The sequence below is a fragment of the Peromyscus eremicus genome, chromosome 15 (assembly GCF_949786415.1).
Source record: "Peromyscus eremicus chromosome 15, PerEre_H2_v1, whole genome shotgun sequence".
In the NCBI taxonomy this organism is placed as follows: Eukaryota; Metazoa; Chordata; class Mammalia; order Rodentia; family Cricetidae; genus Peromyscus; species Peromyscus eremicus.
In genome coordinates, this window is record NC_081431.1 from 22,488,056 (window position 1) to 22,554,245 (window position 66,190).

Sequence of the window (66,190 nt, forward strand, 5' to 3'; positions counted from 1 at the left end):
TGCTACTGAGAAGTTATTAGATCATGAACAAGGAGCTGACTTCATTGATGGATTAGCCCATTGACTGAATAACCCTGAACAGACTATAAGGAATTGAAGGCTACCTGGAGGAGGCAGGCTACCAACTGGCATGCTCTAGAAACAGTGGTTCTTAACCTTTCTAATCCTTTGACCCTTTAACACAGTTTCGCATGTTGTGGTGACCCCCAACCATTATTTCATTGCTACTCCATAACTGTAATAGTCTACTGTTATGAATCGCAATGTAAATATCTATTACTCCAAGGGGTTGCGACCCACAGGTTGAGAACCTCTGCTCTAGAAGCGGCCCCCTCCTCCTCTCTCTTCTTTTTTCTCTCCTGGCCTCTCTTCTTTTTTCCTTTTCCATTGTGCTCCCCTTCTTCCCTTCTCTCTCCCGACCCCCCACCTCTCTGGTCTCCATAAGGTTTATTTTTCCCTGTTACCTACCACGACGCTCTGTCTCATATGGCCTGAGAAAAATGGAGCCAAACAATCCTGGACTGAATCTTCTGAAACTGGGGAACAAAATTAACTTTTCATCTTTTAAGTTGGCTCCATTATTCTGTCACAGCAACGAAAAACGACTAATACAACATGGTTATTCTCTTCTCTTAGATTTAGAAAACGAACATTTTTCCAAACACGGTGGCCCATGTCTGTCATCCCAGAACCAGAGAGGCAGAAGCAGGAGAAATTACAGGTTCAAGGCTGGCCTGGACTAGATAGTGAGTTCCAGGTCAGTCAGGGATTCATAACAAGACTTTGGAAAAAGAAGAAAAAAAGGAAGAAGGGAGAAGAAAAAGGAAGAGGAGAAGGAAGAGAAAAAGAAAACAAAAAAGAAAGAGAAAAAAGAATATGAAGTTCAAAGTCTTGTATCTACTACCAGATGGAGTAGGATTTGAACTCCAGTCATTGCCTCTGAAGCTGATATGACTCCACACACCAGATATATTTTGTCAGTGTATTCCAGAACTTCTAGCTTTCTAATGTGCAGTTCTATTTCCACTCTTCTAATTATGTGACCTTGAAACCTTAAGGGTCAGGAGAATGCATCGAAAGCATCCCGCACATAACAATATTGTGATAGTAATAATACCAGCTTGAATTTACACACTGCTCTTTGGTTTATTTCCCTGGGGCTGGTGGCTGAAGGACAGGGATGTAGTTCTGGGCACAGTCCTTGCCTAGCATGTACAAGGCCCCCACAGCAGTGCAGTTAATAAGTAAATGAATAAATAAATCCTCAGGGGGAAATTAACATTGAAATAGTTTTATTTCTCCAAAACATTTCCTTTGGGGGGGGTAGTTCAAGACAGAGTTTCGCCGGGCGGTGGTGGCGCACGCCTTTAATCCCAGCACTCGGGAGGCAGAGGCAGGCGGATCTCTGTGAGTTCGAGGCCAGCCTGGGCTACCAAGTGAGTCTCAGGAAAGGCGCAAAACTACACAGAGAAACCCTGTCTCGAAAAACCAAAAAAAAAAAAAAAAAAAAAGACAGAGTTTCTCTGTGTAGTCCTGGTTGTCTTAGAACTCGATTTGTAGACCAGGTTGGCCTCAAACTCACAGAAATCTGCCTGCCTCTGCCTCCCAAGTGCTGGGATTAAGGACTGTGCCACCACCACCCAGCACATTTCTTAATTTTTAATCAGTCATTTTTAGTTGTTTTCATATAACCATAATCAGCTAGTATGGATATTTTATGTCTTGATTTCCATTCCCCTTCCTTCCTTCCTTCCTTCCTTCCTTCCTTCCTTCCTTCCTTCCTTCCCTCCTTCCTTCCTTTTTTAAAGACAGGTTTTCAGGTAACTGAGGCTGGCTTTGAACACGATGTGTGGCCCAGGTTGGTCTTGAACTCCTGATCTTGAACTCCAGCTTATGTTCTACTTTTTTTATGTAGCAGCACTATCTACATGCACATTCTCATACATAAACATACCGATTGCCACAACTTTGCAGTAACCTGTTATACCGAATGCTACAGTTATCACATTCCCGTGGTGATGTAAAGATGGAGCTGACAGTACCAAATGCTGGCAAGGATGTAGAGCAACAGGAAAAGAAATGTGTTGCTAGCGAAACTGCAAAATGGCACAGTCACTTTGGAAGATGGTTTGGCAGTCACCTGCAAAACTAAACATATTCTTCCCTTATGATATTGCAACCATACTCCTTGGTATTTACCACCACCCCCAAGCTAAAAAATTTTCCAAACAAAAATCCTGCACACAGATGTTTATAGCAACTTTATTTGTAATTGACAAAAACTGGAAGCAAAATGTCTTTCAGTGGGTGAATGGACGAATGAACTGAGGTACATCCTGGCAATAGACTATTACTCAAGATCAAAAAGAAGTGAGTTATGGAGCTATAAAAAGACATGGAACAACCTTAAATGTACAAACGAAAGAAGCCAGTCTGAGGAGCTACGTGTTGTATGATTCCAACTCGATGACATTCGGAAAAGGCAGAACTATGGAAACGTTAAAAAATCAGAGATTGCCAAAGGCTAATGGGAGAACCGGATGACTAAGCAGAGCATGGAGGAACGCACCCCACTGTAATGGTGGATGCATGCCATTATATACTGTTCCAGACTTACAGCAAGAGAAATCACACCATGAGAAAGCTCTAATGTGAACTAGAGGCTGGTGAACATGCTGTGCCAATTAAGGTTTGTCGGTTGTAACCAAGCTACTATTCTCATTGGGGATGTTGATAGTGGGGGAAGCTTATGTACATGCCAGGCAGAAGACACAGGGAACTCTTTGTGTGTATACATCTTTGTGTGTGCGCGCATGTACACATGTGTGTACACACAGAAGCCAGAAATCAGTGTCTTGCTAGGTCACTCTCCACCTTATTTTTTTTGAGGCAGAGTCCCTCACTATACCTGGAACTCACCAGTCCAGTGAGGCTAACTGGCCAGTGAGCATCCTCCTGTCTCTACCTTCCCAGTGTCAGGATTACAGGTGCTTGCCACCAAGTCCTGCTCTTTACACAGGTGCTGAGGATCCAAACTCAGGTCCTCGTCTGTAGGGCAAGCACTGTACTGACGGAACCACCTCCCCAGGCTCCTCTCTTAATTTTTTTTCTTTTTGCTGTAAAATTTAAACCTACCCTCTGAAAAACATCTTTTGTGTGCCTGCCTGGAATGTCAACACTGAGGAAGTTTAAACCAACCCGGGCTGTGGGGCGGGGTTGGGGGGGGTAATGTCTAACAAAAAATATCACAAGTCTTTTAAATGAAAAACTTGAGGGCAGTGGCAAGATGTGTGGTTCTTATCTCTGTCCAACTCTGGAATTTAATAAGCTACTTTTTCCATTTTCCTCATCCATAAATAGAAAAAATAATAACTGTCTCATGGGAATCAAATGAGCTGATGCTTGGTGGATTAGCAATAGTAGCAACTGAATGCGCTGATGCTTGGTGGATTAGCAACAGTAGCATGCAGCAGTAGTCCTATGCAATTCTGTGTCTTTCCTTCCCATGACGTCATAAGCTGCTCCTGGGCAGAGACCGCTTCATTTCATCATCACCTCTACCTAGCACAGTGTGTAGCATTTGGGTCGCAAAGGGCTGTTGATAGTAGTGAGAACTAGCCTAAACTCTTCTCTCCTTTGGACAGTTGAGGGTTTCCTCAACTTTTTGCTATTAGCAAAACACATCTCAAAACCCGTCTGTTTTCCATTGCCTAATTTGGTCTGCACCCCATGTGGTGCAGGCAGAAGAGGCGTGTTTGCCCATGCCCACACTCTGAGACAGACAGAACAACTATGGCTCAGCGAAGTGGAGGGACTTCAGTCACAGCGTGTAACGGTGACAACGACGGGACCTCTCTGGCCCTGCTCTAGCCCCTACCTCCACAGACCCCTTTTCCTTCTGGCCGCTGCTTTCTGCATCAGAGGTCTCTTCAAAAATGGAGCCTGTAGTGGTGAGGCTGGTGAGAGCAGCACCTTTACCCAGCGGTCCCTGCGGGGGATCATGAGCTGTGAGCTCCCAGATGACCCCCTGAAATCAAACGTTTTATTCCCAACACCACCAGGCCTCTACTGTCCCAGAATGAGGAGCTTCTTAGAAAAGGGCCAGTATGCCAGGTCTCCCCCTGCCCCTCCTCGGCGTTTCCCCCTATAAAGGGGTGAGGAGACAACTCTCAATGTCCAGGAGGAGGGACTTTGGCTAAAAATAGCTATGGCGTGTGGATCAGCCAGAGTGGTACCCAGGACTGGGAAAGGGAGGGAGACGCTGTGGAGCTGTAGCCAGACTGGTTGCCATGGAAACGAGAGAGGAGCAGGGGAACCTGGGAAGTGGGGATGACACAGATACCAAGTCCTAGTCTGAGCTGCCGCTACCTTTAGGAGAAACAGCCCTGTCTGCGGCTCCCACTCTCAGAGGGGACCCATGGTGTGGGGGGAGATGGTGTCAGGGACATGGGCACCAACCCCCAAGGGTCTCTGCTGCCGGCTCCTCTCTTCTCCAGGCTCTGTGAGTTGAGTTGTGGGACTTGGGGTTTGGGCCCCGATTTCTAAGGCAAGTGGGGTTTGGGTGGAGCTGGTTCCTGAAGGAGTGTCCACCCGACAGACCTCCTTCCAAAAGATAAGCCCCCCAGTACTGGCCAGCACTCTCTAGGGGGAGGAAGAGAGCACCGAGAAAATGTGGTACTGGGATCTTACTGAAAGGGGTCACAGCATGCCCAAGAACTGTGGTTGGAAGAACTGGAGTTATTTGGAGGGAAAAAGGCAGAAATGAAGACCTTACTCTTCAGGTTGTGGACAGTGCACACCTTTCCTGTCCCATGAAAAAGAGACCCTTCCTCAGGATGATAAGAGCCAGGACACAATCGGAAGGTTCCCTGGGCAATCAGCGTTTGGGGGATGACCGGACACTAGGAGCCCTTCCCCATTTCTGGGCATAGATGGAGGTCAGATGACTAAGACCCTAAGAAGAACGTCTAGAATTCCCCGTGAAGCTAACGCTAGGATGAAGGAGGCCTGGGGTCCTGAGGCACTGAGTACTTACAGATCACTTCCAGAGGACACCCTGAGCCGCAGAGAGGGGAAAGCAAGCCTGCTGTTGGGGGAGGGGAACATCTAATCTGCCACCGCCAAGGTGTTCCTGGGCCGTGTCTCCTAACTCGAGTGGAAAATAAGTGTGGGGGCCCTTGGGAGACAAACCATCTCTTTGTGGTTTCTCCTTTTGCCTTTTATTTAACACACACACATATCCTCCAAAGGTCTGGCTGCAGAACACTTCGCTCCAAAATTTAAAAAATTGGAACGTCGGGCTTGTGGTTACCTATCCATGCAGTTTCTCCCTAGGAACTGGTCATCTAAGCCATCTGTGAACCTTATGTCACATTCCTGATTCCCCCTCCCAGGCCCCCTGCCTCTCCTCCCTCCACCCCAGGTTCCCTTGGAATGGGGAGGGGACGACAAATCCCAGAAAAGAGAAAGGAAGGTTGATAATCCCTAAATCTTTGTCCTACAGACTTTGGTTCATACGGTCCGTATCTCTTAGGGGACCCTAAGCGCCTAGGGAAGGACTCTGGACGTCCGTTTCTCAGGGAAGACTGCAACTCAGAGTGTGTCTCAGTGGGAAGAATTTAAAACAAAATCAGGTGGGTTTTTTGCTGGGAATCTGGGCTTTGCTTGGAATGTGGGCTTGGGGGACATATGGCTGCTGTGGGTGGGCATGGTGTTAGGGTAGTAAATGCAAAGCAGGAAACTGGGAGGGGGATTGATGTGGGCGCTTGGTGTTCCACTTGATCTGATTTCTTATCTCTTAGGAAGTATAGAGGATGGAACATGCTAGATTAGCGTAACCTTGGATAGCCTGGCACTTCCCTTATCCTTGCTGTAGGCAGTTGATCTCACATGGCCTCCAGCCCCCCTATTGCCAACCCTTTTGGGCATGTCTCCTTTGGGAAAGAGCCCAGGAGAAATGGGCTGATACCAGAGCATCAGTGACCATGGTTAAGCAGTCAGAACTGCCAGTGGCAATCTCCTAATGTTGGGAACGTTCAACCTTTGCACGTTGGAGATTTTTCTTGGGCACGGCTTGCATTTCTTTCTCCGTGGTCAGTCTGGGGTGGAGAAAAGTCGTAGGAGAAGGTGGAAAGCATGAGATTCAGGAAGAGAAGAGGGGAGAGTCTTGGTTGTGAACTTCAAAACAGTCTTTAGGTGGGTCTTTGGGTACGAAGATGAAGAGAGTCCTGGGGGAAGGGATATCAGCAAGGGAAAGAGTGAATCCTCACGGCAGGGGGCGCTCTGCATAGATAGAGAAGAAACAGCCAAGGAGCCCACCTCTTACGGTTTTAGAATCCCAGGTGCCTGGTCCGGGCTTGCCTGTGAAGTGCTACAGCGCTCAGGCTTGAGGTGGTGACACCGAGATCTCTGACACCGAGATCTCTAACGCCTCCTATCCATTTGAGCTTACACTGTGCTGCACTTCGTGTTCATTACCCTGTGTGATCGGTACAACTTTTCCTTAACTTGCATTTTGTATTTTATGTGTTATGGGTGTTTTGCCTTTATGTATGTCTGCGCATCACCCTCGGAGGCCAGAAGAGGGCGAGAGACTGGAATTACAACCGGTTGTAAGCCCACATGTGGGTGCTGGGAATCAGAGCCTGAGAGCCTCTGGAAGCGCAACCCGTGAACCATTGGAGCCACCTCTCCAGCCCTCCCCGCCCCCCGACTTTCTGAGCTTGTGGGCTGTTAGGGTTGTTCCCATTCCACTAGCGGGGAAAATTGAGGCCAAGAGCCAGGAAGGGGAGATTCGCTCAGGGGCTCCACGCCGTTGCACTGACCCTGAGATCGAGGCGGATCCATCAACTCGCTACACCTTTATTAAGTCCCCCCCGCAGGATTCCGGCTGCGGCCGCCATGGCGCAGGAGAATGCCGCTTTCTCTCCGGTGTCGGAGGAGCCGCCGCGGCGCCGCGGCCGCCAGCGCTACGTGGAGAAGGACGGCCGCTGCAACGTGCAGCAGGGCAACGTGCGCGAGACCTACCGCTACCTGACCGACCTGTTCACCACGCTGGTGGACCTGCAGTGGCGCCTCAGCCTGCTCTTCTTCGTGCTCGCCTACGCGCTCACTTGGCTCTTCTTCGGCGCCATCTGGTGGCTCATCGCCTACGGCCGCGGCGACCTGGAGCACCTGGAGGACACCGCGTGGACGCCGTGCGTCAACAACCTCAACGGCTTCGTGGCCGCCTTCCTCTTCTCCATCGAGACCGAGACCACCATCGGCTACGGGCACCGCGTCATCACTGACCAGTGCCCCGAGGGCATCGTGCTGCTGCTGCTGCAGGCCATCCTGGGCTCCATGGTGAACGCCTTCATGGTGGGCTGCATGTTCGTCAAGATCTCGCAGCCCAACAAGCGGGCCGCCACGCTGGTCTTCTCCTCGCACGCCGTGGTGTCGCTGCGCGACGGGCGCCTCTGCCTCATGTTCCGCGTGGGCGACCTGCGATCCTCGCACATTGTGGAGGCCTCCATCCGCGCCAAGCTCATCCGCTCGCGCCAGACGCTCGAGGGCGAGTTCATCCCCCTGCACCAGACCGACCTCAGCGTGGGCTTCGACACCGGGGACGACCGCCTCTTCCTCGTCTCGCCTCTCGTCATCAGCCACGAGATCGATGCCGCCAGCCCCTTCTGGGAGGCGTCGCGCCGCGCCCTCGAGAGGGACGACTTCGAGATCGTAGTCATTCTCGAGGGCATGGTGGAGGCCACGGGTGCGGGCAGGCTGGAGGACGGGAGCGGTGATGCAGGACAAGGGCAAGAAAAGCAGCCCGGGGAGGTGCAGAAAGATGGACAGAGAGTGGAGTGCAGGGTGACAGGCGGAGGAGGGGGGTGCTGGGGCCAGGGCTAGAAATGAACAGGATGGACAGGGTGACTTTGCAGAGTCAGGAAAAAGCTTGGAAGAGTTCTACGAAATGACGCTAGCTTGAGGCCCTGGCCTGACACGTATGTCACTTTGAATAGCACTCAACAGCTCTGAATTCATTTACTCTCAGCGAGGCTCCCCTGGAGGTTACTTTTGACTGTGCTCACTTTTCAGAGAAAGAGTAGCCCCAAAGAAAGGTCCCATAGGCCCCCGCTGTCACAGCCAATAAATAGCGTAGCCTAGATTGAACACGGGAAGTCTATCTTCAGTGTTTCCTGGTGTAGCGCTGGGATGAAGGTTAAGTGCAGAGTTCTTGATGCCCAGAGATCCAGAGCCCTGGAATGTGATTGACCTGAGTTATTCCCCAAGGAGGCAAACTTAGGTGTGGGGAGGTGAGAACTGGTTTCACTTCGGCCTCAGTTACCCCCATCTGTCACTCTTAACTTCCCCTGATGTGGCCATTTCTAGCCCCTTTCCAGAAGGAACTGTGATTTCAGTACCTTCACTCAGTCCTACACTGTCAAGAGCTTGGGACCAGAATAAGAGAAAAAGCAGGTCCTTTACGAGGTCCTAGCCACCAAAGAGGATAAGGGAAATGCAGGCGGAGAACCAAAGGGCCACTAGGGGGAGCTGCGGCGCTGCTACTGACGGACTTGCTCCCTGCGGCTAGCCTTGAAAGCTGGCTGCTGGTCCTCTGTGGAAACAACCTCTGCTCCATCGCCAGCTCAGTTCTATCCACTCCCCACTCCCCACTCCTCCTTCACTCCGGCTAGGCTGGTCCTAACCCTTCCCCTTCCCTCACGACTCCCTCTGTCTCTCCAGCTGTCCCTCCTCTCTGACACTGTCTTGGGCTGTGCTCTTACAGGGACTTTTTGAACTGCCCTTCCTTTGCCTCCACCTCCCCCCCACCCCTACTCCCCCCAGCCCCATCTCTGCTTCTCAGGCCTTCTCTCTGCAGAGGCCCTGGGAGCCTCTCCTTCCCCACCTTCACTGAATATGCCTTATTCCAGCTTTGCCAAAGAATACCAGTGTCCCCCAAGATGTCTCAGAGCCGGACTTTCAATGTCAGCCAGCCTCTGTTGGTGAAGGTTTCCGCCTCTGTTTCTGAGATGGACTCTGAAGTAGGAACAAAACGATCTGCCCTGAGGGGAGGGTGCAAAAAATCCCAACAGGGAAGGCAGGACACAGACCCAGGGCAAGACCTGAGAAGGGCAGTGTAAAGGACATGGGGGTGGGAGCTTGTTTGATTTTTCTCGAGATAAAGCTGGGAAGGACGGTAGTATTTTGGGATTCAAACTGCCTTTGAAAAGCAAGAATAATGAGCCAAAAACCCAACATGATGACATTTAAAAGGGAATAAATATAAAATTCTACATTTAGGCTTAAAAAAAATCACTTATGTAAGCGCAGCATGGAGAGACTCTAGTGGAGAAAGAACTGGGGGTTTTAGTTGGCCACAGGCTCACAGGCTTGCTGTAGCAACGTGATGCAGCTTCCAAAGGCGTTTATGTAATGTAATCACGGGCCACTTCGCTAAAGCATTCTGGCCAGAAGCAAGAGATGGTGAGGGTGAGCCTTCTTTCATGCATAGAGGAGGCCACCATTGGAAACGTCGTCACACTTCAGATGGACCCTTACCTGGTCTCCCCTGGCCATTCTGATTTGCAATGAAGATAGTAAGCTTTTCAAAAGCCAGATCAAGTGGGAAATGGTCACGAGTTCAATCTGAGGAAGAGCTCTAAGGGAACCTGGGTCTGTATTTACAGGCATGAAGGGGAGTGTCAGGTGGGAAGGACATGAAACCAAGGGGTAGAGATCCTCAGGGACAGGTTTTACTTTGTATAAAAGACAACCCAGAGCCAGTGGGATGGCTCAGCAAACTAAGGCACTTGTCACCAGGCCTGAGGACCTCAGTTAGATCCCCAGGTCTCGTATTGTGGAGTGAACCGACTCCCACAAGCTGTCCTCTGACCTCCACATACATCCTGTGGCACATATGGACACACACCCATGCATAGAAACACAAATCAACGCAATACACAAAGGCCTGGACTTCTAACGAGGTGGTGGGCTTTCAATCCTGGGAGGTAGTCAATGCAGCCAGCTGCCCATTGTTTTGGGGGTGAGGCGACGAGGCTCTGTGGGAAGTGGGAAGCTGGACTAGATGATCCCTAAGGTTAGTTTTAAGGTTACACTTCTCAAAGGAGAGTGGGGGAAATAAAGAGAAGAAGAGAGCAAATGGAGAAGAGAGCTGGCCAAGGAGAGGTGGGACTCTTGGGAAAAGCAGAGGGTTACGGGGTAAAGAGGCAGAAAAGGGAAGGAGGCTGGGATCCCTTTGACTGACACCTCTCCTCTTCCTCGCAGGAATGACATGCCAAGCTCGAAGCTCCTACCTGGTGGATGAAGTGCTGTGGGGCCACCGGTTCACATCTGTGCTCACCCTGGAGGATGGCTTCTACGAGGTGGACTATGCCAGCTTCCACGAGACCTTTGAAGTACCCACGCCCTCATGCAGCGCCCGGGAGTTGGCAGAAGCTGCAGCCCGCCTTGATGCCCATCTCTACTGGTCCATCCCCAGCAGGCTGGATGAGAAGGTGGAGGAAGAGGGGGCAGGGGAGGGGGCAGGTGGGGGAGATGGAGCTGACAAGGAGCAGAATGGCTGCCTACCACCCCCCGAGAGTGAGTCCAAGGTGTGACTGGTTTTCTCCAAACCCCTGTGGCAGACCAGGGGCCTAGGCACAGGAACATGGAAGCTGCAGAGTGGAGAGAGAAGAGGGAGGAGGCAGGCCATGTCCCAAGGAATGGCTTAAAGTTGGGAGAGGCTCACTGAGTCCAGGATCCAGTAGCGAAGGAAGAAGCCCTGGTTTGAAGAGAAGAGAGGGTGGGAACGAGAGAACATATCATTCTGTCTGTGTTTGACCTTCCCATCTGTTCGTGGGTAGATGGATGGACCGAGGATGGGTTCATGGGGTTGAATGGGAAGGTGGGGCAGACAGAGACAGCCAGTGGATAGCTTGGCTGGCAAAATGAATCAAGAGTCAGTGAACTCAGTGCTGCCTCAACCTGCAGCATGCCTTTGTGCGAAACCTACCTGTACCCTTTTCTTCTAGACAGAGGCAGCCTCAAACCAGGGGACCCAGCTAAACCAGGGGATGTGGCTTAGGGAGTAGAGTGTCCAATGGATTGCTGCCCCCGCTCTCCTCAGCTGGCCTCCCTATGTGCGACGCACCTGTCTAGACAAAGTGGCCACCACTGGGCCAGAGAAGAGGAAACGGGGGTGGAGGAGGGCATAGATGTGACCCTCTCCAACTTCACTGTCCCACTGGGACAGGCTCAGAAAGGTATCCACAGCCTTAATCCTCAGGGGACAGGCAGACAAGCAATGGGGGTAGATGCTGAGCAGGGGCCCTGGCGCAGGACCAGGAGCGACCCAGGGACAACTACTTTGTGACAGCGGAGTGAAACCTTGCAGGCACTGCTACAGAAGCAAGAAAGCAGAGCGACTCTGAAGCAGAGGAAAGGCCATGGGAGACTTAATAAGTGGCTTTATGAGGGAAGCCTGATCCCTAGGGAAAGTAGTTTATCCTTGGGGCACAGTGACAGGAGCTCATTCAAAATGGTGATTGGGTATCAGGGGTGGCATTCAAAGACTTGGTCCTAACACAAGAACAGCACAGGTGGAGGTCAGAAATCCCCCCCACACACAGCAACTGAAGGTAGTGTGGCTCACACTAGGAGTTCACACTGGGAGCCCACCCAAGCTCTTAGAGCCAGGTGTGACAGGGCAGTAACAACCAGGAAGCTAAGGGCTGAGTAAGGCAGGGGGAATGGTGGGAACCATCAGTCACAGAGCTCTGCGTCACTCACCTGGAGGGCTTGTTAAAACAGATTGCTGGGTCCCACTCCCAACATTCTGACTCAGTAGGTCCGGGATGGAAACCAAAAAAAAAAAAAAAATCTGCACGTCTAACTAGTTCCCAGATCTGACAGGTTCCCAGATCGTGCTGACCCTGTTGGTCTGGGGACTATGCTTGGATGAGGCATCTAAGCGAAGGAGAAGCCGCAGAAGCTGAAAGGAAGCCGAGGAACCTTAAGAACAGAGAAACGAGAAGGGAAATGTCGGGGAAAGGGACCCAGGTCCAGGCTGAGGAGCTTAACTTTGGGTCCAGGAATGGAAACGTCAGTGGTAACTGGCCGGTGACACTGAGGTGGCATCTGGGAAGATGAGAGAGCATCAGGGACAGGTGGAGAGAGTTCGAAGGCCTTTTGGGGACCCCTGAGGAGGCAGTGGGGAGCTGAAGCTGAATGGGCTTTTATCACAAAGGACGAACCCTCTAATAGGACTGACAAGGCAGCATTGACTAGGGGAGAGAACGGAGCTTACACTTCCGGGTACCTGCTGCCTGCCATCTGTCCCGCCAGGACAGGGAACCCTGGAGATACACACCCCCACCACACCTCTGCTGCAGCCTGGCCTTGTCCCCAGTCATCTTGGGATGGTGAGGGGATGGCGATGGCAGATTGAGGAGCAGGTCAGTCAGGGGACTTGAGGCTGGCCCCCGGAGCTAAGTGTAGCCCAGGTGAACATGTCCTCTGACGGGGATGGTTCAAACCTTGGCCCTGGCTACACCCTGGAATAAAGGTCTGCCGCTCTGTTCCAGGCTAAGAAGCCAGCACCCAATGGGGGCACCGTGCCTCCCTCCCAGGGCCCACCTCAGCTTAGGTCCACTCAGAGGACGCAAGCTGTTGCCTCTCCCCTTCAGTGTGACAATGGACTCAGGTTTCAGGACCACCTGGGTCACTCTCAAAAATGAGGTCCGTGAACACGTGTCTGCTGCAGTCCCCCATAGACACTTTGAGCACTGGGAGTGGCCGGGGTTTGAATTCGGGGGGAAACGGTCGAGTCTGCGCAAGAGGGGTGGGGTGCTTGGCATCCACATACAAAGCCCTGGAATGGAGACATTGCAGCTGCTCCTGGAAGTCGCTGAGATGCCACCACTCAGGGCACCGCTGTCCAGGGCAGTCAGTTGACCTGTGTTCTAGTGCCAACGCTGATTGTCACTAATTACCTCTATGACTCTCAGTAAGATACATTACTTCTCTGGGCCTCAGTTTCCTTTTCTGTAAAAAAAAAAATGATATTTGGCAAACTCGTAATGCTCAATAAATGTTAAATTACTAAATGAAAAAGGTAGACTGGATGCCACTTGAAGTATAGAACAGCCGAGACTCTCAGGACCAGAGAATCCTTAGGCAGGGAGGTACAGCCTGTGTAAGCCGAGGCAGTGGCTCTGTGTACACAGAGGACACAGGCCCTCCCAATGGCTGTTGTCCCTAAGTAGGCAGCTGTATTCTGAGGCTCCTATTCTGCTGCAGTCAGAGAATAATTAAGGTCAGGGTGAAAAAGACTGAGGCCCCAAGGCCTGCTGGGAGGATGAGACAAGGAGGGTGTGCCCCAGTCTGGGGAGCTCAGGAAGACTTGCCGCCAGAAGCTGTGAAAGGGGCCAAGCTCAGCTGGAACTCACCCTTGCTTCCCATGTCCCCGTCCCAAACAGAAGCCCCGTTAGGAGTTGGCTCGGCACTGCTGACGTTTTCGGCAACAGATGGGACCCAGGCATCCCCTCCTGCCGTGGGTGGGTAGCAAGGCCCACGAAGGACAGATGGTGTTTATGGTGGGAAGAGAGGCCTGGGTTGTCCAGAATAGGTTGTCAACTCCCAGCAACCTCCCCACCACCCCCTCCCCCGCCCCCAGTCGCCGCCTTTTATAGCTTCATGGCAAGGAAAGACACAACCAGGCCTGGATTTTATAAAACCAGTTTATTCACATTTTAGAAAAAAAAAAAAAATCTAGTTTGAGGACAGGAACTGGCCTTCCTACAGCACGAGTGTGAGACCAAGAACAGAGAACCAGAAGGAAGACCTTGAGGAAAGATGTGGGGAACGTGGGGTGGGGGGCACATCTCCCACTCTAGGTAGGGACAGGTCAAATAAATTAAAGGAGGGGCTGGACGTAGGAGGGAGAGGGTATCCAGGCAACGGGAGGAGGGCTGTCGCTGGTTGGAAGACAGATGACACCTGCAGGAACTGGAGAAAGCATGTGGAGCAGGCTGAGGAACAGGCTCCCTTTCGCCCTCACCCTGCTACACGATCCTGCAGGACTGAGCTGGCTGTTTCTCGTCCAGGTGGAGCACACACACGGGAAGCCTGAGGAAGACGGGGGTTTGGGGGTCCCTTTCCCTCACCTGGGGTGCTACAGATCACCGCTTCCGCAGCCTCTTCATAAAGCAGCAGGTGATTGTAGCGAGGACACTGGCGCCAGTGACTAGGGCGACTCCTGTACCCGCCAACAGGGGCACGAACAGGGTGTCCAGAGCTGGAGGAAAGAAGACAGCTCCGCTCAGGGAGTGCCATGGTCCTCCGCCGCCGGCTGTCTGTCCTACAGGTCTCTGGCACTCTCCCCAGCAGGTTTTCTAGACTCAGCCCCCTACTCACAGAGCGCCATCCTTGCCCACCCACAACCACCCCAATCAGCAGTGAGGTCAGCTTGGGGCTCTTCATGCAAAGGGATGCGGGGGAGGTGGGGATGATAGCAGGGAAAACAGGAAAACGGAAGTGGGTCAACACGGCTGGAGCAGGTGAGTGGAGGGTGGCTGTCACTTACCATGCGTGTAGGGGTAGACTGTGACAGGCCCGGAGCGCGCACTGCCCGCCTGGTACCAGCTATAATCAGCATGCTGCACCCAGGCGCTTGGGGCGCAGTGGTATATGCCTTCATCGTCAGGCCCCAGACTGTGCAGTCTTAGCCGATGACTTCTGGGTCCCACCAGCTCCACGCTGACGGGACCCCCTCCAGGCCGGACTCCCAGCTCTGCCACACCATCCTGACCGACTCCACCCACAAGCTGAGCAGGCCCAGAGCTTAACTCGCCCTCCTCTGGTCTCTCCACCCACCAGCTGGCTGCTAGTCGCAGCCCCGGGGGACCGCCACGCACAGAGATGTTGCATAACAGGGAGGCAGTCTCTCCCCGGTACACGGTGCCCCCCGCGAGCCATGCCACGGCTTCCAGCACCACACCTGCAGAGCAAAGGACACGGGAGGTTACCGGGTGAAGGCGCGGGGGCTAAGAAGTTAGGAAATAAATTCTATAATCTCTGAACCCTGTCAAGGGCTCAACCTCTCACCTTCTTCCCTCACATGCACAGGGAGCGGCCGGGAACGGGCACTGGCTGCTTCACGAAGCCGGGTCCCGGACCCTCGAACATAGGCTTTGGCGAGGCAGCGGTAGGTGCCTGCATCCCCGGGCCTGGCAGCCTCCAGTCGTAGCCGGTAGGTTCTGGATGCCACTTTCTCCATGGCAATGTGCCGGCCCTCATAGCCAGGGCCCAGGCTGCCGACACCTTCCGTGTCCAGCTGGGCCACCAGGCGGCCAGGCCCAGGAGCCCCTGCAGGAGCCATCTCCCAGCCCACTGAGTACGCCGCATGGCGGCCTGGTGGGGGCAGTGCCCCGGACACATTGCACAGCAGTTCCAAGGGTTCCCCTGGGCCAATCCGGTGTTCACCAGGTCCCACAGTCACCGCCAGCTGGCTAGCTGAAATACAGCAGGGGAAGGGAGGGGTCACAGGGATGCCTGGGTCCCCATCTATTACACCTCTTTGCAAAAATTTAGAGGCCTTTTCTCTGTCCCTCACCCCAGGACATGAATTTCACCCTTCCCCCACAGCCCTTGTCCCTCCACATCCAATCTCTGAGCAGTGGAGGCATGGATAGAGAGCGAACAATGTCTAGAAGGTTGCTCACTCCATGGAAGAAGAGTTCTGTAGTCAGACGGTGGTCATGTAGCACCACCCCTGATGCCCACTGAGATACCCCTTAGGGGGACACGTGACACTCACACAGTGTCTGCACATCCACATGGGCCAGGACTGCCCTCTTCTCTGCGATCTGGACCCAGGAGCCATCAGGATCCTGGATCCATTCAGCGGCAGTGCAGTGGTAGGTGCCCGAGTCGGCGGCCTGGGCACCCCCAACCACCATGCGGTAGCGATCGGTCCCTTCCTTGCTCAGCCGCAGCTCCCCAGCAGCCAGCCTCTCGGCATAGGGGGCTCCAGCCTCCACAGCCATGTCGGAGCGCAGTCCCACCACTTCCTGTAGAGTGGCCCGCCCCACTGGCGCCTCGGGAACGGCTCTCCCGAAGGACACCGACAGGTGTGTGTGCTTCTTGGTTTTAGTCTGAGCCAAGCAGCCCAGAGCCAGCTCCTGCCCCTCGTGCACTGTCAGGCGTGAGGGGGAGGTTGCAGCCTGGCGGCCTCGGGGCCCTGGAGGGGCAGCAGATACCTGCAGCTCATCTGGAAGAACTGGAGAGAAAGGCTTAATGAGAGAGGGCCGGGAGCTGGCGGCCCTCCCGTGTCCGGTGTGTGGCCTACTCCACTACCTACTTGGTGGGCTCCTGGAGGGCAAGGACTTGTATAACTCAGCGGTGCCAACCCCAGTCTGGACATACCAAGATACTCAATAAATACCTGCTGGATTTCACAGAGCAAGCCTGTTGACACCCACTCTGACGTCTGGGATTGACCCGTTTTAAATACTCAAAAAAAAAAGTAATTCTCTAAAGAGGCTGGACCTGATGGTGCCGGCCAATAATCCCAGCTCCCCAGGATGCTAAGACAGAAGGGTCAAGTTCAAGGCCCACTTGGGCTACAGAGCAAGTTCCAGACCAGTCTGGACAACTTGGAAAGTCTCTGCATCCGGTCCCCACAAAAGAAAAAGAAAGTGCTGGAAAGGTAGTCTTGACGGCACAGGAGACTGACGCAGGAAGACTGCTGAGAGTTTTTAAAGTAACCTGGGTGACACGGTGAATTGTGGGAGAACCGCCACGAACTACAGGCCAACCTAGACTAGAATTTTGTAGGCCAGGCTGGGCTACAGGGTGAGCCCCAATCTCAAAAAGCAGCACAGGAGATGTAGCTTAGTAGAATACTTCCTTGGTATACCGCTCAACACTGTAGGTTCAATCTCCGGGACTGGAGGGTGGGTGGGTAGAGAAAGAGGAAGTAGAGGAGAAGGAAGAGGAAGTAGAGGAGAAGGAAGAGGAAGCGAGAAGAGGAGGAAGAAGAAAAACTAAATCTGGGAGGCTCTCTCACCACCCAGCTCAGAGCCCAGTACCTCTCAGCTCCACTTTGGCACTGTAGTTGCCCAGGTACTGAGTATCCGTAGAAGGGGTGTAGCACTCATAAAAGCCAGAGTCCTGGGCCTGCAGGCGAGCAATCTTGAGCACTACGGAATCTCCCTTCAGGCGCTGCACCTGCAGGTCGCCAGAAGCCACTCGAGGCCCAAACACGGCATAGGAGAACTGGCTATCCTTGGTGCTGATGATGCCCAGGGAAGTAGCTGGGGCCTCTGGTCTGTACATGAACCACTCAAAGTCTTGTTGGGAAGGGCCCTCATAGGCACTCACGTTGCAAGAGATAGAGACAGAGGTGCCGGCCACACGGTAAAGAGGCCCCTTGGGGACATGCACCTGGCGGGCATAGCACCTGACTCCTGTGGGGAAAGGCAGAAAGAATTGGAATTTTTTTAGAAAGACCAGGTCCCGATTTGATGCCCATGTACCATAAGCACCATTCTTGACAGCTGCCTGTGAAGCAAAGGGAAACACAGGGAAGGTTAGAACACAGCTGGGCCATAAAACACAGAGGAGAACAGGGAAGAGACGCTGGAACGTGAGACATCAGCATCTTAGGCATCAACGTAAGCCCAGATCCACCTCAGGACAGAGGAACACTCTATCTCTAGCTAACTAGAGGTAGAGCATCTATGTGGACAAAGAGTGCATCTGGAGGCCGGGGAGACAGCCCAGTAACATGCTTTCTGAGTTCAGTTCCCCGCAACCACGTAAAAAGCTTGGCATGGTGGCTGGTGGGAAGGCTCAGTGAGTACAAGAAGTTGCCACACAAGCCTGACAACCTGAGTTCGATCCCCAGAACACCATGGCAGGAAAGAACGAAGTCCTGAAAGTTGTCTTCTGACCTGCACACACCCCCCCCCACACACACGCACTCCCTCTCTACATATAAAATAATAATTTACTACTAATAATAAAGTGGATGGCTCCCGAGCAATGGCACCTGAGGTTAATCTCTGGCCTTTACATGGACACTCATGCATGTGCACTTGCACCCACGCACACACATGCACCCCCCCATACCACAAACGCACAATTTAAAATAAGAAGCACGTCTGACTCCCGACGCCCCAGTTCTCGGCTGGATCCTTAGCTCTCTCATCCTGTCATTCGTGTGTGGGGGTGTGCTCAGGTGGAGCCTCTAGCTAAGGGAGCCTCAGACCTTTGCTGGAGGGGACCTGGCAAAATCTTACAGAACGGCTGCTTGGCTTAGCTGTCACCTGGGCTAGACAATGGAGCCAGTGGCCCAGGCTGGATGGGGCACCATGCTGAACAGGGCACGGGCCTAGTCAGTTCTCACCACACAATACCCTCTCCGCTACAGCTGTGCCATGAGCTCACTGCTTCTCCCAGCCCACAGGGCTGCACAGGCAGCTGCGGCTTCTGGGGCAAGCATCAGGCTCTGCCCTGGCCTGGGGCAGAAGATCCCCTCCCCCCCACCCCCACCCCAGAGTCTGTCAACCTTCTGGCTAGTACAGATGATGCACCATGCACCCCCCCCCAACAAAAGCTTTCATTTGCATATGATTTGCATGTGCTGCACATCATTTACATAGGCCCCTTTCTGTAGGGAGACCCTAAGCACTTGCAGACCCTCCCCGCCTCCCTCTCTCCACCCATTTTACCCCTCTCCCTGTTCCAGCAGACAGTCCCCAAACCTTGGAGTGCTCAGTTCCTTTCTTCTCTCCACCATTCCACAGCTACTTCTAGAAAAGCCCACAGAATCCCAGAACGCAAGGGGGGCTGGCAGTCATTTCACAGACGAGAGAAATGATGTAACTCCCCTGGAGAGCACATCTAGGGAGTGCTGGGGCTAGGATCTGAACCCAGACCTGCGTCTAAAGCTTTCTACCTGCTCTCCTAGCCAACACAGAAGAGAAGGACTGGCTCGGGAGAGAACCATGTCTCTTCTAGACGAGAAAAGTAGGACTGAGCGTGATGTTTTGGTCAAGATCTTGCCATCTCTGGAGGGCCTCTACACACCCCCGAAGAGGGACAAAACCAAGAAGATGAGACATTTCCAAGGGGAGGCCTGGTTTACCAAGCTGTGTAATTTGGACTCCCAGGGGAAGTCCACGGTCTTGCTACTGGCACTGGAGGAAAACACCTGAGAGCCTGCCCTCCAGTCCTTACTCCTTTATGCTTCCTCTGGCTACGTAACTCAGAGAACACATGATCATCACTTGAAGCAGAGGCTAGCGTCAGGAAACTAACACAGGGCCAATTCTTTCCTCTCCCGGGTCTCAGTTTCTCCCTTTAAGAACTAAGAGCGTCCAGTTCTGACGTTGAACCAGTGAGGTGTGTGACTCAGGCACGCACTGCTCCAGGCACATTTCATAACCAGGGTGATGTTGAAGACAGCCACGCTGACACCTTCCCAGCTGCCCATGGGTAGACTCTGCCCAGAAGGCCCCCTCCCACCTTCCTGGCTCCACAAGTGCTGATGCCTGGAGATCCCCATGGGAAAGGTGTCCCCACAGCCTCAGGAAATAGGCTGCTACAAGGTTCTCTCTCACCAAGCCACCTCCTCCCTAACATCCAAAGGCCTGATTTGGGAGTCAGATCCAGGTTCAAATCCTAGCCCCAACCCTCATGAGATAGGCTCTCTGGAACAAGATATTTCGTTTTCCTCATCTGTGAAGCGAATGTCAGTGCTGAATGTGGTGGGCCCGGACGCCAGCAGCCTCTTGTGGCTCTCTGCAACACTCACTCCTCCCGACCTCCCCTCCACTCACCCCTGCTCCATAAAGCCCACTGGGGAAAAGAAGCAATTACTAGGCAACCAAGCCCCAGAGTTTCATTTCCCTGCATCACTCTCTGCCTCCTGCCTTGTTCCCCAAGGAGAGTTTTCATCCTGGCCCCAGAAGCCCAAGACTCTGACACCATGCTGTTTAGTCTAAGCCAGAGAAGGCAGTTGAGGTGCCACAGGCTTCTGCCTTGACTACAGCACCCCAGAATCCTCCCCATACGTATACCCTCCCCTTATCCCCACAACACACACACACACACACACACACACACACACACACACACACAACCAGCCATGCAAAGGTTGGCCCAGATCACACCATCATAAACACTCATCAGGACAGACACTAGGTACTTGGAGAGCTCAGGTTCAGTTTCCATGGAGCCTCGTTTCTCCTGGGGCAAAGATGTTGGGACCAACTGAGTGTGACGACCGGCCAAATGTCTGGGAGAGTGGAAGGAGGGCAAAGAGGGACTGGCCAGGGTGGAGACAGAGATGAGGGAGGGATGGTAAAATGTGTGTGTTGGGGGGCGGGGGAGGCGGTTAGGGGAGACTTTCTTCAAAGACCGTGGGCAGAATCAGCCCCTGGGCCTCCAGCCAACTCTGGGGCAATTATGAAGACCGCCAGGCACTGCCCACGCAGAGCAGGCACCCAAGGCCAGGCCCGGAGCCTAGAATGGGGTTAGAAGATTGTCACAGTATTTGAGCGCAACGACCCCAGGGCCTAGGGTGTAAAGGCTGGGAAGTGGCGCCTGCCTCCATGGGTCCAATGATGTCTCAGGAGATACCTCAGTAGCTCGCCAATATGCCCCAGCTGGGGCCTAAACCTAGGGCGTCACCACCCTCCCCTTAACCGACTGGGCAGGCGGCCGCAGAAGGAAGAGAGGCGCCGATCCCAGAGAGACTGAAGATATGCCTGATGGAGAAGTAGGGATGCAATCAGCTCCAAAACGCTGGCTGGATGCGCGACGTCAGGCACCTACCCGGCCGGCCAGGACTGGGGCGCAGCGACCACCCGGCTTACCAAGCATTAGCAGCAGCAGCAGCAGCAGCAGCAGCGGCGGCGAACTCAGCGGCGTGGGGTTGGGGACGCCCATTCTGCGTAGGCGGCTCTGGGGAGGCTCCGGGGGTCGGCGTGGGCTCTGGGGGGCCAGGGCCGCGAGGGGCACATGCCCGGGTGGGGGGCAGAGAGCGGAGCAGTGAAGCGTGGGTGCGCAGAGCCCAGCTGAGCGGGAGCCGCCAACTCCCCGCCCTCCTCTCCTCTTCCCCTCCTCCCGCCGCTCTTCCCGCCCTCCGCAGCTCGGGAGACCATTCCCGCCGCGCCCCGCTGCCCGGCCCCGCCCACACGCCCGGCCCCGCCCCCGCCCGGCCCCGCCCCTGGCCGCTGCCTGGGCCAGACTTCGACCCTGACAGTTGGCTCCGCCCCTGGCCGCAGGCTGGGCGAACTGGCGGCACCTAGGCTCTCCTGTCCCTACCCACCCTCGCTCAGAGCGCACCCCGCCCTGCACCTGCCAGCCTTTCCGGGAGAATCGGTGCTCGCAGGGCCCTCTGGGGATAATGGGGTGACTGTGGTTACGCACTCAGAATCCAGTTGGGTGATGTGGGCCGCTGAGTCCTGGCAGCAAACGCTGCTGACTTATGTGGGCATGCCGGGACCCAGGACTTCCTGGGCGTGAAGCGGTTGGTCTCAAGGGGCATCAGGGCCCTGGAAGATCACTGAAATCTGTTCTAATACCCGGTTAGAAAGCAAAGCGAAAGGAAAGTGGGTTAGCGGTCCAGACTTCCTAGCTGGGTGGGTGATCCTTGTTCGGCTCAATCCTCAGTTTTCCCCCTCCACATACGGAAGAGAGATTGTAAACACTCAAGAGTTACGCTGATAATTAACTGAATCAGGCACATACGTTGGTTGCACACGGTAACTATGGGGGTGTTTTGTTTTTGTATTAAACTGCTTTCTACCAATTGGAGTCGGCAATGAGACGATATGGACACACCTCTCGGCTGGGAAGGGTGGAGCTAGCCTGGAGGTAGGAGAAGGGAAGGAGTCTCTTGTGCTGTGTCTCCACTGTGAAAAAGGCGGAGAGTTGGAAGGGTGGAGCCAGAATGGGAAGAAGGGACAAGCCAGCCCGCAAAGCCAAGGCTGTGGAAGAGGCCATTAGTGGGAAGTGGCCCAGAACACATCTAGGTCCCTCACCTCCACACCCAACTAGTTCCCCTATTAAGGAAAGTGAGGTACACAGAGAGAAAGTGGTCCAGGCCAGAGCTGACTTCCTACTCTCAGAAGTATTCATGGGGCTGCCAGTTGAAGCCATATTCAGCAACCACAGAGAAACATAGGTTTGGGGACCTATGGAGAAGTCAGAAGTCTCTCAAGACTGCCCAGCAACAGGATAAGGGACCTGCTGCTTCCTACCTGGCCATAGTCCAGCCTGGTTTCTTATTTCCCTAGAAGCCATGTTGAGCTATGTGGAAACTGCAGGTTACAGGGAGATTGGAAGGAAATGCACCCTCCCTTTAGCTGGAAGTTGAGTGGATTGAATTGCCTTCCTGGTACTCAAGGTTTGAAAGTCAATCATCATCATCATCATCATCATCATCATCATAGCAGCCATTTATGGGGTGGTTACACAATAACACCACCTCGTAGATAGCCTTTCCAGCCTTTACAGTTTATTTTACAAGACAAAGTCATTTAACACAAGGGAGATCAGAACTTCAAGACAGTTAAGTATCTTGCCCAAGGCCACACACATTTTAAGTTAACCAGTTAAGATGCGACTTTAAAGCTCAGGCCTGGTGTACACACTCTTTAATCCTACCGTTCGAGAGGCAGAGGAAGGCAGATCTCCATGAGTTCCAGGCCAACCAAGCCTACAGAGTGAGACCCTGTCTCAAAGCACACAAAAACAAAACAAGACAAAAATCCACAAAACCTCAGCCCTGACTGTCCCCAAATCCTTTTGTACCCACTGTTCACTTCTTTTAGGACGAAAACTCATTCATGTAGCAGATGCTGATTGGGCCAGGCCTTGTGCTGGATTTTGGTAATGCCCTAGTAAGCAAGGCTACGATGGTCTCCTGCTCTCAGGGATGACATTTTTGCCTTAGTGCAATATTGGGTAAAGAGGTAGTAGCAGTCAACACTCAATGTAATCATTATGGGATGGTGAGGGAGGAGCACCCTTCAAGGAGCTTATCTCGTGGCTTGGGATAAAGGGACTCCCATACCTGTAAGTAGAGTTTAGGGGCTGGGCTGGTATCTCCAGAGGAGTTGGGGCCTAAGGAAACCGCATACACCCCTCCCCAAACCGTGGAGTCCAGCAGTGGCCAGCAGAGGGAGCCCAAAGTCCAGGACCGACTCACTCGGTAGCTGCTTATATAACCGGGAAAGCTGGGGGAGGAGAGCAAATGCCAGGCACGAGGCACATCACACACAGGCACATGTCCCCACTGAAGTCAAGGGGCTTCGCACAGACAGGTGCTGCGCACAAACCCAGCAGGGCAATGCTCAAACCACACGCACATGCAGCAAAGGAGAGCAAGATCGAGGTCAAAAGACTGGAAGGCACCCCTGTATCCATGCATCACTCCCAGAAGAAAACACAGGCTTAGGCAGTATCTCGACTGGTGTCCTGGGGTGGGGTGAGCAGAAAAGCAAGGGAGCCTTTCAGACAGTCTCAAGGTCAGACTAAGGCATGGAAAGGAAAGAAGCCTGGGATGGTAGAGTTGAGGATGCAGTAGTGACCCCTGGGACTCTGGCACCGCGGTGCGTAGCTGAGCTGGGTTGTCGCTTACCATCATTACCAGTTTTTCCACCCACATTTCCATGTACTACCACATGTGGGCAGACATCAGTCACCGGTCTTGCTTCATACGCTTATTTAACTCATTTTGCCTCCAGATGGCATATGCATGAGACATCTAGGTGACAGTAAGGTGCCATGAGTATCATTAAAAGTAATTAAGACCCAAGGTCTGCCCTAAAATGATTATAATGATTATGATCTGGCTGAACTATCATATGCTACAGTCACAGCCAGCAGGACAATGACCCTCATGTTCAAAGACAAGACTGTTGAGGTGAAATATTCTGCCCTGGGCTGGCTATGTAACACAATCTTATTTAGTCCTCAGAATAGCCTGTGAGCACCTTTCTCCACAGAAAACTAAGGCATGGAAGGGCTAGGGAATGTTAGACTTGTCTAATGTTAGATTCCTTGCAGTCTAAATTGAGATTTGCATCTAGGATCCCCTAGCCTGTTACACTGTAAAAGCAAATATCACAGAAGAAAGGAAAGAAGGAAGGAAGGAAGGAAGGAAGGAAGGAAGAAACCCTAGCACACACACACATATATACGCATAGAGCTATAGATACAGGTATTGCTGAATCAACCTGACAAGCACACAAAAGCTAATACAAAAATGACACAAACACACACCCTCACCTTAAATATGTGCAGCTTGGAGGGGCACTAAGGATCACACACAAGAATGCCCTGTGTTTGTGTTTACAAAGCCTTGACCTGGACTACAGTTTCCTCCCCAAAGGGAAAGTTCTCTGCTGAGAGGTCACAAAAGGGTCAGACTCAAAAGAAGAGCAAAACCCTCACCTGGACTACAAACTCGTGCAGAGAATGAAGCAGGTGCATAAGCAAATATAAACACGCAAGCATCATGCACACCCCAACACATTCCCAGACCCATAAAGATGCTCATTCCACCTCTTCTTCCTCCCCTGAGCCGTGTGTGCCCCCTTACAGTGTGTTCTCTCTGTCTCTGTCTCTCTGTCTGTCTGTCTGTCTGTCTCTCTGTCTGTCTCTCTGTCTCTGTGTATGTGTGTGTGTGTGTGTGTGTGTGTGTGTGTGTGGCTATGTAATGCAATCTTATTTAGTCCTCAGAATAACCTGTGAGCATTTTTCTCCACAGAAAACTAAGGCATGGAGGGGCTAGAGAACGTTAGACTTGTCCAGTGTTAGATTGTGTGTGTGTGTGTGTGTGTGTGTGTGTGTGTGTGTGTATGTGTGTGTGTGTGTGTGTGTGTGTCCTGGTCCCTCTTCTTGCCCTGACTGAGTGCACACTCCTAGGTCTCAAGCCCTGTGCCAAATGGGCAGCACAGTTGTTCAAGAATAGAGGAGCTACTATGCTACTTGGGCCTTGGCATGACCTGATCCTGACCCACTGAGTGGGCCCAGCCATTTCTGCACCCAGGATGAGCGCCAACTGCTTCCCACTTTGGAATGCCGCACACGGATCCCTCTGAGCTGGAATCCCCTGAGCCTTCTCCCGGGCCAAGTCCTGTGTTCCCTACTCCTGTAGTGTAGGTATCCGGGCTCCACCCCCAAGGCTCCTTGTTCTCCTCTGTCCCCAGCCAGCTGAGAAGGAACAGCTGGTTCAGACTTCCATCTGGAGCTGAGGCCACCCTCACTCTCACTGTAGGAGTTCCCTAGTGGGGTAGACAGCAGTGAAGGCAGGGGGTCGCCGCCGCCGTGTGAGTAGACAGAGGTCTGCGGGCTGAGTGTAGATGAGCCTCAGGGGGCCAGAGGTGGTTAGCACCAGGTGACTGCCTCTGAGTCACCAGGTTGAGCAAGAGGCAAATTTGAAGAACAGGTCATTTATGGGTTTGACTGCCTCCCGCTGAGCGAGGTGAGGAGCAACAATGGCTAATGCTTACTGAAAGGCTGCTTTGTGCTGGGCGGGCGCTGTGTACACACTCCACACTCGCTCATTCAGTCCTCACCACAGCCTTGGAAGCGAAGAGCTGTGCTTACCTCTGTGTTAAGACCAGGAAACAAGCATTGAGACCTTGTGTAATTCACCCACGTCTGCTTAGCGAGCACTCTGCGGTACTCACAGGCAAAAGCAAACTGACTTCAGAGCTTGAATTTTCGGAACATAATTCTCCCTCCTGTACTGGAACCTACACACAGTGGTGTGTGTGTGTGTGTGTGTGTGTGTGTGTGTGTGTGTGTGTAGCACACAGTGGGTGTTCTGTAAATATTTCTTGACGGAACAAATGCAGCGCTGGAGGCCCCGGATAAGAGGAACAATGAGAGTTGTGTGCTGTGACTTCGAGGGAAAAAGAGGGAACGAGAGTGAATTTCGTGCACCCACACCGAAGACTCACTTCTCACTGTGGGGTTGCAGCCCCTCACAGCCTCCTGGGTGAGGGAAGAGCTGGAAAGCACTCCCAGGGGGAGAGGCTTCTCTGTTCTCCCCTCCGAGCAGAACAGAAGGCAGGGGGGTGTGAGGGGAGGTGTGGGAAGGGCTGCACAGCCAACCCATGCAGCTTCCCCCAGCTCGGAGCCTCCTGAGCTCTTACCTCCCTGGGTCTCAGCTGAGGGTCCTCCTCAGCCTCTTCCCTGCCGCTCCGCTCCTCGTCTGTTCTCCTTGTCCACCTGGACTCTGTAGGAGGCCAGTACCCCTTGGCTATTCTGGCTCAAGAGTGGACAATTCCCTTTTTGCTTGGTCCAACTGAAACAAGGGTGGAATTTTTCCAAAGGCTCTCTATTAGGAAAATAAAGGAAAAACAAAGCCAGAAATAAAAACTGCCAAAACAAAGAAACAGATGGAACAGTGGGGGTGAATGCACTGGCCATGGGAGTGAGTGTGAGTTGGGTCCTGATGTTTAAACAACCCGCAACACTCAACACTCTCTCTCTCTCTCTCTCTCTCTCTCTCTCTCTCTCTCTCTCTCTCTCTCTCTCTCTCTCTCTCTTTCGGCACCTGCTCTTGGCCCTTGGATGGCATTCTCCACCTCAAACTGTCTATACAGAGCTTGTTTCAATCGGCCTCCCTGTCCTGACTGAGCTGCTCAAGGCCACAGTCAATTCTTGCTCTGCCTGGCAAGGCCTGGAAGTTCAGCAGACATTTGCAGAGTGACTGAGCCGTGAGGGGGGTGACGAGAGGAAATCAGTCTTTTCTCTCTGGTTACCCTGTGGCCTCCGCGGTGGACACTTCCGTTTTCTCTGATCCTATCTCACTCTGACCACTTCCATCCAGAAACGAAAGTTTCTCCTTTTGTTTCAGAACTCAAACTTCTGTCTTTCAGAAATCAGGTAGCGAGGCTTCCTGGACGTCCTACTTAGGGCAAGCTCTGTGCTCCGAAGAGGGAAGATGATAGAATCACGTCCTGCTGAAAAAGAAAACTGCAGTCCAAAGGCGAGCACCTTGGAAATCAAGGGCAGAAAGCAATAGAACACAGGTTCACTGAGCACTTTTGTCCTCCACGCCGAGTTACTGACTACATACACAGGTTCAGAAAACATCTCGTCCAAATTGTGGTCCAGCCTAAGATTTATTTTCTGGGCATTCTGGCTCCATTTGTGGACAAGAAACCGGTGTCTGTGGCATGATATGGGTATGGAGGTCTAACCAGCTGCCAGCCGTGGTGACAGGGAACCCCAGTAAACAGGCACTGAATGTCAGCACAGAGGATACCATCTCTTGGTGTTCTTGGGGAGAAGGGGTCAGACAAAACAAACCTAAAATCTGAGGTCTGAGTAGGTGGGGCAAGGATGTCAGGGCTAGCCGGTAAGGCTTTGGGTAGACCTGGCTCTCACAGCCGGTGGGTGGCCTTCATCCGATCACTGACTGTCCCTAACTTCAGTTTTGTTATCTCTAGAATGGGAGTCACTACAGCATACACTACTGACTTCATTGTTTCCTGGCGATCGTCAAGAAGATAAATTATGATAAACGCTGGAGCACATGAGCAGCAGGGTGGGCCCAGCAGATAGGAGAGGAGAGCCCTCTCCACGGAGCCCAGGTCCTCTAACCCCCACGCCCTCTCCTCACTCAGTGACCCACTGTCTTCTTGTCTTACTGCTTCCTAAAGCAGTCTTCTTGGAAGAGGGTGGCTTGCTTTGTCCAAAGCTTCCTCGCTGCATAAGCCTCCTCAGTGTGGGATGAGGGGGTGCTGTTCCCGGGTTTGACCTGCTATTAAGATGGCTTTCTTAAGCTGGGCGATGGTGGCGCACGCCTTTAAGCCCAAGGCCAGCCTGGGCTACAGAGCGAAATCCAGGAAAGAAGATGGCTTTCTTTCTTTCTTTCTTTTTTTTTTTTTTTTTTTTTTTTTTGGTTTTTTGAGACAGGGTTTCTCTGTGTAGCTTTGCGCCTTTCCTGGAACTTGCTTTGGAGACCAGGCTGGCCTCGAACTCACAGAGATCTTCCTGCCTCTGCCTCTCGAGTGCTGGGATTAAAGGCGTGCGCCACCACCGCCTGGCTGAAGATGGCTTTCTTAAAGGTCACACCAGTTACTGCTGAGGTGGGAAAAAAAAAGTAATCAGTATTCATTTCCTCTTGCCACCTGAAACTTGGGCTTTGGAGTTCTTCGTTTTGCACCTTACAAGCATTCTGCTCTCAGCTGTAGGTCCTTTGGCTTGGTCTAGCTCTCCAATCTTTCTGGCCCCTCTGCCGCACCATCTTCTAGGCCAATGGTTCTCAGCCTTCCTAATGCTGTGGCCCCTTAACACAGTTCCTCATGTTGTGGTGACCCCCAACAATAAGGTTATTTCGTTACTATTTCACAACTGTGATTTTGCTACTGTTATGAATCATAATGTAAATATCTGATATGCAGGATCTCTGATATGCGACCCTTGTGAAAGGGTCATTTGACAGCCACACACACACACACACACACACACACACACACACACAAAGGGGTCGAAACCTACAGGGTGAGAACCACTGTTCTAGACCCTTCTTTGGCCTAGGTATTGAGCAAAGCTCTCCCTAAGACTCTTGGCCATGTGTCCTCCAGATCCCCTACTTTGGTGGTCTCTGTATCAGCAGCCCCCTCCGTGCAGGTGATTTCAGTAGCCCGTGCTCAGCGCCATTCTCCAGCCCTGTCTCCTTGACTCACGTGACTCCTCCTAGAGCCGGGACACACGACCTCAACCTTACCACGCACCACAGTGAAGTTATGACTTCTCTCCCAAACAATTTCCTTCCTTCCCTAGCCTATTTTAATAACTGCACAGCGTGCCCCAACCCTCAAGTCCTTCCTCCCTTGCCCTGGCAAACAAGCAGCTACCAAATCCTAAAGGTTCCTTCTCACCCATCCCCACCTCCTCACCCGTCACTCCCCCACTCATATAGCTGCTACCTATCTCTTCCTTCCAGCCCCACACCTCACACCCATGTGCACACACACACACACACCCCCTTCAATCAAAAGAATCTACCTAGGGCACAATTTGAATGAGATTATTTCTCTCCTCAAAAACTTTAAATGTCTCCATATTGTTGACAGCAATATTTTTCAAACTTTCTTGGTGGTAAAAATACAGACTCCCACTCCCCACCCTCGCCCTCATGAATCAGAACCTCTAAGAGCTGTGCCTGCTGCTCTGTATTTTTAACAAGCATCCAGGTGACTCTTACCACCACGGTTTTTATTTTGTGTTTTTCTAACGGAACACTGGCATTTAGGATAACACTTAGTCTGGCATTCCAGGCTCTCTGTACCTGCTTCCAGGATCGGCTTCACCGTCTCCTCTGTGTTCTGGATGCCGCTGCAGCCTCCTGTGCCAGAGCTCACGGCGTTTCCGCTCTCTGAGCCAGACCGCTCCTACCTATCAAGACCTAGCTAGAATGGCTAGAATGCCACCTCCTCCATGAAGATCTCCCTGATTCTTCCCACTGAGAATCATCACTCTCTTCTTGGAGCTGATGTCACCCTCTAGTCTAAGTGCAATTGTGTGCGATCAGCAGCCATTGCAGCCTGGATCACAGAGGCGTGCAACTGGCACTTTTCCCTCCCCTTTATCCTCTAGAGTGCTCTCTTTCTTGTCACAATTGTAGCCAGAAAACTTGGACCCAGAGCCGATCCTTTTCCATAGCAAAGATGTTCAATGTTCAGCCACTAGAACCAAATAGACTAGGTCTGAGTCCCAGGTCCCCCATTTGACTTAGCTATTTAGGAGCCGTGTGCCTCAGTTTCCCTGTCTGTAAAACAGAGTTGGTATGAGGACTAAATTAACATGCATTGTCTTTAGTTATGGAGCCTGGAGTACCCACTATCCAGGTGCTGACAGGTGCCACATCTCGTGAGAACCTGTTCCTGGTTTTCACTCAGCTATTGTGATGCTGCACCTCCACACGGTAACAAGCAAAGGGAGAGGGAACAGGCTGTACACAGAGAGCTCTTCTCATAAGGACACTCACCTGCATCTGGATGGCACTTGCTCACAGTCCTAGGACTCTGGCAGTCAAGGCGAAACCCACATAGGGAGACTCCCAGTTAAACAAAAAGGCAGTACAAGGCTCATCATGGAGCACCTCATTGTGTCATCACCTCCCAGAGGCCCCATCTCCTAATACTGTCACTCTGGAAGCTGAGATTTTTAGCCTGTGACAAAGTGAGGCTCGCTCGGTGCGTTAACTGCTTTTTCTGTCACGGTGACCAAATGCCTTGCATTGTTTGAAGGGACAGTCCACCGTGTTGAGGAAAGCATAGCAGCTCCAGAGGCAGCTGGTCACACTGTGTCCGCAGTCAGGAAGCAGAGAGAGATGAAAGCTGGTGCCTGGCACCCTTTCTCCTTTCCATTCAGTCCTAGACCTCCCCCCACCACACCCACACAATTGTGCTGTCCACTTTTGTTTTGATTTTTTGTTTTTGTTTTTTCAAGACAGGGTTTTCTCCGTGTAGCTTTGGAGCCTGTCCTGGAACTCACTCTGTAGACCAGGCTGGCCTCGAACTCACAGAAATCCACCTGCCTCTGCCTCCCCAGTGCTGGGGTTAAAGGTGTGCGCCACCATCACCTGGCTTGTGCCGCCCACTTTTACAGTGGGTCTTCCCGTCTCAGTCTACCCAATCTAGACTCTGGGTCGTGATGGTCTCTCCAGTATTGGCCCGGAATGGGGCATACAGAGGAGCTCAGACAAGCATGCCCAGAAGCTTGTCTCCTAGGCAACTCTAGACCCTGCCAAATTGACAGCCAAGGTTAGCCATCACATCCAACGTGCAGGGACAGCTAGTACTCACTCATCATTAGCTATGATACACAAGATATCTTGGGGACAGTCTGACTTAGTAACCCTCAACTCTGCCTGCCCACTGGAGAGCTTTGGGGACTCCAGAGGCCTGAGCCTGACCTCAGACAAATGATCCTTGGGGTGAGGCCCAGGTCTGGAACATGAACATGAGGCCAGGGTGGGAATCCTTCATTTTACCCACAGGAGGTGGAGGACTTATTCAAGTGTTCTTGGTAAGTACAGTAAGTTCTGCATTGAAATCCTTCCATCCCTCATAGCCAGTCCAGCACAACGTTTAGCACAAAGGCCCAGTCTTTGCTCCTGTACTGGTTGGATGGGAGCATCTCCCAAGGGGACCCATGGGGAGGGCAGAGCCTAGGGTGATGGGGCTGGAGAAGTTGGAGGAAGATTAAGGAAATGGAGAGAGAAGAGAGATCTCAAAGGCCCAGCGTGCACTCTGGGAAGACAGAATCAAAGGCTGGGGGATGGGGGATGGGGCTGGAGACTAAATCGCCTGGGGTTCGAGGGCTATAAGAGTGGGAATCTTGACTCTGGGTTGTGATGGTCTCTCCAGTATTGGCCCGGAGTGGGGCATACAGAGGAGCTCACCAAGTACATGTTGAATGCCTCGATGATGCAGTAGCATCAGAGGAACGCACACTGTTGAGTATGCCACGTTTCTATAGGGAAAAGATCCTGGGGAGCAAAATCGAGACACAAAGGAGGCCAAGCTCCCTAGAATTCTGCAAGTCCACCACAGGAGAGAGGTCATGGCTCTGGGTGGCAGATGTTTACAGGGTGTCCTGTCCTAGTCGGACATACAGAATGCCAAAGGGGACAAGCAGACAAATGGAACTGTATGCAGGGTGAAGAGGACGAGGCATGGTAAGGAGAGAAGGAGGCAGGCAGGAAGGAGGAGGCGAGGGGCCAGGCCAGGCTGCCTCTTGATAGGGAGAGCAGGGAGGGTGGAGAGCTCTGGGCCAGCGGCTGGGTCAGATCCTCAGCCAAAGCAAACTTACCTCAGGGGGCTGGGGGGCCATTCCTTCCCCACACAGATGGAATCAAAGGCAAATAGGAACCCTGCAGGGCCCAGCTGTGACCCCTGCTCCCAAACTCAGCAAGGCCCATTAACCCCTCCTCCCATCACTCCTAACAGACTTTCACAGCCCAAAGAATCCCTTGAAATAACCTCACCTAGTATTTGCTGCCTGAATGCCAGCCAAGAGATGCCAGGTTCCCCAGCCCAAAGAATACCCAGGCCCTGCCCACCTCCACAGTGGCTCTGTATAAAATATCAAGGTCATCTTTGCTTAAAAACAAAACAAAACAAAAAAAACGTAGGCCTTTCCTCATTTCTGTGCCCAGAGTTAAAGGGTCCAGACTCATTTCCTAGAATCACACTAATCAGAGTTGATACCTGTACCCCACTAACAGACAAGGCGGGAGCAATTGCCCCCTCATCTCCTCCAGAGTAACTGCAGGCTACTTCTACTGGTCCCCTGAGCTGGGCCATGAGTTAAGAGTAAATAGCCCAGAATTTGGGGAGCAGCAGAAGGGAAAAGGGATCTCAAAGGCTTTCTGGTGCTCGGTGCTCGTCACTCACACGGAAAGGTCAAGGCTAGCACCGAGCCCGCCCAAGGATCATACAAGTGGCTGGTGGACACGCTAGGACCTGACTTTCAGGCAAGTTCCCACTCTACCGGACCATGACCCTGACCCCAGAAAGGGCAGGTGAGAAACAGGCACAGAATACTGTGCATCACCATGCCTGAGAGAGCCGACCTACAAATGTTTTCCTTTTTAATCTCCTGAACACCTCCACCTGTGTGTCCCGCTGGGACCCAGTGTGGACCTTTCAAAGAAACAAAAAGAGCGAAACGGCAGTGGGTCAGAGGCCGACAGACCATGGGGACTGCTTCCCAGAGCCGTCCCCTTCTCTTTCCTGAATTCTATACAGTATGATTTGAATAATCCAAAGAGGACAATAAAAACCATCTGGGGAAAAGATTAAAGATGGCAGACCTCGGGAGAGTCTGAGGAAGAGAGCTTTTAGGAGCTACACTGAGTACACAGAAAAGAGAGACCAGGGAGAAAACAGAGGAACCGGTATCGAGGAAGAGATGAGAAAAAAACCCACACATGGTCCAGTGGGGAAACTCAGAGAGCAGCGGGCCTAGGGTAGCTATGTCTGTGACTTGGAGCCCAATATTCCCACTGCCAAGGCCACTGCAATCCGAGGGAACGGGAGCAGAGGACTAGGGAGAAAGGTGGAGTGAAAAAACGCCTTTTGGGGCACTAATTAAGGCCACCTCGGCCTTCTAGACACCCAACTAATTTTTCACCCCAAGATGGTCTTTCTTTGAAAGCAAAACAGTTCTCACCCACACCCCCCAGAAGGCTCCAGAAGCCGGGCAGAGGTGACAAGACCCGTTAGAAAGGAAGAAGAAAAGTGCAGGGAATGGGAGAGATGAGACAGTCCAGGAGGCTGGCAACGGGAGACCAGGCAAGAGGGACTGGAGCAGAGGAGTGGGGTGAGGGGGCGGGAGGAGGGACCGAGGGAGGGAGTGATGGAGCCTCTCCCAGCTCTTCCTTCCCTCCCACTCTCTCTTTCATGATCTTGAAACAACCTTCAAGTCTGGGCTGGAGGCCCCAGGAGGCCAGTCACTTAGGAAACAGAACTGTTTCCTTTACAAGTCCATCTGCAGCTGAGCGCCCACCCTCCCCCTTGCACACTCTCCCATGGATTCTCACGTACACCCACAGTCCTGCACAGGCTTCCCTGTAGCACACGTGCATGCCTGCACACGAACATGTGCACATCACACACTCCTGTGCAGATGACTAATGTGTAATAGATGGGCCACCCATCCGAGCAAGCACTGCCCTGTCCCCATCAACTGACGGTCTCTCTCATACAGTCTGAGTTGACTTCTAAACCTTGCTGTGTAGTTTACGGTAACCTTGAACTTCTGATCCTCCTGCCTCTACCTCCCAAGTACTGTGATTAGAGGCATGTTCTACAAGCCTCGGTTTAGGGTGTATTAGGGCTAGATCCCAGGGTTCCACGTTTGCTAGAAAGGCACTCTACCAACTGAGCCACCTGCCCAGACTGAAACTCCTTTGGAAGTAGCACTTGGTACATTCCTACCTACAGAATCTCACGCCGAAGTGTCCCCTTTGGGCATAACTAGCACCCCGCCACTAGGCTAGTACATGTCCCTAGCTCTCTCTGTTCCCTACCCCTGCATACACATACTTACTTCTCAGACCTCTGCCAAGCAAATGCGGCTCAGACCTTCTCTGTCCTCTGCCCGGTGACCTCTTTCTAGTCTGTTTTCTCTCAAGACCACTTCTGCCTTCCTACCCCCTGCTTTCCCATCTTTCTCTCTTCCTCCTTTGTTCCTTTCTTGACTCAAATGAGTCCCCCTGTCTGGCTCCACAGGTAGCCAACCCAGGCACAACAGGTCAGAGGGCCGGGGCGTCTACTCCCGCGGTGTCCTGGAGTCTGAGATAGACTCCCAGCGCCTCCACAGAGGGAGTGGCCAGGGAGGCAGGGGTGAGCAGCAGATGGCGGATGACCTGCCGAGCGCGTCACTTGTTGCAACCCCACGTGTGTGAGCAGCCGTGTCCTTGGGGCTGTGGTCACCCTAACGCAGGACATGGCAGGGAGCCCTAACAGCCTGTCCAAGCCGAGGAAGGGCACAGCCCTTTCCGTTATTGAGCCTGGCTACAGAGAGCAGGGCCAGGGCGTGGGAAGGACTGGGCAACACCGGAAAGTGCCCACGGGGGGGGGGGGGGGTGGGAGGAGGGGGGTGAACACAGGAGCTCAGAGCCTCGTGTTTCTCTTCTGTCTCACCTTGTATCTTGAAGAAGCTAGGGAGATTACTCAGGAACTCTAGCCCAGGAGTGTAGATGCCCCTTAACCCCAAGGGATCATCTATTCACCCCTAAATTCCACTACCCTTTGGATAAGTCTTCTAGAGTCTTCTTCACTACACATCACAGCTTCAGCAGCTCTCTATGTCCTTGACACACAGGGACTGCGTCCACTTCCTGTCACAATTTCCCAATCTCATCTATTCCAGACCCAAGTCCGAGGCCTGGAAGGGACCCCAGACCATGAGAAAATCCATGCGTGCTTATCCTGCCCATCCTTCGTGCCTAGGCCCAGGGGGAAGCAGCAGGGGCAGGTAGGATCTGACCCTGGGATGCCTGTAATGGAAAAAAATCTCAGCTGCAGATCCAGAGGGGGCCAGTTATTTAGGGAATTCAGATGTGAGCCCTGTGCCCTGAGAGTAGATTTCCTGGACAGGAGGTCTATAATCCCTCTACAGGGTGCTCTCTCCAGGGCCAGAGGGGGCCCAACCCAGCCAGCCCAGCCAGCGGGTACCTTAGGCCTCCAGCCAAAGCCCAGTTTCCCTCCCTCCTTCCTTTCCCAATCAGGGTTCTCAGACCTGCCCCTGCTCAGCGGGTGTCCACTCACTCCATCTCTGGGCCTAAGGAAACTGGATACTGTAGGAGAACCCTGTCCTCCGACTGCTCCTGGCAGGTGGGGGCAGGAATTTTTCTTCTCTGTCCCCCACCCTTATTCTTCGGCTCTTCATCAAATGAAATACACCAGCACCCCCAGAGCAGCTGGCACTGTCATGGGTTATTGGCTCTGTCCCGGTTTCTATTGAGTATAATGTTGAAGACACCTTCCCAGCTGGAAGTGAAGCCCCGCCCCCCCCAACCCCAGGTCCAACTTCCGGGATCTCCCATGCCTCTTTACACAAGTCACTCTAGGTGGAGATGCCTGTCTCTTTCCTCCCAGAAGGAACTCAAGGAAGTCATTGTTCTTTCTAGTTCATGGACTTGGTGTTTGAGGTGATAATGGCTTCCATGCTCTCCCCAGAAATGCCACACCTTCCGGCTTTGACTTCCTCCCATGCCAATCACCAACCTCAGACTCGGACTCACCCAGAGCTCCTCTATAGCAATGAAGGAGAGGCTCTTCCACTCCACACTCCACACACTCCACACACTTCCACTTCCACTCGGTAGCCAGAGGTGCTACCGAGTGCCTGCTGTGCTTGGCTTAGGGCTGCCTTCTTGGTCCTTCCACATCCTCTGTCCTTCGCCTTCCCGCCCTGCCTCTAGGTGCTGAGAGTCTTGATTGTCCTAAACACTGGATGCAGGTGTGGCCAACTTTTAAATATCGTGACACAAAGTTGTCATCTACAACATTCACATCATCGATAAATCACACTGGAGAACTATGCAATCACGTTATCAAAAACAAATGACCACTATAAAGTACCTCATAACGTGTGAAGTGAGTTCAGGATGTTGTGTTGGGCCAAGTTCATAGCTATCTCAGGGTGCATGCAGCCTAAGGGCAACAACTCAGACATGCCTGGCTCAGAGGTTACATCTAGGAGGCCTTAGGAGGACCCCTCCATCTCCAGACTGGTCCCTTGCAAGGAGCTTCAAATGCAAGAGTCATCTTGTGCTTTGGTTCTAACTTTTTCTTGGTCACGGTGTCTCTGCAGCTTTTTCTGGGAAACTGGATGTGGACTCAGGAGATTTGGGTTCTGTCTCATCCACTCAGATTGCTGAATTCTTACAGCCTCAGCTTCCTCACCTGGAAATACAGGCAGTTAAGTCTGCAAGATCTCTGGCATCCTAGGACCCCGAGCTGATGTCTCCCGAGGGGCCGGCATCTCTTCCTCCGGCTACCCCCTCCTTATCCCCTTCCCCTTGCTTCTGTCTCAGCCATGGCTGCCCTGGGATGGGGAAGGGCCGGGGGGGGGGGGGAGCTGGGGGGCGGGGGAAGGGCACACACCACCCGACAAATCAGGACCATCAGCCGGGGCCAGTCGCTAAAGAGGCGGGAGGGGAGGAGTCCTCGGGGATCCAGTTTCAACAAACGTTTCTTTCCCTGAGAAGGGGAAGGCGGGGGGGTGAGGGGGAGAGGGACCTATTTAAAGCTACCCTGTTGCTCTGGCCGTCTCTGTCTGTCTGCCAGGGTCTCCAGCTGCCCCAGACAGGCCGTGTGGTCTTGAGATCGTCCTGGTGACCTTTTCAGCCTAGGTCCCCTCAGCCACTCTGCCCCAAGATGGGTCGTGGGGTGAGTATCCCCAAAGATCAGGGGCCACTCTCGGGAGGGTGAGGAAGACAACGGAGAAAGGGTGGAGTGGGAATGGGATGCGGAGGGAGGGTGAGAGACGCTGACTGCTGAGTGGGATGGTTTGAACTTGGAACTGGTCTCCCAGCTGCACATGCCTGTGGATTCCACAGGGCTAGCCCAAGCGCTGTCCCGTCCTGCAGCCGCCCTGGCCTCCTCCTCTCCCACAACTAGCCCAGAAGCCACCCAAGTGCCCGCCTAGATCTCCCTGCACTCCATCCTCTCATCTCTTCTGCCAAAATCTTCTCTCTCTCTCACCACAGTTCCTGGCTTCCCAGCTGGAGAGATGATTGGCATGGTTAGTTCTCTCCCACCCTTGTTACCCACTGAAAATATCTGCTCCTCTGAGGTCCTAGCCGGAGAGGGTAGGGGGCCAGCCTGGGTTTGCAAAGCAGCTGTGCAACATCCCACTCCCAGAGCCACCAAGCAGTTTGCTACACCCCGCGCACGCCAAGAGCCCTGCATGCCAGAGTCAGCTGGGAAGGAGAACAGGACTCTATCCCCAGCCCTCACCCCAGCACCCCTCCGGATGTCCCAGCAACACTGTCCTCGGCTCCCAGCCATAGGCTTTAGGGTCCTTTCCAAAGGCTGGTGAGAAAGGCCCCTGCCCATGGCATCCTGCAGCAGCGGATTTGCCAATGAAAAGATTAACAAGCCATGTCTGGGCGAGCAAGGACAAGGCTTCCAATTCTTGGAAATGAAATTCCCATATGAAGCAAAGTGACCCAGTCCCTTTACATACTGTGCTTGGCTGCTTTCCTTTTGTGGAATGCTGGCAGAAGAGAGCACGGTGGGAAAGGGCCTGACAAGCCATTGCAAAACGCGGGGAAGACAGTGCCACGGGGTGCTGGGGGCCAACTTCTGGGCCCAAGGAGGAGTCAGGCAAGGACATGTTATTGCACTAAGCTGAACAGCTGGAAAAACTCTGAGCCTGGACACCAGGGTTCCAGAGTTAGAGTGGGAACTGAAAATAGAAGAGTCCCATGCGTGCATGTATACGTGTGTGTCTGTCTGTCTGCCTATGTCTGTGTGTGTGTGAACATGTGTATATGTGCCCACAACCTCACACCCTTGTGTGTCCCGAGGAAGCTGGTAGTGCTGGAGGCATTCATGAGTGAACTTGCACCACGTTTCTGCAGGTGAATCGGCAAATGAACAGCCTTTGGGCATTCAGGGCACAGATGGTGGGTGGGGGTGAGTGCTCTGAGCCCACCCTTAGGAGCTGTCTATGGTCCATGGGTTTCCCTGAGGCAGTGATCATAGTCATAGGGAGACATATTGTCCTGGGACCTTCAGCAATATCTTGGTATCTCCTGTTCCCCGTAGAAAGGGAAGATCCAGCTGAGGTGCAGAAATTCTGAGAGGCCAGGGCCAACCCTAACATCTAAGAGAAAAGAGAGGATGCCCCCAACCCTGCTCTACCTTAGAGCAAGGTGGACCTAGCTCACAGAGTTCTTTCTACTTGAAATGCAATTTGACCTTGAATTCTCCATTCTGAACTGCCCCCCCCCCCCCCGCGCTCGCGCCCTACCCCTACCCTCGGCGTCCAGCACCCTTGCTGGGTTCATAACTTGTGGTACCTCTAACCTAGTGGCTGTGAGTGACACTACTAGCTACTAGTGGTCTGGTTTGTTTGGTTTGAAAAGCTGGGTTAAGTCTGGGACTAGTCCTACCTATCAGGAAAGCCCTGTGGAAAACAAGCTCCCATTCTCCACACTCAACTCTGTGGTCCGCTTCACCTCCACTCCATCACTATGCTGCTGTGAAGGGCAGCGTGGGAGTGGAGGGAAGAAATCACACTGGTGGGAGGGAGCCAAGCCTCCTCCAGAGGCTGGGGTGGGGGTGGGGGGAGCCTTGGCTGATTTCCAGCTACCCCCACTCTGTCCCAGACTCTGGCTTTCTCAAAAAGAACTCTCTGTTCTCCTTCAGCATTCAAGACCCAAAGAGAGGGACTTGTGCTAGGGGAGGGTGGAAAGAGCAGAGGGGGGAAGGGGGGTCCCCGCTTCCTCTTTCTTTCTTCCCTGGGCAGCCACTGGCCCCAAATCTCCACAGGCTCCTGGCTGTGGAGCCTAAGATCCTTGCCAGGACAGGAGGAGGGGGAAGGGCAGTGTGTCCCAAGCTTCACACTTATGGGAGAATGGGGTGGGAGCCGGGAAAAGAAGGCACCACATGGAGCTGTTTAGCTCAGCCACAGTTCAACATACCAACATACAAGAGCCAGCACATTTTTTCCCCCCAGAAACATGCATTTGTTTATTTGTTTGAGATAGGACTTCACTATGTAGCCCAGGCTGGACTCAAACTTCCAATCCTCCTGCCTCCACCTCCTGAATTGTGGGAATCCAGATGTGCACCCCACCACCTCCGGCTTCAGAAGGGGCCATTTGATTCTCATTTTATTTTAAACCAAATGTGCAGAGATTTCTCTGGGCTCTGCTCCTCAGCCCCTAGCACAAGCCTCTCCTGGAGGCTCCCATCCTTGAAGCCCCCAAGGATCACACTGACAGCGGTCCAGATTGCTTTCATGCTTTCAGTCCCTTTGTGGTTTCCCATCCTTTACTCAGCCCTGCCTCACCAAAGAGGCCAAAGCATTTCAGTTCTCCCAGTTAAATGAAGCCTCTTATATCACCTGGGAAAGTGAGAGGCAGAAGTATTTCTGAGTCCTTCTCTACCCTTCCGATGGCCACTTCAGTCTCTCCAGGATGCCTGGCCTCCAGAAGATCTAGACCAGACTGGATTCATAGGTATTTCAGATAGCGAAGAGAGCATGATGTATTGATCACCTTTTCTAAACGGACCATGTCTGAGCAACACAGCCTCCAAGAACACACCTCCTTCTAGGTCATTGACTCCTGAAACAAGTGCCCATCATCTTGCATTGTATGTCCATCCCCTTCTTTGCTCCTGATGTCACTGGGCAGAATTCTATTACCCAGGGTGCTAAGTTTACGATTTCTTATGATCACGGCAGCTGTCCTATTCCCCAGGATCGCTCTAACGCTGATGGGTAAAAATACGTTAATCCTGGAGCACTGAGGACTTAGGGTAGCACAGCCACATGCTAGAGAAACAGGAGGTTCACACTGATATACATCTGCCTAAATCCATAGAACACACACTGCCAGTGTGTCAGCTGGAAGGTAGTGATGAAATAATGTACCCCTCCAACAATGTGGGATGCTGATGAGGAGGGAGGCTGTAGTGATGAAACAATGTACCTCTCCAACAATGTGGGATGCTGATGAGGAGCTGGGCTGTAGTGATGAAACAATGTACCTCTCCAACAATGTGGGATGCTGATGAGGAGCTGGGCTGTAGTGATGAAACAATGTACCCCTCCAACAACGTGGGATGCTGATGGGGAGGGAGGCTGTCCATGTGTAGGGACAGAAGATTTGTGAGCACTTCCTCTACTTCCACTAACCTTTGCAGTCAACTCAAAAGTTGCTTTTAAAAAAAACTATTAAAAATGAACCCCACCCCAAATGCATAATCTTGAAAAACAAACAAACAAACAAAAAAAAACCACACAGATTATTGCTTCTACCAGGTGCCCATTCTTTATGGAAAACACCAGTCATAACCATGGCATGGAAAAACCCACTTCTAAAAGCTCAGTGTAGCCTTCAGGGTCCATAGAAAAGCCAGAGGGACCAAGCAGAAACTTAGCTAACCCCTGTATCCTGAGGGAGATGGAAAGCCATGGAGGGAGATGACAGTATTTTTCACAGTATTCATAACTCCCAGGCCTTTCCCAGCCCCCACCTAGCCCATTCCTCCAACGCTGCCTCCATTTGAATGAAGAATCGCTACCATCTCCCTCAAGAAGCTCCTATGAGACCCCGAAAGCCTGCAGTAGCCCTGAAGAGAAGGGCAAATGGGGAATTCACAAGATCACTATTAAAAACACCCAGCTGACCTGGACAGAAGCCAAAGACTGGCCCTGACTTACATGACTTCAGTTCTCTATTTACTCTCATATGCATGTCTTGGCAAAGGGAACCCAGTTGTGCTCTTGGGATTTCAAGCTCTGTGAGCTGCCTCTGTCCAGTCCCAGGTAAACCTGTCCAGCAGGCTGGCATGGGCTCCCAGCATGCCCTGGGCTCCCCTTTTATAGACATACTTGAACCTGTCACCATTAGCTTCTCTCAGTCCCTCATCCCTGCCCATTCCATGCCCACCACCTTCTCTCTGCTTCCCAGGACTCTTACCCTACCCAGCACTCCTCTCTAAACTAGGTAAAGACATTCCTACAGGATACCCTACCCATCAACACAATCCCTGTCCACTCCTAGAATTCTCTCGAATAACATAGGATGGTATTTTTCAAAATGTGTATGTGTTTTCTTTTTTATTATTTGGCAGAATCCCATATCACACAGTAAACAGATACAGGTTCAAATATGGGGGTCCTCACAGCTCTGCCTGGGCTCTCCCACCTCCTGCTCCCATTCTCCCCCAGCACCCTGCTTCCAATGCTGGGACATTCTCCATGGCTGATGGGAACAGGCTCCGGCCAGTCTCCCTGATCATCTGTGCCCTCCCTTCCCTTTGCAGGCAGGGCGTGAGTACTCGCCTGCCGCCACCACCGCGGAGAATGGGGGTGGCAAGAAGAAACAGAAAGAGAAGGAGCTCGATGAGCTGAAGAAGGAGGTTGCCATGGTAAGGACCACGGTGCTTTTGGCAAGGCCATGGACAAGCAGCTTTGCTCTGACAGTAACCATGGGCATCCAAAAAAAAAAAAAAAAAAAAAAAGCTTTGCCCACAGGCCCATGCTCCTCACTTAATCCTGTGCCCCCAATGTGTGCTCAGCCTCCTTTCCCAAAGTGTCTCCATTTCCCTTTCCCCAGGATGACCACAAGCTATCCTTGGATGAGCTGGGCCGAAAATACCAAGTGGATCTGTCCAAGGTGAGTGGAGCCATGAGGGGAGAGAGGCAGACAGCTTCAGGTGGGAGAGCCTCAACACAATGCTCTTTGCAGGTGGGGGGAACAGCCCAGAGATGAGAGACTTACCTAACGCCATGGGATTAGTTGGTGGTACAGTCAGAAATAGACTTTGGACCCCTGCTTCCCTCTCTTTCCCCGTGTATCTGGGAGCTAGAATTCCTTAGAACCCAGGGCTCAGATCCTAGCGAGGCTCTGTGCTCTGCCTCAAGCAACTGCTCTCAGAGATGATGGACATGGACCAGCAAGGTGACTCATCCCTGTTATGATAGTACTTGCTGGCTCCCGCTACATCCGTGCCTCTGTAATAAGATGCAGTGTGGACATTTCTTTAATCCTCGCCCTAGCTCTGTCAGGCATTGTCAGCCTGTTTATTAAAGCAAGGAGAAAGGGAGAATTACTTGCTGAATTTGTACCCAGGCCCATGATCCTCACTTAATCCTGTGCCCCGAAGTGTGCTCAGCCTCCTTTCCCCCCTCCCCCAGGATGACCACGACCTGTCCTTGGATGAGCTAGGTTAGTTATATAAATCAACACAGGCCACAGTCAGATTGCCAAGCCCATCATTTAAAAATATTTTAAATTGTTCCTCAAAGCTAGGTGCACTGGCACACATCTGTAACTCTGGCTACTTAGGAGGCTGAGGCAGGAAAGATTGCAAGTTCAAGGCTAGCGTGGACAACTTAGAGTCCCTGTCACACAATCAAATCAAGAAAAGGCTATGCATGTAGTTCAATGACAGAGTGCTGTGCAGCTTGTGTGGTACCCTAAATTTAATCCTTAGTTTAAAAAAAACAATCTTCCAAGCGCTATGGTGGTCAACTGTAGTCCTAGGCACTTAGTAGAAAAAAGACTTGGGCCCAACAGTTCAAGACCATCCTAGACAAAATATTGAAATCCTGGCTCAGACAAGTGAAAACACTGTAAAGCCAGCCACAAGTTCAAGGCCAGCTGGGGCTATAAAGTAACTTCCAAGCTGTAAGAATAACTTACCTTAAAAGAAAAAAGGGGGGCCGGGTGGTGGTGGCGCACGCCTTTAACCCCAGCACTAGGGAGGCAGAGCCAGGCAGATCTCTGTGAATTCGAGGCTAGCCTGGGCTACAGAGTGAGTTCCAGAACAGGCGCAAAGCTACACAGAGAAACCCTGTCTCAAAAAAAAAAGATAAAAACTTTATTGTGACAATACCCCTGGCCCACTCCTTTCTGTCTCTGTTCCTAAACTGCTATGCTCCCATTCGTTGACGCTACTTTATTTTCTACTCTTCAGCATCCACGTGTATTTATTATTGTGTAGGTTTCCTCTTTAGATTGTGGGTGGGGCTTTGTTGATCTTGCCTGTCTCTCCATCCTTCCCAGTGCTGGGCATGCAGTCAGAGCTCAACATTCATGTATAAAGCAGGTGAATAAATGACATGATGATCAGTAACAAGTGGTTCCTGCTCAAAGTCAGTAGCAAAACAAATTAAAAACAAAAACCATCCAAACAGAATTCCAGTGCAGTATAGTAAGCACCACTCTAGAATCGAGCATGGGGGGCCGCTAACCGGATCCAGAAAGAGGCCTTTGATCTAGTCTGAGGGCCTAAAGAATAGCGCGTTTGGCTAGGTTTTCTTCGGAAAGTGATAGGTGGTTGCCAAAATCACATGGCACCAAGGGTCAAAGCTGTGGGGCTTTCCCTGGAGCCCTGGAGAAAGGAAGGACCCGCAGGAAGAGACGAGGGTGGTCAGACAAAGAATCTTTCCGGTGTGCTTATGCATACGGTCCCAACAAAAACATATTTCAACCCAAGAATAACGGAAGGTGGAGCCATAGGGAGAGTCCTTTCTAGCCTTCAAGGCACAAGTCCCATTTACAGACATCAGTATCTCTGTGTGGTCCCTCCTGATGTTCCCACCCCTCCCAACCAAAGGAGGTTTTTTATTTTTTTTAATTTTTTATTTTTTTTATCCAACTGGGCATTATTCTCCAAGATGCTGAGAGATGTGGTGAGGGTCAGGTTTGTTCCGTACACCCACTTCTACACCTTTTCTCACTCCCCAGGGCCTCACTAACCAGCGAGCTCAGGACATCCTGGCTCGGGATGGACCCAACGCCCTCACGCCACCCCCCACAACTCCTGAGTGGGTCAAGTTCTGTCGTCAGCTTTTTGGGGGCTTCTCTATCCTTCTGTGGATCGGGGCCCTCCTCTGCTTCCTAGCCTATGGTATCCTGGCCGCCATGGAGGACGAACCATCCAACGATAATGTGAGCCACGCCCCCAGCCCTTGGATCAGCCAGCCCGTGGCTCTGCCCTCCAACTCTCAACCCCAAAGAAGGTGAAGGGGGTGGGTACTCAGGGAACAAGATCACAGTCCCTCAGGCTGAAGAGGGGTGAGGCTGTGGAGCACCCTCCCACACATGCAGTCAGTGATGAGTGAGAGATCCTCCATGCTCATTCCACCGAAAGGGGCTGGTCTGTATGCCATGGGAACTCATTTCTTTGCTCCTTCCATGCTAGGAGTGTGGGTTAGAAGACTGGGGGAGGCTGAAGAGAAAGACTCAGTGTCATTCTCATGCCTGGGCTCAGATGAAGGCTGGGGATCCCACATAGGATGACGCTGAGTGCTCATCCCAAGTGACAGCCACACTCACGGTGAAATGGCAGGTCCTTCAAACTCTTTCTCCTTACCAGTTATACCTAGGTATCGTGCTAGCAGCTGTGGTCATTGTCACTGGCTGCTTCTCCTACTACCAGGAAGCCAAGAGCTCCAAGATCATGGACTCCTTCAAGAACATGGTGCCTCAGGTAGATGGCAGGGACTGGCCTCCATCTAACTTGGGGCATAAGATTTCTGAGATGGCTCACCTCTTACCGTCTTGTGGTCCGAGGTGAAAGAAAGATGGGCAGAAAACACCCTTTTCAGCTCTCCACACCAGAGCCAAGTTTTGTTGTTGAAGGTGTGGGGGTTTCTTCTCCTCCTTTGGAGAGAGAACAAATTGTAAGCAAAGGTGGAAACAGACATTTCATGAGGTACTCTTGGCCTTTCCACAGCAAGCTCTGGTCATCCGAGAGGGAGAGAAGATGCAGATCAATGCGGAGGAGGTGGTGGTAGGAGACCTGGTAGAAGTGAAGGGTGGAGACCGTGTCCCTGCTGACCTCCGGATCATCTCTTCCCATGGCTGCAAGGTGAGGGGGTTGCCAAGAGCAACTAGTCAGCTGGGTCTGTACAGAGTCAAGAGAGGCCCTCTTGGAAGTTTAAAAGAAACCCAATCGCAAACGTCAAGGTCTCCCCTGTACCTCCCAGCTAAACCTCCTTCTAGTATATGATGGCTACATGCTGCCTCCGTGTATCTGTGCTAGGAATGCTCTATGCCCTGAGATTTCGTTGATCTAGCTGCTTTATAGCCATTGTGTGTGGAATATCATTTATTGAACAGAAGCCGTATCTATTATCCAATTTCACTCTGAAAGATTCCAGACCAGTCTGGGCTACAGAGAGCCCCCAAATAATTAATTAATAAATAAATAGATAGATAGATAGATAAATAAATAAATAAATAACATTTTAAGGAAGTAAAGACTGAAGAGCTGGGTCTTCACACCTCTATTAGCACTCTCCAGGTGGAGGGTAGAAGCAGGAAAATGGAGAGTTCAAAGTCAGCCCAGCCTGGCTACCTAGAGAGGCGTCTGGAAAGAGATGATGTAATTATGAAGGCTGCTGTATGTTGCAGCCCGATCAGCCCCAGGAGACAGCATTTTCATAGACTGCCTTGGTGGTGGTGCTTCTGGAGTTGTGCAATGCAATGATCTTGTTTACATTCCCCCGCTTCACAGGTGAACAAATGAAGGTCTTGTGGGTTAAATAAACAACCCAAAGACACATAAAAGTCAGGAAGAGTCAGTCATCCAAACCAAAGCAGGAGCGATAGCTGAGTAATGCCATAAGTATGTAATGAGGGCAAGCGTAACTTTGTTCCTCTTGTCCTGAAGATTGAGGGTGGTTGGATCTGGCTCAGGAGACCGCTGTGTGCACACAGTGCCGCTGCCGCTGCCAGTTGGATGACTACACCCCTTTCTCCTCAGGTGGATAACTCATCCCTAACAGGGGAGTCGGAGCCCCAGACCCGTTCCCCTGAGTTCACCCATGAGAACCCACTGGAAACCCGCAATATCTGTTTCTTTTCTACCAACTGTGTGGAAGGTGAGACGTTTGCCTCCCAAGGATGCTCCTCATCCCAGCACAGTGTAGGGAAGGGTCGGACTCCCGAAGCTGTACTTATTTGGCAAAAGCTCTGCATATAAAGGGCATTGAGGGAACAGGGCCCTGAACGTTGCAGAAACAGTCATCTCTGGAGAGCAGGACATGGGCCAAGGGCAGACTGACTCTATTGGAAGTCACCTCTCCCAGAGAAGCTCTCTGTGCTGCCCATCCCCAGACTGAAAGCCTTCCACAAAACTTTCAGATGGTGGGTCAAGATGCACCCCCCCCACACACACACACACAGCCTTGACTCTTAGGAGTGTGGGGAGTCAGGTGATGTCTTCTAAGTCTGTGATTCTGGACCAGTTGCTTCCTTCTTCATTAGAAACCAGAGGCTCAATCTGGGTCAGGAAAACTTTCTGGTGAAAATCAGGTTCTCCCTCAGGCCATGATGAGAAGGAAATTCTCATAATGCGCAGCCTGCCCTGGCTTTTCCATCTCGGCTCTGGGTTCTAGTGATGAATACTGGTGGCGAACGGGAGCTCTGGGGGCTGTTATCACATAAGAATGGGGTCTAAGCACAACCCTCCAGGCAGGGAGCTCAGTCAGGACTGACTCTGGGAAGGAATCTGGAGGCAGGAGATGGCAGGAGAGGCTTCCTAGACCATAGACCTCTCAGACGGTGACAAAGAATGCCTCCTCGCATCCCAAATCCATGCCTTTCCTTCCCTGATTCTCTTTCTCCTCCATATATTGGTTCTTTGGGCTTGGTTCCCTCCTTCAGAGAATTGGAATTACAATTAAAAAAAAAATCACTACACATTAAATTTCCTAAATTTTTAATGTACTGAGAGTCTGATTTATCATACATTTCCCATAACTGAATGTATTTGAAAGGTCAGATAAGGTGTTCTTATAGCTTACTCAGCAACTAGCTCGGAAGAGAGGGAGGGAATGAATGGAAGTCACATTTGTTGCGTGGCTGCTACGTGACGGGCACTAGTCAAAGTACTTCACACAGTTATCCCATTGGACCACTGAGTCCTAGGTGAGAGTGCAAACCGGCATTCAACCCTAGACGGCTGACTTCAACATGCATCCCCTTCCCACTGTACCACACTTCCTTCCCAAAGACCCCTGTAACGTCACACAAGGTGAATGACTACGGAACTTCCTGTATAGAGAGATTCATACCTAACATTGCGATCTTTTTTTAATTAAAAAAATCTTTTATAATTATTAGTGTGGGGTGTGGGGGGGTGTATAAGTGAGCACACTCATGTCACAGCACACATGTGGAAGACTTGCAGGACTTGGTTCTCTCCTTCCACCATGTGGACTCCAGAGACCCAGCTCAGGTCATCAGGATTAGTGGGTACTGCCCTCACACACTGAACTATCTTGCTGGACCAAGAAAATCTTAAGTCCCCACAAAAAAAAAAATCAATAAGTACTTTACTTCTGTTTATAATATGCTTTTGAAAGATGTCTAGTAGAAGATTGATTTGCCGAAACGTTGCAGGCAATTTATATTTCATTTATCGAATCTCTTCCATTTGAACTTTAGTATTACTTGCAAAATGTCTTCTCAGGCCCAAATATAAAAGAAAATAATTTGTGGCTGTATTAAATCTGAGATTGGTGATCTATGCAAGGAGGGTAAGCCCAGCTTACTAAAAATAGCGTCCGGGGTTAGAGTCTTCGGCTTATTTACTCTGTGATGGTTTTATCTCCTTAGCAAATATGGTGAGATTTCAGCCATCGGCAAGCCCAGGGCACCTATTCTCTGTTCCTTTCCTCTGTTGTAGGCACTGCCAGGGGCATCGTGATTGCCACAGGTGACCGGACAGTGATGGGACGCATAGCCACTCTCGCTTCTGGCCTAGAGGTTGGGCAGACACCCATAGCCATGGAGATCGAGCACTTCATCCAGCTGATCACAGGAGTGGCAGTGTTCCTGGGGGTCTCTTTCTTTGTGCTGTCCCTGATCCTGGGCTACAGCTGGCTGGAGGCGGTCATCTTCCTCATCGGCATCATCGTAGCCAACGTGCCTGAAGGGCTTCTGGCCACTGTTACTGTGAGTGGACCAGGCTGAACCTGCCCCCAGTGCCACTGTCCTTGTCCTTCTTCCCGTTTGAGACGAACACAGACGCTTATTGCTTTTCAGCAATGTTCCTCCCTTCGAGTCCCTGCGGCCACATCGCAGACTCCGTACGCAGAAACTGTTTAATGCGTGCCTTGGAATTTTCAGTTGAGAAATCTTGGGTTGAGCTGTATCTGAGCATTCGATTTCTCTTTGGGGGCTTGTCCTGGCCGTGTTTCTCACCATCTGTGTGCTTGTCTCCCGGTGCAGTCTGGGCTTCATCCTGTCTGGCTTGCTCTAAAGTCTCTTTCAAAGGTCACCGGTGACTAACTAGCAAATCAAATGACATATCTCAGCTCCCATCCTTAACTCAGCTCTGAAATGGATACGTCTGTCCACCCCCTGGCACTGTGTCCTTCATCAGCTACAGTGGTGTGCCACCATCCTGGTTCTCTTGTCCCATGTCCTCACAGAAACTCAGTGGCTGTCAAGCCCCAGGCTCTGCTTTCCTCTTGGTTGCCCTCGAGGGGATCCATTTTCTCCCACAGTTTCTGTTGTCCCTTCTGTGTGGGTGGCTCTCACATCTTTGTGCCAGCTCTGGAGTCGGATATGTTCAACTCTCTGCTGGGCATTTACCACAAGTACACCTAGGGACCCGTTCAACGTACCTAAAGTTGAACTGTTGCTGTTTACTGCTGGGTCCCACCCAATCTGGTCTGTGAGTAGGATTAAGGAAAAAGGAATAGAGCTTCAGGATAGGAAGAGGTCATGGACACCCGTCACTCTAGACTCAGACCTTGTTGTTCTCCTCTCTGTGCACCAGGTGTGCCTGACTCTGACAGCCAAGCGCATGGCTCGGAAGAACTGCCTGGTGAAGAACCTGGAGGCGGTGGAGACGCTGGGCTCCACCTCCACCATCTGCTCGGACAAGACGGGCACCCTCACCCAGAACCGCATGACCGTGGCCCACATGTGGTTTGACAACCAGATCCACGAGGCTGACACCACTGAGGATCAGTCTGGTGATTGGGTGCTCCAGAAAGGGTGAAGGGAAGTGGCTAGGGCTGAGGGCCCCAGCAGAGGAGGGATACGAGGGTGTGCAAACGCTCTAACAGGGAGCTACGCTTCTCCCTTGTTTCTTCCAGGGGCCACTTTTGACAAACGGTCCCCGACGTGGACAGCTCTGTCTCGGATTGCTGGTCTCTGCAATCGTGCTGTATTCAAGGCTGGGCAGGAGAATATCTCTGTGTCTAAGGTAAGGGGGTCAGCCAGTGAGTGCAGTGTCTTCAAGGGGAATGTCTTCAAGGTCCCCTTGCTGAAGCCCAGCTTTCCCTCACATCCTGTAGCTGCCTTTGGTGACCTCAGCTGATGCCCTGTCTCTCCCTTCCCTCCCCCACGGTGACACTGGGTTCTATTTTCTTCTGGCAGCGGGACACAGCTGGTGATGCCTCTGAGTCAGCTCTGCTCAAGTGCATTGAGTTGTCCTGTGGCTCAGTGAGGAAGATGAGGGACAGGAACCCTAAGGTGGCAGAAATTCCCTTCAACTCTACCAACAAATACCAGGTCTGGCTGGGCTGCTGGAACAGAGAGAGAGAAAAAGGGTCAAAGATGGGGAGAGTGAGTGAACAGAGACTCAACAGAAGAAAGTGAGCCAGCAGAGACTCAGCAGAAAGAAGGGACGGGGATGTCTGAGGACTGTGTGCTCCTCTCCTGCCTCACTCCAGGGATAAACGTCCTAGCTGCACGTGTCACCATTCTCTGACTGGCAAACCTTACTACATGCAATCTCTCTTCTTCCGATGGCCCCTCCCCGCACTCACCCGCAATGGTCCTCCAACACTGCCATCCATATAACTAAAACACATTTCCATAATTCCCTTACTGGATCCCTCAGTATTTAGGCGCCTGTTAATGCCAAGAGTAGTCTCAGCTCTACTCTGCATGCACCATGGAGGTAAAGTCCGTGGGTCATCCGGGAATGGGGGTAGGGGGTGCTAGTGAAAGCCATCCAACCCGTAGCAGGATGCCTGTCCTAACTGATCTTAGTAACTATTTGCTGAGTGAATCACTGTTCTATGGAAGTGACTCTCAGATTTTAAGACTTGGGACTATAAGCAAACACCCTCCACGCACAGTTTCTCCTTTGTTGACACTCTCTGACGGATTAGATTATGTTATTAAGGAAGGGTTCCTTCTCGGAAGCTGCTCCCTATCGGACCCCCCCCCCCCGCGCTAAGTCACCAAGATAGTATGTCTCCCTCTGTGACGGCCTGTCTCCTCTCCAGCTGTCCATCCACGAGAGAGAAGACAGCCCCCAGAGCCATGTGCTAGTAATGAAAGGAGCCCCGGAGCGCATCCTGGACCGATGCTCTACCATCCTAGTGCAGGGCAAGGAGATCCCTCTCGACAAGGAGATGCAAGATGCCTTTCAAAACGCCTACATGGAGCTAGGAGGACTCGGGGAGCGCGTGCTCGGTGAGGGGGCAGAAACGGGAGCGGGGCTGAGAAGGGGGTTCCTGAGCCTTGGTAGCGTCTCTAGCCCGAGGGGGCCCCGGAGGCAAGCAAGCAGCCATGCTGGCCCTCTCACGCCTCCCTCCGGCTCCCCCTCAGGCTTCTGTCAGCTCAACCTGCCTTCTGGAAAGTTTCCTCGGGGCTTCAAATTTGACACGGATGAGCTGAACTTTCCCACAGAGAAGCTCTGTTTTGTGGGGCTCATGTCCATGATTGATCCGCCCAGGGCAGCCGTGCCAGATGCTGTGGGCAAGTGCCGAAGCGCAGGCATCAAGGTACTGGCCTCCTCCCCCCCCACACACACCCCACCTCTGTCCTTGTACGCCTGACCACCTGCCAGAGGTCAAGGGGCTGCAGCAGCTGCTGTCCCAAGGAGACATAGGCTCCTGGTGGCCTCCTTCCCACCGACACAGAGAAGCTGTCCGTCTGTAGGGAAAGGTGTATGCTTGACGAGAGCTCTTGCTGCTTCCTTTTGCTCACGCCTATCCTCTAGCCCAGCTCAGTGCCCCACCTGCATGGGCACCCTTCCTTCTCAATCTAAGCACCAGCTGGCACTCCCATCATGGATGCTTGGTTGTCTGGCTGCCCAACTGCTCAGTCTGCCCATTTGGAGTGGGGATAGAAAGGTCTCGTCTGCCCCAATGGGCCCACCTTATCCCTCCATATTCTCTTCACTCGCCCACGACTCCCCACCAAGATCTTGTCCAACCACAACCAGTTCCCACTGAATACTCTCTCTTCTTTGTTTGGCTTGTTCTTCATCCAGCAAATCTTTATTGCTTACCAACTGTGCATCAGGCACTGTGTGAGGTGCCGAGTTATTTAATAAACCAACCAACCATCCAGGAACTCAGTTCCCTGTTTCCAAGACAGGTCCCTGACATCCTCTTTTTCTGGTCACCACTTCTGGTACCATCCCTCGCTCTTCTATTTTTTGAACAGTGCAACTCAATCTGCTCCCTGAGAGCCAAGTCTTTGTAGTCCACTGGGGATACAAAGATGAATAGAAACGGGGCCTGGCCTCCACATCTCAAGATCTCTCCGGGGGGGGGGGCAGATGCTTCCAAACACATCATGGAATAGTCATAAGGGTTGAGGTCATTGAGTACCTATTGGCCAGATGCCCTAATGATAAGTTATTTTAATGTTTTGCATGCATCAGATACTACTCTAAGCATTAAACATGATGGCCTTCTGGGTAAGCACAAGTATCTCCCCTGTTACAGAGAGAGAAACTGAGGCACAAAGTAGCCAGCCCAAGACCATATGCTTGTAAGTTGTGAAGTCAGAATTCGAAACAAGGCATTCTGTTTCTTAACCACCACATCGGAAGACTGGGTGCTGTGTATGTGTGTCAGTTTTGACTGTAATAACCACTCAGAATGGAAAAACAGGCATTATTACCCCCACGGTAATACACAAACACATAGAAACCCAGAGCAGGTAAACAGTTTCCCCAAAATAGAACTGTTGGTAAGAGGTGAACTGGGAATACGAAGCACAGTTGGCTTGTCTGGAAGCCACGCTCCTTCTCTCTCTGCCCAGTCAGGTGCCTCTCGGCATGATGAGAAATAGCACAGAGGCTGAGTAAGGACTCTATGGAAAATTAACTGGGAGCTGTTAATTCTGCCTCTGAGAACTAGTCAGGGTTTAACCGAAGGGATGATATTTGACCTGGGCCTTGAAGGCTGAAGAGGATTCAGTAGGCTATAAAGGAAGAGGAGGCATGGCAAGATCAGGGAACAGTGCGTACTGTACATGCCTACACTATCAGGAGGTGGAGGTATACAGGTCAACAGGGGAGAGACCATGAGAGAGCACTGGGAATTGGGGCTGAAACCTTGGGTCAAAGCCAGTTGGAAGGATTTCCTTTAAATGCCAGACTTGAGCCTTATCTTGTGTGCCACAGAAGGCCACAAATGTCAGATATGGCTTTCAGGCTACATAATGGAGGAGGGACTAGACTTGGGGAAAAAACGAAGTCGAGAACAGGGAGACAGATTGAAAGGTGCACAATAGTCTAAGCAAGGGATGGGGATCTGAACAAGGCAGAGACAAAGGGAGTGAAGACACATAATTGCATTTAAGAAGCATTTTGAGAACTTGGTGAGCTAGCTGGGCTCCGGGTGGGAAGATACGGGCGAGAACAAGACCGAGTAAACAGAGCAGATGGTATCTAAGAGAGGGGGCAGAGCTGAGGGGGTGCGGGGAGTACAAATAGGGGTGCAGCGTGGACCTTAAGTTTAGAGCATCTGTAAGAGAGAGAGAGAGAGAGAGAGAGAGAGAGAGAGAGAGAGAGAGAGAGAGGGAGAACGTACACATCTAGGGACAGTTGGAATATAGTTTAGAGTTCGTAAAATGGTCAGGACTGGAAATTTAAATCTCGTTAGCACATGAGTACAAACTGAAGGCTAACCAGAATATTTTGCTATATCATTCAGGAAGCAGACAGGAGTCAAGGAAAGGGTGAAGAATGAAACACTAAGTTCCCCAACATTTCTGGGGAAGTGGAGAAAGAGAAGCCCGTAGGAGTGGGTAGGACATGGCTAACACTTATTGAGTGTCTCCATAATGCCAGCCTGGAATGATGTGGAGCACCCCCTCCATTGTGCCGAAATAGAAAATTGCCTTGTCTAAGGTCCAACAGCTGGTGAAGGTCAGTGTTTAAGCTTAGGTTCCTGTCCGAAGCCAGCACGGACTCCACTCTGCTAGGCTCCATTCTGCCACCCCGAGGAGGCTTGAAAAAACATGCAGCAGCAGGGTCGGGGTTCAACCGGGGCAGAAATAAAGGGGGTGCAGACGCCAAGGGAGTGAAGGGTTTCAGTACCTTAGAGAGTCAAGGACAGCGAGGCTTGCAGAGACACTTGTTTTTCTAAGTGGCACTTTGGGGGTAGTTTCAGGTTAATAATGGGGTGGGAGAGAAGGCAGGAGGACCTGAAGGGGTGCGTTGCCTCAGATCTACGGGACTTCTTCTACAAGCCCACATATGCAAATCTGCCCTCAGCCAGCTTTGATCACTTTATGCTGATAATAGCCTCTTCCCAGGCCTACTCCCTTCTCATCCCACTCCATCTACTCTGCAGCAGTAAAGAACATTAATTATCCCGGCGAAGGCAAGAAGTGCCTTCTCCCCGTACCATGCAGGGCTGTTGGAAGTCGATGAACATGACCCCAGCTAGACATTGACTCCATCTTAGCCCAACTCTATCCAACTACACTGTGGCAGTGATCACTTGAGACACTGGGAAAATCAAACTTTTGTTCAGGGTCCCCGTGACCTTGAAGAAATCGTGAGTTCTCACAAAACATTGATCTCCTTACTGTATTCAAAGGGAGCTGTTAAAGTTTGGAGAGGTGGCCCAGCAGTTAAGAGCACTCACTGGCTGTTCCTTTAGAGGAGTCACATGGCAGCCCACAACCATTCAGGGTATTAGATGTTCTCTTCTGGTCTCCAAGGGCACCAGACACATATGTGGTACACAGACATAAAGACAGACAAAATACCCATACACATAAAATAATAAAAGGAGGATGAAGAGGAGGAGTTGTTAAAGGAAGTACCCATCCAGCTCTGTCTGCCTCATTTCCTACATACCCAAACTCCTAAAGAAATTTCCCAGACAATCCGGGGATGGTAATGTATGCCCATAATCCCAGCACCTGACAGGCACAGGCAAGAGAATCCTGTGAGTTTGAGGTCAGCTTGGGCTACATACTTCAAGATCTTGTCTCAGAGAGGGTGGAGGGGATACACACACACACACACACACACACACACACACACACACACACACACAGACAGAGACAGATGGAGAAAGAGGAACAGAGAGAGAGACAGAGAGATGGGGGTTAGGGAGAACACACACTCTCTTCTGTCAAGGGACCCTCATTAACCTGTCAACCTGCTGTGGATGTTTTCGGCTGTTTAAATAGACTCTCTCTGATCCTCTTAACCCTGAACCCAACACAGTTTGTCACTGTTTTTTACCCTTATCACGACACACACACACACACACACACACACACACACACACACACACACACACACCCCTCCACTCTTCTGGCTGGAATTCACCAACCTCAGTCTAACTTTATATGATTTGGAGAAAAGAATGGGGGTGGGGGTGGAACTCAACGTTGCTTTCTTTTTCTGTCTTCTTCCTATCAGGTGATCATGGTGACTGGGGACCACCCTATCACAGCCAAGGCCATTGCCAAAGGTGTGGGCATTATATCAGAGGGTAACGAGACCGTGGAGGACATTGCAGCCCGGCTCAACATTCCTGTGAGTCAAGTCAATCCCAGGTAAGGCCTTTACAAAGCCTCTGTCCCTGGCCGGCACATCCTTTCCCACGGAGGCCCTCAGGGTCCCTTGGGGATATCTGGACAGCATCTCTGGAACCCTCAGACTAAAATCTTCACTCTGCCAGCCTAATGGTCATTTCCACCGACAAGTTTGTATCCAGCCCGTACCGCTGATGAGCTGTGTAACCTTGGAAACATCTTGCAGTCCTGAACTTCCATTTTCTCAGTTATGAAATTAAGATGCTGTCCACACGGCAGGGTTGCTATAGGGATGGGATATGCCTAGCAAACAGCACTTAGGCGTGTGTGGTACTGCATGGGGAGGATGTATCATTGCCTTCTCTGAGAGAAATATCGGAACTCAGTGTCACAGAAGAGGGCATGAGAGCAATAGCAGAGTCCCACCCCACAGAGGAATTGAGGCACGTGGGGGCAGGGAGGGGGAGCAGGACTGGCATGAGTGTGCATAGTCAGCGGTCTCTGCCTGTACCCTCCAGAGAAGCCAAAGCATGTGTAGTTCACGGGTCGGACCTGAAGGACATGACGTCAGAGCAGCTGGATGAAATCCTCAGGGACCACACGGAGATTGTATTTGCCCGGACCTCCCCTCAGCAGAAGCTCATCATTGTGGAGGGGTGTCAGAGGCAGGTGAGCAAGACAGCAAGCACCAGAAACAGGGCTAAGTCAGGGGCCAGACAGACTTGGTCCTCAAGCACCGTTGGTGTCTTCCCCGCAGGGAGCCATTGTAGCAGTGACTGGTGACGGGGTGAACGACTCCCCGGCGCTGAAGAAGGCTGACATCGGCATCGCCATGGGCATCTCTGGCTCTGATGTCTCCAAGCAGGCAGCTGACATGATCCTTCTCGACGACAACTTTGCCTCCATCGTGACAGGCGTGGAGGAGGGTGAGGAAGCTGTGTGGGCTGTGTGACATCCAGGATGTCTGAAGCCAGACCTTTGCTTCCTCTGACTTTCACACTAAGACTCCACACTGCTTTAGCTTTAAACCTCTTAGAAAAATGAGCAGCCAGCCACCCTTCAGGGGCTAGTGGGGGGAGAGTGCCTCTAACCTCCCTGATGCTCTCAGAACCTCTCCACAGGCCGCCTGATCTTTGACAACTTGAAGAAGTCCATCGCGTACACCCTGACCAGCAACATCCCTGAGATCACCCCCTTCCTGCTGTTCATCATTGCCAACATCCCACTGCCCCTGGGCACTGTGACCATCCTCTGCATTGACCTGGGCACAGATATGGTGAGGCCAGAGGGTGGAGTACAGTCAGACCAGACAATCACTCGGAATAGGGCTGGGGTGAGCAGCAGATAAAGGGGTTGCACCAGGACATCTGACCAGACCCTGACCAATAGACAGCAGATAAGCATGGGCCTGGAGGAAAATGGGAAATTTCTCCCTACAACCTGTAATACCGGGGATTGAACCCAGGACTCACTCATGGCAAGTGCCCCACCCCTAAGCTATACTCCTAGTATACTATACTCGTAGTGAGAAAAGATTATTATGTATGCAGTGTTCTGCCTGCTCACCAGAAGAGGGCACCAGATCTCATATAGATGGCTGTGAGCCACCATGTGGTTGCTGAGAATTGATCTCAGGACCTCTGGAAGAGCAGTCAGTGCTCTTAACCTCTGAGCCATCTCTCCAGCCCCAATAATAGGATCTTAAACACCAATGCACTGAATTCTGTTGATTCTTCACTGAGCAGTTGCTGCTCTCGTTTCCCCGGATCTCTTCAGATACCTTCTCCTCCCCATGTGCTCTGTACACAGGTTCCCGCGATCTCATTAGCATATGAAGCCGCTGAGAGCGACATCATGAAGCGACAGCCACGAAACTCCCAGACTGACAAGCTGGTGAACGAGCGGCTTATCAGCATGGCTTACGGACAGATTGGTGCGCCCAGCCAGGGACTTGGGAGGGCGTTCCCAAAGGCTTCTTCTAGTGCCTGAGAGGGATGCGTGAAATTTCGGGAAAGAGTCCATCCAGTTCCCTGAGAGCCAGAGACGTCCATCCCTGTCTCGAGGGGTGGCCCTTCCCTGCCGTTCTCTACTCATGTCCCACCTTCTGTTTATGACCACAACAGGCATGATCCAGGCTCTGGGTGGCTTCTTCACCTACTTCGTGATCCTGGCGGAGAACGGTTTTCTGCCGTCACGGCTGCTGGGAATCCGCCTTGACTGGGATGATCGGACTACCAATGACCTGGAGGACAGCTATGGACAAGAGTGGGTGAGTGGGGCTGTGTAAGTGTGATGGAAGTGAGAAGGGGGTAAAGCTGAAGGCCTGGCAGGAATTGGCCAGGAGCAAGCTACGGGCAGAAGATGGGTTAAGTGCCAAGTTTAGCAACTGCCTGAATGAAGCATGCTGTTTGCCAGTACTATGTATCCTTCCGCTGACACGTTACCTCTTTCGGCCTGCCTCCTCCCCAGACCTATGAGCAGCGGAAGGTGGTGGAGTTCACATGCCACACGGCCTTCTTTGCCAGCATCGTGGTGGTGCAGTGGGCTGACCTCATCATTTGCAAGACTCGCCGCAACTCAGTCTTCCAGCAGGGCATGAAGTGAGCGCCTACCACCACCAGTACCTACCACCCAGACAGAGTCTTCTAGACATGGTCACCAACCCATACAGGCCAGGATTCCAAGACCAGAATCACCTCAGCTCCCAGGGCTTGGGTTTGCTAAGGAGGTATCTGGTTGTAATAACCTAGCTACTTATCCATAGCCAGGTTTGAAGCACACACACCCAAAAATTAGGACAGAATGGCAAGACTCTTTTTATTGAAATCTAACATTGCCCCTAAGTAACTGTCACGGCTTCCTATCTCCACGTCCATCTTCCTTATTTTCCTCTCACCTTCCTCCTTCCTTCCTCTTCCATTCCCTATTTGAGTGGCATGTCCTTTACCCAGTTCTACACCCAGGGTCAGGTCTCCTGTACTCCACACCAGCACTTGGCCCTTGTCCTGTGGTTCTGCATCTGCCCAGGGGGAGGGTGTAATTCAGGCCTTTCCTACAATGTGGTACCACGTGCCAGGCAGTGAATGAAGTGTCTTGCTCTAATCTCACAACAGCTCTTCCAGGTGGGTATGACTGTCGGTCCCCTGTGTGGACCAGCAGTCCCCCAAGGTGAGATGATAAGGTCATCCAGCTGGTCAGGGCCTTCCAGGTTGATCTCTCCACCCCACACTGCAGTAGCTCTCACTCAGAAAGTGGCTGAGCTAGCCATAGACTTGACAGGTCTGATTCCAGAAACTGCCCTCAGAATCTTGTTCTGTGGTGCTTTTTAAATTCTGGTGCAGTGAATATATGTTAAGCACTTCCTGTGTGGTGACGCAGGAGCAAATGCTGGCTGGGATCAGTATTTTGCAAACATCGAGACTTCATTCAGTGTCTGTGATGAGCAACCACTGGGGTCTGTAGGAGATGCTGAGAAATAGAAGGCATCCATGGGCTCTGCCCAGAGGAGTTTTTTAAGACCTCTTGTTGGGAAGATGATATTTTCCCAGCCCATGGGCCCAGAGCAATAGCAATTATAAGCTGTCCAGGGGCAGGCCCCTGTTGACTACTGTATCTCAGGCACTGAGTCACATAAATAATTATTTCAATAAGTGAATATGTGTATGGTAGTCAGTAACCAGAGGAGAGCAGAATAAACAGAAGAAAAAAAGTTTCCTTTGGTTACCTGAAGCATGAGAAGAGATTTGAAGAGGATGGGGATGGAGAACCCATCCCTCACATTTCCTTCGCTTCTGCCCCCAGGGGTGGCCCTGGAGCTCTCCCTCCTGACACCCTCCCCCAATGCTACCTGCCTTCTTTTCTTTGCCTTTCTAGGAACAAGATCCTGATTTTTGGGCTCCTAGAAGAGACAGCCTTGGCTGCCTTTTTGTCTTACTGTCCGGGTATGGGGGTGGCCCTCCGAATGTACCCGCTCAAGTGAGTGTCTCTCCAGGTGGCTGAGGGAGTGGTAGGAACAGAAAAATCCTGGGCCCCTTATGGAACCCAAGTTCTAATTCCCTTCGATTCTACTTCTGTGACTCTGTGCCAACCTCTGCTGCCCCTGACGCGTCCTCCCGCTGTTTTTCAGGGTCACTTGGTGGTTCTGTGCCTTTCCCTACAGTCTCCTCATCTTCATCTATGATGAAGTCCGGAAGCTCATCCTAAGGCGGTACCCTGGGGGTAAGCACTCCCACTCTGCAGACAGCTCAGACCCTGAGGTCCCAGAAGCCCTGAGCAGACCCACCTCGGCCTCTTCCTTTCAGATCCTGTATCCCACCTGGCTTAACATGGTTCTTCCAGGCCTCCACCTTTCTCTAGAACAGTGCTTCTCAACCTTCCTATGTTGTGACCCTCAGGTTGGGGTGACCCACAACCATAAAATTATGTTCATTGCTACTTCATAACTGTAATTTTGCTACTGTTATGAATCGTAATGTAAATATCTGATATGCAAGATAGCTGATATTCGACCCCTGTGAAATGTTTGTTCAACCCCCCCCCCAAAGGGGTCACAACCCATAGGTTGAGAACCACTCTGGGATCCCTGACCATTCAATCAGAACAGCCCTTCAAAGTCATTGAATCATCTACACATTTTGCTGGTAAAAAAGATGCACGGAGGTGATTTATTTGTTTAGGATCATAAGGCAAGGAATAGAAACTGGCACCAGGACCCAGAGCTCCTGACTCCCAGGCATCAACTGAGGGTTTGGTTTTTTTTCCCTAGAAACATTTTTGATCATTTGCTGGGTTGAAATGGATGACCTACAAGCCACACACGGTCCATGAGCAGTGTTTGGGTTGAGTGGCCCAATATTTAAGATGTTTGGTTTTCTAACAGACCCAGCATCTAAAACTTAGGTGTTTTCACGTACAATCTGAACCCTGGCTTCTAAAACAAATGTAAAGGGCTGTCAGGCCTCTATTGCATTTCTTGTAGCACAGTGGGACAGCTGTTTCCTTAGACGCTTGTGCCCTGGGGAGCCCAGGAGGCATTTGCATTTTCAGCATCTACTGAATGAAATGCAGGTCTCCTCTGAAGACAGGCTTGCCCCCTCCACCCCCTTTAAAAACACACAGCCCACCCACCAGTCGGGGTTTGTCCCTTCTCCCTACGCTGTTCCCTAGGCTTCTCCTGCCCTCTGACCTCAGCTATTGAAGCCCCGGGCGGGTTGGTCTTTTGCTCCCTTTTACGCTCCTGCTCCTGCGTGCTGCAACCTTTATCCCATCATCTCTCCGACAGGCTGGGTGGAGAAGGAGACTTACTACTGAGCTCACTGGAAAAAGGAAGAATGGGAGAGATGGGGTGCTCTGGAGGTGTTGCTGGGGTGCTGGAGGGAAGGGCTGGAAAAAACTGGGGTGGTAGTTTAGGGGGAGTTTTGGGGGAGACAGAATGAGGCGACTGAGTGAACTGAGTTGGCAGGCTTGGGTAAATAAACTTGAGGTGACTGCTCCACAGGTCCAACTGTGAACCCTCAGACAGTGTATTTTGGGGCCCCCTCCTCAGATCCCTCTCGTCCCGCTCTGCCATGTTCTCTACTTTTCCCGAAGCACTGAGGGTTGCCTCTGCCCTCCCTAGGTCCCAGCCCTTTACCTCTCGCCTGTATTATTAAAAAAGATCAACACCCAAAGGTTAACCCTGTCTAATCCAGAAGGAAATCCTCTCCGACCACCAAGTGTCTCTGTCTCTGGCTTCATTCCTCTTCCCACTCTTGGCTTCCTTAGCTTCCTACCTGAGGTCCCCCACCCCTCTGCTGCTCCCCCTCAGACCTTGAAAACACAAAATTCTCGTCTGTGAGTGTGAGCGCCTGAGGCCAGAAAGGGAAGCTGGTTGGGGAGGTTAGGACTGTCTCCCAGCCAAGGCCAGTCAGGAGCCTAGAGAGGAGAGCTGGCTTAGCAAGGAGAGATTAGGACATGCGGCTGAAGGAGGAGACAGCAAAGGAAGGGAGGTAGGCAGTGACCACCAGTTTGTCACCTTGAGTCTCCAGGTAGGTGGGTGGGCTCTGGCTCTATGTCCTGCCTTTATAGACTGGCTCACAAGCGGATCAAATTCCCATCTCATCAGACTAGCCGCAGGGGCAAGACCAGGAGGCAGTGTGCCACCGAGTGCCCCACTGACCCTTGGGTAGTGGTCCTCCCTGTCCACAAGGCTCAGGTGTCACAGAAGGTCCAGCTATCTCAACCACATGCTCTTGGGAACACCCACCTCTTCAGAATAATTTTTCAGGCATCATGCTGCTCTGAGACCCCAGTCAGCTGCCAGTCCGTCCCCCCACCCTACCCCCATCCCGTCCCCGCTCTCCCACTCCCTTCCCCTTCAAGCCCATCCTGCTGAACCCACATCATTTCCAGTATTGCCTAGCTGGTCCTGGAAAAGGATGTCCTGGCCATCGGCAGGAATAATCAGCTTAGGTCATGACACTGTCAGGAACTTTAGACACAAGAGAAAAATCTTAAGAGAATCTGCTTTTGACCTCCCAGGTGGCAAAGCCACTGCTCCCAGGCAAGTGCCCACTTTCCTTGAGCTTCCTGTGGAATGGAGTTGTCTTCCCTTACTCCCTTCTGACCTGACATTTTTGCTGTGCGGACAGCTGCGCACTCTAAGCCTGGCCTAGAAAGCATCGCATACCTGAACCTAGATGAAGGAGCCATGCACGTGAGAGACAGCAGGGAAATTGGAAGGCCTAGGGTGGAAACATGAAGGACAAGACAAGCATTAGGCCGGGCCCAAAGGCCTCCCAAGGGCTACTGTCTCATCGCAGTGGAGTTTTGCTTTATCATAAGTACCTTGAAATTCAAAAGTCGTGGCCTTGGGTTGGAAGTCTAAATAGGACACCATATTTATTTGGGCTTGATTAATTTGAGATCATTGACTTTGAACAAAAGTTTACCTTTGCCCAATCAATAAAGAAGTCATTTGGTCAGTAAATTAAGAGCATAAACAATACTGCTAGGAGTGGTATATTTAGTCTGCCTCAAAGTATGCTTTTCAGGCACTTTAGAAATCTCTCTCCCTTTAGAATCAGCAAGTGCATAGGCTAATTATCATCAGTCCTGATATGTTTGTTAAAGGAACATCTACAAGATCCTTACTGGTGACCTTCTGTAAGACTTTAGCTTGAGGTACTACATATGTACTTGAAGATAATAAAGTTTCATTTCTTTATGAAAAAAAGAGAAATGACCCCCATGGTTGATTTCTTCACACCTGCCTCCCTTTCAAATTGTGGTATTGGATGTGTGCTGTGGAAGGACTTGGCTTAGAACGGAACCAAAAGAAAGGGCAAATATCCAGAACAGTAGGGAAATAATCTGGCCACAGACGGTACTGTGGGGGAAGCTGAAGAGGAAGACGTTAAGTTGCAATGTAACCTGGAAGAAAATGTAGTCAGAGTCCTCTTCCTGACGGCAGTGCCACCAGGAGGTCACAAGAGTTTGTCCAGGAGAGGAAGAGCACCCGTGGGTCTATGAGAAGCACGGCCATTTCTGTTTTTTCTGGGTCAAACCCAAGTCAGCCCACTCCCGGTCTTAGAGGCACAGAATGGAGGTGTTGCCCTGGGGCTACCGCAGCCAGTTAGCAGTCGATACTGCACTCACAGCCATCTTTAGGGGATGACGTAAAGCACATACAGCCTCAAAATCTACCTGAGTAGATGTTGGCAACCTTCGTGCATAGCCTGTATGTGATGGGCAGTAGGGAGGGACCCTGGGCACTGAGATGGGGAACAGCTGTATGATGCACATTCCTGCAGGGGTTGATGGGGATGGGAGACAGGGAGACACTGGTTCTTACAACCTACACCAGAACCTCAGAATAACCATGAGAAGTCAGCTCCAGCACAAGCTATGTACTGGTCCCTTTAACTCTCACTGTGGTAGTGGCGGTGGTAGGACTTGGCATCCTAGCGGCTCTCAGTGACTGCAGCTCACTCTGTGCCTTTAAAATATCAGTTTTCATTGTAAAAGTTAAGAATAAAACCGGACTAGAGATCACTTCGCTCTCACCTCAGGGCCTGTGTTCTTGTTGGATCCTCTGCCAAGAACACTTTTCTTTCCCACGCCTGGCTTTCTCCCCTTCGTTCAGACATTAACTTAGACATTACCGCTCCTGGGAAGCGCCTTCATAGCTGCCTCAGGCAACTAGCATTCCTGGCATTTCCTTTCTACTCACTTTGCTTTTATTCGTAAATCCCAACTCAAATTTAGGTATGGAAACAGATGGATGGATGGATGGATGGATGGATGGATGGATGGATGGATAGATGGATGGACGGATAGTTGGATATGATATGTTAAGGTATATTCACATAACAGAAGCCGAAGAGATGGCTCATTGGTTAAGATCACTAGATGCTCTTCCAGAGAGGATCAGGGTTCAAGTCCTAGCATCCACATGGTGGCTCATAGCTTTCTGTAACTCCAGTCCCAGATGGTTCAACCCCTTTTATTTATTTATTTATTTATTTATTTATTTATTTATTTTGGCTTCTGTAGGCACTGCATGCATATGGTGCACAGACATGCATGTAAGCAAAACACTCACTGTCTTAGTCACTGTTCTATGGTTGACCAAGGCAATTCTTACAAAGGGAGGCATTTAATTGAGGGTTTGCTTAAAGTTCCAAAAGCGTAGTCCATTATCATCACGGCATGGAGCACGGCAGCATATGAGCAGGCATGGTGCTGAGAAGTAACGAAGAGCTACATTAGGCAGAGAGAGACTAGGCCTAGCTAGGGCTTTTAAAACATCAAAGTCTACCAGCAGCACCCCCCTGCCCCGCCCCTGTGATACACCTACTTCAACAAGGCCACACCTCTTTTTTTTTTTCGGTTTTTTGAGACAGGGTTTCTCTGTGTAGCTTTGCGCCTTTCCTGGAACTCACTTGGTAGCCCAGGCTGGCCTCGAACTCACAGAGATCCGCCTGGCTCTGCCTCCCGAGTGCTGGGATTAAAGGCGTGCGCCACCACCGCCAGTCCATCATTGGGAACCAAGCTTGCTAATATGGGAACCTGTAGGGGCCAATCTTATTGAAACTACCACGCTGTGCACACAAACTGCATAAATAAATAAAAAGAAAAAATATAGAGAAACCCAACTACCTTCTAGAGGATCTTTGCCAAGGGATAAGAGACTCTACTGACGAGCCGGGCGGTGGTGGCGCACGCCTTTAATCCCAGCACTCGGGAGTGCTGGGATTAAACGTGTGAACTCAGCCAAATGAGTCTTTAAAAAACCTCCCTTGAGCTGGGTGGGCTAATGGCATATGTCAGTAATCTCAGCCTCTGGAGGTGTGTGAGTTCAAGGCCAGCCTGGACCACAGAGTAAGACTGTGTCTCAACACCAAGGGGCTGAAGAGGGCTCAGCAATGAAGAACACTCGCTGCTCTCCCAGAAGACCCAAGACCCATCTTTGGTTCCCAGCACCTACATCCAATGACTCCCAAACACCTATAACTCCAGTTCAAGGAGGATCTGATGCTCTCTTCTGGTCTCTGTTGGCATCTGCATACACGTGGTATTACCTACCTACACTTAGTAGACACATAGACGTACTATAAAATAATCTTTTAAAAACTTAGCTCCAAAATTCAAGATTTTTTTCTTTGAATTCTTTGAAGAATATTCTTTTGTTCTGTTTTGTTTTTTGAGACAGGGTTTCTCTGTGTAGCTTTTAGAGCCTATCCTGGAACTCACTCTGTAGACCAGGCTGGCCTTGAACTCCCAGAGATCCGCCTGCCTCTGCCTCCCAAGTGCTGGGATTAAAGGTGTACGCCACCACTGCCCGGCTGAAGAATATTCTTATATTATTTAACCTCTACTGGAATATGAGGGGGAACATCTTGAATTGCCTAGTCTATTTTATGAGAGACAAGTATCATTTTAATAAAATTTTATAATGCTTAAAATAACTCCATGGAATTCGAGGAAATATATTACAAGGAAAATGTTAGTAACAACTCATATAGACTGGAAACATGACTAAATAATCATTTTAAACGACACTAAGAAGGCTAACTGTAAAACTCAGCATCTACTCCTGGTTCAGATATTGAGGAAAAAACATACTGGGAAATATAATTGTGTTCAGAAAAGAGAGAAAGGGATGAAGTCCAGAAAACTAATAACAGCAACTATACCTTTGAAACCCTGAGTAAGAAATTAGCACTTAAAAAATTCGAATAGGGGCTGGGAAGGTAGCTACCAACTGGTAAAGTGCTTGTCTCATAAGCATAAGGACCTGAGTTCAGATCCCCCCCCCCCCCCCCCGTCTCCAAGCACACACGTAAAAAGCCAAGTATGATGGTATATGGCTGTGATCCTAATGCTGGGAGGTATAGACAGGAAGATCCTGTTGCTGGCTGCCTGGCTAGTCTTGCTGAATCAGAGAATTCTATGTTCAGTGAGAGACTTTCCCAAAAAATAAGATGAGGAGTGATTGAGGAAGACAACCAACATCTACCTGTGCGCGCACACATATGCACTTGAATCTACACACTCATGAACATTTGCATACACACAAACAAAAAATTTTTTAATTAGCTAGGAGTAGTAGCTCCAGTTTGTAAATCCCAGCATTTGGGATATTGAAGCAGAAGAACACACATCTGAGACCTGCCCAGGCTACATAGTGAGACCATCTTTCAAAAAAAAAAAAAAGTAAAGAGCCAAACTATAACTAGTAAAAAGCACATTGGTTTTTGGAAGAGCACAACTGCCTATAACACCAAGAAAGACATACTGTGTTGTTTTGAATGAGAATAGTCCACGCAAGCTTATATATTTGCATGCTTGGTCCCCAGTTGGTAGAACTGTTTGGGAAGGATTAGGAGGCACGGTCTTGTTGGCAGAGGTGTGTCACTGAGGGCCTTGAGGTCTCAAAAATCCATGCCATTTCCAATCAGCGTTCTCTCTTTCTCTGCTTTGTGGTTGTTGTTCCAACAGGTAAGCTCTCAGTTCCTGTTCCAGGGCCATGCCTGCCTGCTGCCATGCTCCCCACCATGGTGACCATGGACTCTACCCCTCTGGAACTGTGAGCCCCAGCAAACCTTCCTTTATAGGTTGTCTTGATCATGGTGGCTCTTCACAGCTTCGGAAAAGTAATCAAGACACAACCCAAATAAAGGAACAGCAGCAGTGGCAAAAAGCCCTGGAAGCTGGAAGCTCGGG

General features: G+C 51.4%; 3 protein-coding genes across 4 annotated transcripts; 2 read left to right on the forward strand and 1 right to left on the reverse strand.

Moving 5' to 3' along the window:
- Positions 1-6,876: 6,876 nt before the first annotated feature.
- On the forward strand, positions 6,877-12,528 carry Kcnj9 (potassium inwardly rectifying channel subfamily J member 9). The gene is made up of 2 exons (XM_059280278.1): positions 6,877-7,750; positions 10,267-12,528. Exons 1-2 carry the CDS (start codon positions 6,901-6,903, stop codon positions 10,596-10,598), a joined length of 1,182 nt encoding a protein of 393 aa, XP_059136261.1. The 5' UTR covers positions 6,877-6,900; the 3' UTR covers positions 10,599-12,528.
- A 1,197-nt stretch (positions 12,529-13,725) lies between these two features.
- On the reverse strand, positions 13,726-21,119 carry Igsf8 (immunoglobulin superfamily member 8). Of its 2 annotated transcripts, XM_059280845.1 has the most exons (7): positions 20,862-21,119; positions 17,070-17,447; positions 15,797-16,258; positions 15,085-15,492; positions 14,564-14,977; positions 14,145-14,275; positions 13,726-13,986 (listed from the first exon to the last, which is right to left on the reverse strand). In XM_059280845.1, the coding sequence occupies exons 1-6, from the start codon at positions 20,932-20,934 to the stop codon at positions 14,160-14,162; spliced, it is 1,851 nt and encodes a 616-aa protein (XP_059136828.1). In that variant the 5' UTR covers positions 20,935-21,119; the 3' UTR covers positions 13,726-13,986; positions 14,145-14,159. The 2 variants fall into 2 exon arrangements, with proteins under 2 accessions (XP_059136828.1, XP_059136827.1); XM_059280844.1 differs by having other exon boundaries at positions 13,726-14,275; positions 20,862-21,118.
- Positions 21,120-36,793: 15,674 nt separating this feature from the next.
- Positions 36,794-60,613, forward strand: Atp1a2 (ATPase Na+/K+ transporting subunit alpha 2). Its single transcript, XM_059280277.1, has 23 exons — positions 36,794-36,923; positions 41,538-41,642; positions 41,831-41,890; positions 43,967-44,170; positions 44,598-44,711; positions 44,958-45,092; positions 45,990-46,107; positions 47,916-48,184; positions 49,014-49,212; positions 49,336-49,445; positions 49,619-49,753; positions 50,476-50,665; positions 50,801-50,976; positions 54,870-55,006; positions 55,504-55,654; positions 55,743-55,911; positions 56,107-56,261; positions 56,795-56,918; positions 57,109-57,254; positions 57,455-57,585; positions 58,859-58,960; positions 59,112-59,203; positions 60,267-60,613. The coding sequence occupies exons 1-23, from the start codon at positions 36,912-36,914 to the stop codon at positions 60,293-60,295; spliced, it is 3,063 nt and encodes a 1,020-aa protein (XP_059136260.1). The 5' UTR covers positions 36,794-36,911; the 3' UTR covers positions 60,296-60,613.
- The last annotated feature ends 5,577 nt before the right edge of the window (positions 60,614-66,190 follow it).

Coding starts and splice junctions, on each gene's coding strand:
- Atp1a2 (XM_059280277.1), top strand. Junction 45,093..45,989: donor TCTCTTCCCATGGCTGCAAG/GTGAGGGGGTTG, acceptor CTTTCTCCTCAG/GTGGATAACTCATCCCTAAC. Junction 50,666..50,800: donor ACTCGGGGAGCGCGTGCTCG/GTGAGGGGGCAG, acceptor GCTCCCCCTCAG/GCTTCTGTCAGCTCAACCTG.
- Kcnj9 (XM_059280278.1), top strand. CDS start 6,901: ATGGCGCAGGAGAATGCCGCTTTCTCTCCGGTGTCGGAGGAGCCGCCG. Junction 7,751..10,266: donor GGGCATGGTGGAGGCCACGG/GTGCGGGCAGGC, acceptor TCTTCCTCGCAG/GAATGACATGCCAAGCTCGA.
- Igsf8 (XM_059280845.1), bottom strand. CDS start 20,934: ATGGGCGTCCCCAACCCCACGCCGCTGAGTTCGCCGCCGCTGCTGCTG. Junction 16,259..17,069: donor TGCCAAAGTGGAGCTGAGAG/GTACTGGGCTCT, acceptor CTTTCTCTCCAG/TTCTTCCAGATGAGCTGCAG. Junction 15,493..15,796: donor TGTGGATGTGCAGACACTGT/GTGAGTGTCACG, acceptor GCTGTATTTCAG/CTAGCCAGCTGGCGGTGACT.